Raw genomic sequence first — 72,089 nt, 5'->3', positions numbered from 1 at the left:
GAGTGGCCACCATAATGAACTTTTTGTTTGTTTCTTTTGCCTCCAAGTTTTTATTAAGCAGCCAGCCAGAAAGACTTTTCTTCACCATAAGACAAGTGGACCAGAAACAGTCAAAATCCCTACACATGCTCTGAATCAGGCAGGAAGCAGGGCCTTTCTATTATGTTATCATCCCTTTTTGGATACAGGCTTCCCTGCCTCTTCCATATGTTGAGGAAGATGAAAAAAGGTGCAGCTAGTGTTGAAGACCTTGGCCAGGGATAGAGTATCTACATGGAGGAGTGAGGGCTCTAGGAGTGCCAGAAAATGGAAAGTGCTTGAGAAGAAGAGGTCTGAGTTTATTAATAATAGAATAGGATAAACATTGGAGAAGGAAATGGCAAACTTCTCCAGTATACAGAAAGTATTCTATAAATGCATGACAACATTACTTTTATTAATGGTTACTTTTAATATACATATGTAGTCACTTTTATGAAAAATTTTTAAATTGCAAAACTTTTACTGGCCTTCCCCACCTTCATTTGCCTGAGCAAATATTTAGTCATATACCATTCTATTAAAACGCACTGACTCTTGCAAGATTCATAGCTCTGGTTCTATCCTGATAGCTGGTATATTATGTCTTTCAAAGTTTTTCTTCCTTTCTTTTTTTCTCCTCCTCCTCCTCCTTCTTCTCCTCTTCCTCCTCTTCTCTCTTTTTTCTTTCTCTACAGCTCTCTTTCTCACACATGAATACACACACACACTCTCACTTCCCTGCCCTTTCCACACCATGTCACTACATGTAGATCGTACCTTGTTTCCTAGCTCTCTCTGTATGTTGTCTCCTCCATTAGAATATAAGATTTTTGAAGGCAGAGACTGATACTTTCTCATATTTTTATTTCTAGCACTTATTACAATACGTGCCACATAGCTCTTAATAAATGCCTTTCAATATATAAAAGTACAATAAAATGTCAAGATGGACTATTTAAATAAAAACTAGCAAAGGAGGACTTGTCCTACCCAGATTTCAAAATATACCAACAACACATAAGAGGTCATAAGAGCTTTGTGGTGCTAAGGTAGTAGAAGAAGAGAACAGAAATATAGGCCAATGGGATAGAGTAGAGAATCCAGCATGTATGAGGTTACTGTTTTATAAACCCATGCTATAAAATATTGGAGAATAGAATAAATATTCAATAAAAAATTGTTGGAAAAAATGACTGCTGTTGCGGGGGTGGGGGGGGGCACAGAATGGCTTCAATCCTTACTTTGTACCCTACCTAGGGTGAAGCTGATGGAGAATGATAAATGACTGCTGCTGCTGGTAAGTGATTAGAATTTCATGACAAGTCATTACAAGGACAGTGACCCAGAGCCATCTGAGGGAAATCATGCAAAAGCTACAGAAAAGAATGCCCAGCTAGGCAATAGGTGGGGAGCCCTAAAAGGAGGCATAACCCCTTGGTGTTCCTTCTGGAACCTTACCTAAAGCTATAAGTGACTGAGGTTGCTCAAGAACCTGGAGGGATAGCATATAGGTGGCTACCATTATCTATGGTCTCGTGTTGGTCCTACCTTTTAATAAAGCTCATTATGCTTTCATTCTTGTCAAACTGTGTGCTTCTCAGGGGAGCTGGTGATTACACTCTGGGATGGAAACAGATGCTGAAGTTCTCAGATCATCTGGGAGGGAGCAAAAAGCCAGAAGCCTCCGAAGCTTAGCCAGACCCTTCTTGTCAGGAGGGAGCCTCTGACACAAGAGTTATATAAAAATGAAAGCAAAGTCAAGTATAGCAGAACTTCAAAAAGAACAAGTCCATTTTGGGTTAATTATTGTCTGTTCATTTGGTCCTACTGTTATATTTTGTATGTTTCTTTGATCATATGTTTGTTAACACATTGTTAATAATTTTAAAATTTTTACATTAAAGAAGACCCAAAACTGAGAGGGAAAGCTAGCTAATATATTGGTAAATAGATTTAGGATTCAGAAAAATATCACGTTTGATAGGCACAAGATAAAATTTAACAGGTTTAGATATAAAATGCTATTTTGGGGGTTTAAAATGAATAAATTAGTAAGTACATAATGGATAATGTATATCTAGACAGTAGTTTGAAGAAGATCTGAGATTTTAGTTGCAATAATGTTTTATAAATAGTGTTTTTGGCATGGCAGTTAAAAGAATTGCCATCCTAGATTATAATAAGTAAGGCTGTCCATATCATCCAGTGTAAATGAGGTAATTATTTTATTGTGTTATGTATTATGCAGTATCATTAGATACTCTATAAGTGTTAGCTATTATAATTATTAGGTATAAATTCCAGGAATAAGGAGGTGGTGATGGTCCCTCTGTACTCTGGAACATTTAAAAAGATAATTGATAAACTGGAGAGTGTCCAGAAATTGAGCAACCAGGGTTATGGAGGACCTTGAGTCTACGTCAGCTGAGGGTCATTTGAAGGAAATGAGAGTTTGGGGGAACAAGTATTTACTAAGCACCTACTGTGCGCTAGACACTGTTCTAAGCTCTTTATAAATATTATTAGATCTTCACAACAACCCTGGAAGATAGGTGCTATTATGACCTCCATTTTATAGCTAAGGAAACTGAGGCAGAGATTAAATGCCTTGCCTAGAGTCACACAGCTAGTATGTATCTTGAATCCAGATTTGAAATCAGGGCTTCTTCACTCTAAGCCCAGCATTCTATTCACTGTGCCACCTGACTATCTGGGTCAGGGGTAGGGAACTTGTGGCCTCAGGGCCATATGTGGCCTTCTAGGTCCTTGAGTGCAGCCTTTTGACTGAATCCAAGTTTTACAGAACAAATTCTTTTATTAAGGGGATTTGTTCTGTGAAGTTTGGATTCAAAGGGCTGAACTTGAAGACCTAGAGGGCAACGTGTGGTTCCACACCCCTGATCTAGGTGGTTTAGTCTGGAAAAGAGGAGACTCAGGGGTATATGATAGCTGTCTCCAGGTATTTAAAAAAAGACTGTCTTGTGGAAGAAGAATCAGACACGTTCTTTTTGGCCCCAGCTATGATGGTTAGAACTTGCAATGAGACAAATTGAGATTTGTGTCAGAAAAAGATTCCTAACAATTAGCACTATCTTTGAGTGGTATGGGTCTACCCCAGAGAAGAGAGGGCTCCACATCAAAAGAGGTCTTCCAACAAAGGCTGAATGACTGTATGATAGAAGTGGGTAAAGAGAGCACAGAACACGTCTTGTTCTGATATGAGCTGGTCTGGATAATCTTCTTGTGTCCCCTTCCCTCTCTGAAATTCTGTAAGTCAATTACTACTCGAATTTACCTGCTTAGAAAGCTAACAGTGGCAGGAATCCCTTTTAAACTCATGACTCCACGGATCATACTGATGCAGAGAAACAGGAACATTTACATACTTCACTAAAGATTATTTTTTTAAACATCGAGTACCTCTTGTATGCCTCTAACCATATTTCCTGCTGCTCATGTAATATGAGCACAGCAAACACACACACACCCCGGAGGAAATTTTTAATTAGTACCATTTCTCCTAGACACATTAAATATAAACGAATTGAACTGATCGGTGAGTTTGGTTTCACTCAATGAAAGGAGCTTTTGGAAGGCACTTAATAGTAAGAGTGTTCCTAGCCCTTTAAGTGAGCTTTGTCCCCAAACCCAGCTCTCACTTAGTATTTGTTGGCCCTAATGTCTCCCTCATTGATAGCTGGGAAGTTCTCTAGAATCATTATCTGGTAAGAGCCATGACTTTGAAACAACCAGCTGTGCATTGAAAAACAAGCTTTTGTAATGGTGCCAGTACCAATGCACAGGAAAATGATTAATCAGCTAACTAGGATTGGAAGCATTGAGCAATGCTTTATTAAATATGAACATGCAAAGCTTCCCCTGAGTGAAAGTTAAAGGAGCTTGTCTTGGGGAACCGTAGTCAATCCATTACTTAAACAATTTCCTTCAAATGCATGTGGTGGGGAGGATCGATATTTGGAAGAACCACTATTTTAAACATCAAAATCTAAGCCAACTAGAACTACCCCAAAGCAGAATGGAGACCCCAGGAGGAAGGCTGATATTTGGGGGCAGGCACATTGGTTCAGGGAAAGGGTGGAATATGTGGCCTCTGAGATCCCTTCCAGTTCTGACATCAAAGTCAATCAATATATCTTGTCCGATCTTTCAAAATACTTCTCATACCCATCCTTACTTTATATCTTTACTCTATTAGGTGGTGTGGTGGAGACAGTCCTTGACTTGGATTCAGAAAGACCTGAGTTTGAATTCTGCCTCAGACATTTACTAGCTATGTGATCCTGGACAACTTATTTAACTTCTATCTGCCTCAATTTCCTCTGTAAAATGGGGATAATAATAACACCCACCTCCAGAGCTGCTGTGAGGATGAAATGAGATGGTGTCCTTAAAGCCCTGTGTAAATGCTAGCTACGATTACTATTCCAGAGGCAGCACGGTGTGACGATCAGAGGACCTGAGCTGTTTACAACCAACATAGCCTTCCAATCATGTCACTGCTTCGAGTTTCACTTTCTTCATCTATGCAACCAGCCTCTTTGAACTTGTTAGGAGCCTGCCTGCTTAACCATCCATGACAATATACTACTCTGATTACAACTGATGGCAAGTTTTCTGTTTGGACTAGGAGAAAGGGAGAGAGAGGGTTAGATAGACAGAGAGAGAGAGAAAGAGAGAGAGACAGAGAGACAGAGAGAGACAGAGACAGAGAGTGACAGAGAGAGAGACAGACAGACAGACAGAGACAGAGAGAGAGACAGAGAGAGACAGAGACACAGAGAGAGAGTGACAGAGAGACAGAGACAGAGAGAACAAGAACAAAAGAGAAAGATAGAAAGATGAAGAGAGAGGAGAGACAGAGAGAGAGAGACAGAGACACGGAGAGAGACAGAGAAACAGAGAGAGACAGAGAGAGAGAGAGAGAGAGAGAGAGAGAGAGAGAGAGAACAAGAGAGAAAGATAGAAAGACGAATAGAGAGGAGAGACAGAGAGAGAGAGACAGAGACACGGGGAGAGAGAGAGAGAACATTACATAGTTGTTTGCAAGTCATCTCCCCATTAGACTCCAAGCTCCTTGAAAGCAGGGACTTTCAGCTTTCTTTGTATCTCCAGGGACTAGTACACTACCTGGCACAAAGTAGGCACTTAATTAGTCTTTTTTGACGGAATAACTGCCAGCTGTCATTCAGCTCCCTCCAGAATAATAAATGGGTCAGGGCAGGACATGTGATTGGATTGAGGAGGCAGCTTTTTGTTAACAGTACAAGACTTCCTTCAAAAGGAGTTTATCTCTTGAAAAATGGGGAACCTTGATGTGAAGTCTGTAGGAAAATATGGGAAGACATGAACTGATGCCCAGTGAAGGAAGCAAAATCAGAATAAAACAAGTCATAGAACGGCTACAACAATGTAAATAGAAAGCAAAAAAAACCTAAAAATCCAAACAGAATGCTGCGTAATGATAATGACCAAATTGACCCCAAAGAGGTGTGAGAATGTGCCTTCTTCCCTTCTTTGCAGAGGGAGAGACTGTGGGGGGGGGGCGGGGGAGCTGCATATACTGTTGGATTTGTTTAATGTGTCAGTTTTAACATATTGCCTTTTTTGTCCTCTTTTTTATTTTTTCTTAAAAGGGATAACTAACAAGACAAAAAATAGAGGATATGTTTTATTCAACCTCAAAAATTTGCCCCTTTATGATCAGGAAAATTATTTTCCACTTTCCAAAGGGTATAAGACATTCTCCATTTTGGGTGGGTCCCACATTCCCTGTGGAACAGGATGATCTGCAGTACTCACAAAGTCACTCAAGAGATTTGGATCCACGTGATTCCCTGATGTACCAGTTCTCCTCTTTGGGAGTCATGCAAGTGGTGTAGAAACAAAGTAAGCAGCCAGTGAGGACCCCAGACTAGGGGAATTCATACATTGTCTGGGAGGGCAGATCTGCTTCCTCTAAGCACATGCCTAGGCATGTCAGCCTTTTTAACAATCAAGGTTCCATGACTCACCCCTTTGGTGACAGAGATCACAGCTGCTATAGGCTTTTGTGCATAGATTATATTGGTGAGTTTCTCTATTTTGACAAAATCCCTCACCTGCAGTTAACCTTGCCATGAGCTTCTCCAAATTTAGCTAGATGAGTTCTCCAATGACAGAGCTGATACAGAACTGAACCCATTTCCAGTTTGCGAAGACCCATTAGGGGCTGGGTTTCCACTGGCATCACCTTCAAGAACCCAGGGTCACCTCCATGCTATTATTAGGCATCTGGGGAGGACTGTGGCATAGTATGACTATATGATAGGAACAGTGCCTACAGAAATAGAGAGATGAGTGGACAAAGAAAAGGAATATGAGAGGGTAATTAGTAAGCTATTATCAATCAATCCACCAGCAATTATTAAGCTCCTACTATGTGCCAAGTACACATTCTAGATGCTGAGCATACAAAGACAAAACTAAAAGTCTTTGCCCTCAAGGAGCTTATGTTATAAATATATTACATATAGAAGTTAATTTATTTGACAAGATCATATATATGTGTATGTACATATACACATATATGTGTGTTAACTTTACATTTATGCTATATATATTTTATATGAAGCTCTTTGCAAATCAGGGTTGTTTCATTCTTTGTACTTGTGTCCCCAGGGCATAGCACAGTATCTGGCAAATAGGTACTTAGCAAATATTTGTTCATTGATTTTATGTGTAAATAGTTGTAAACATATGCTTATTTGACTTTGTTGTTAAGTATATAGCAATTTTTAAAGTAGCAGAAAACCTCAATACCATGGACGTATGAGTGAAAGATTTCTTGATATCTACTGTTTTCATGAACAGAATAACATGAATAAATGTATAAAAGAATGAATGAACAAAAATGCATTTATTATGCTCTTATATATGTGTTAGGCACTAAGATAATCCCTTGGATACAAATACAAGACAGTCCCTTTCCACAAGGGGCTTATATTCTAGCAGAAGCAGACAAAAAGTCCTCAGTGGTCAGAGCAGATCATAAGGAAGATCACACCTTAAGCAGGTGGGTGAGGCTAACAAGACTCCAACTGGTCATGATCATATTCATTTCTGGGTAGCAGCTCACTTTACTTGCGTTGTTCTACAGCTGATGCACGCCTGTTCCCCCAGACTCCTCTCCTTTCTCTGAGAAGCTTGAAGGCTCCTGGGCTTCTCTGTTCAGTGCAGCTTCTGCCTCCCATGATCCTTCAGTCTCTTCTTCTAGCTGGGAAAAATCACATTTCCCACACTGCCCCCTTGCAGATAAAGAGCTATACTTATACTTGTATATATTCTATACAGAACAAATGAGGGCTCATAATTTTTCCTAATTTATTGTAAGCTTTTTGAGGACAGGGAGTGTTTTAACTAGTCCACAGTGTCCATATAGGAGACATGTCATAAATATTTGTTGATTGATTGCCCCCTTAATCATCCTTTTTTATGGTTCCTACAAAAGCATCTGACTCATGTTTATCTTTGGCGTCACTCAATTTGATCATTCAATCTGGGCACTAAATCACTACCAAACATGATTTCAGGCTAGCCTTTCAAACCTGCCAGGCTTCACTCTAAGAAGTATGAAGCAAAAGATAGGCTTTGAGAACGAGTGCTGAAAACAGCAAGTACTATATTAATAAATTCTTAGTTCGATATCTCCCCAAATACTAAGTAGATAGATAGGTTAAAAAAATAAACTCATTAAAATTATAAGTAAACCTTGCAGGATAGAAATGTAGAAATACTGATGATTCCATTTTCCCATTGAGTTAACACTGGCATGCACCCAATCTCTTAATCTCTCCTTCCTTTTTTTCATTTAAGAAAAGATTAGGTCTCCTCCTCTTACCTAGACTAGAAGTACCCAAGCTACTCACAAGCCTGGTGCCACCACTGATCAGCATAAGAGCTTTGACTTGATCTGTTTCTGATGTGGGCTGATTCCACACTCTGCAGGCAACCTGATGCCCCCATGCTCCTGAGGGCTCACCATATTGATGACCCACTTTAGTGTGAACACCTGACCTGCATAACCCACTGAAGCTCAGAACTCCTGAGCTCAAGAGATCCATCCACTGGCCTCAACCGGTAGCTGGGATTACAGGCGTACACCACAATAACAAACTCTCTTAACCTTTCCCATGTGGTTAAAGGAGAGACATCAGAAAATGGACTGCTCCTTATACCTCAGATAGGAATCTCTTCTAAAATATCTTTGACATAATCATCCATCCTCTCTTTTAATACATATAGTCATAAAGAACTCATTATCTTGTAAGGCAGCCTGTTTCATTTTTAGGTTGTTTTAAATATCAGAAAATTGTTTCTAATGCTCCAATGGATTCTAGTGATGCAGCTCATGACCCATCTATGCTTGCCCATTCAGTGCACCTTTTGATTGTGTCCTCCCACAAATTCATTATACAGGGTCCATCCAGTATGCTAGAGACCTTTGTCACATTCACATTGTGAATCCCACCCAGTGCAGCATTCATACTGTTGATCATTTTATGCCCTATGCTCTCTAAGGGCAAACTCACTTTTTCTTCTCACCTCTCCTACCAGGGCTACATTTCTTTGATGGCATGCTTTGTACCACTTCTTCTTTGTAATTTCTTGTGCATATCATAGGATCATAGATTTAAAGCTGGAAGGAATGTTAGACATCATCAAATCCAACTCTTGTTTGACAAATAGGAGAGTGAAGTGACATTATAAAATACTTGGGAGCCTACCTACCAATACACACCCAGGAACTATGTGAACACAAATACAAAACGCTTTTCACACGAATAAATTTATATCTAGATGGTTGGAGAAATATTAATTGCTCATGAGTAGGCTGAGCCAACATAATAAAAATGACAATTCCACCTAATTTACTTATTCAGTGCCATATCAATCAAGGTACCAAAGAATTCTTTTATAGAGCCAAAAGACCCAATAATGATAATAATAATAAAATTCATCTGAAAGAACAAAAGGTCAAGAATATCAAGAGAATCAATTTTTTAAAATGTGAAGGAAGGTGACTTAGCAGCACCAGATTTCAAACTCCAGGAAGACATATGAATCGATGCAAGGTGAAGTGAGCAGAGAACATTGTACACAGTTACAGCAATATCTTAATGAGGATCAACTATAAAGAAATTGGCTACTCTGATCGATACAATGATCCAAGACAACCCAGAGGATCCATGATAAAAAATGCTGTCTACCTTCCGAGAGAGAATCAATGGACTTTGAATACAGACCGAAACAGACTTTTTTACTTAACTTATGTTTCTTGCTTTTCATTGTTTTGGGCTTGGTTTTTTTTCGTTTGTGCTTTGTGTTTTGTGTGGGGGTTTGCAACATGGCTAATATGGAAATATATTTTGCATACTTTCACTGTAGGGTGGTACAATGGGAAGTGCTTTGAATTTGGAGCCACAGGACCTGTGTTTGAATCTTAACTCTACTTCTTACTACCTGCAGGACCACGGGGCAGTCCCTTGACCAACCTGAGTCTCAGCTATCTGTAAGAAGAGAGGATTGGGCTAGACACCCTTTAAGATCCTATTCAGCTCTAGGTCTATGAGTAATATGGGCTATGAAAGGGTTGGCCAGTGGTGGCAAGCAGTTCTTGGTGGGGTGTTTATTTTGTTGGGATATGAGATAAGATCGAGTCATCACCACCTGTGGGTTAATGAGAGCAGAAGACAAGCTATGCTAGGGATTAGGGGCAATTAACAGGCCAAAAGGAAGGAAACATGCTTGCATTGCAGTTTGGGATGCAAAGGACATAGTTCAGAGTATTATCTAAGGGGTAAAGAAATACTGCTGGGGTCAAAGGGAAGAATTCACAGAGGTATAACCAGTTCAGAAAGCAAGGCAGTCATGTAGAAGAGCAGGGTCAAAGCCGGGGAAGGATGGGGCAGAAGGGAAGGCCCAAAACTGGGGGCCTCTACCCACAGATGGAGAATGGGTAGAGAGTGGAAAGAGCCGGGGAGGTTAGGTGAGGGTACTGGGGAGAGGGAAAGGTACAAAGCTGGAAGATGGGGTTGTTCTATGGCATAAGGTACATTCAAGGTCCAAAGGGAAGGATCACAAGGCAATGTCACATGCAAAATCAATTAAGGCAGCCTCCTTTTAGGGTAGTGGAACTATGCTAGCCCCACACCCCCTCCCCACTCAGCTGGGTCCTTGTGCCTCCCACCCCACCCCCAGCCCCCACCCAAGACAATAGGGCAAAGAGAGTCCCAGAAGGGAAGAAGGGGAAGGAGCCCCCAGCCAGTTTCCCCAGATATATTCATTCTCTGGCCCTCCTGGACTCATTGGATTCCAGGTCACTCTTCCCACCACCACAAAGTACCTACCTATGAGGGGCAAAAAACTGCTCTTCCTGCTGACTCTAGGTGCCCACTCTGACTAACTCATTCTTCACCTTGTAATATCAATTAAGTTGGGTGTCTTTGATTGAGTCTTACTAGGTGTTAAACCCCAGGTTCAAACCCCTATCTACTAGGTGCTAAGCCTATGTGGGCATGAAGCCCTCAGGGTCCTAAGGGGAGTTGCTAAGACTAGAGCCAATAGTAGGAGCCTGAGTTCTGGTCGCTCAGATGACAGCTGATGACAGCTAAAGAGTGTATAAAAAGAGACGACAGAGCTATTTGCTGGGGGCTCTCACTCTTTGAGGTGTGTTCATGTGGAGACTCTGGGCAGCTGTAGTTAAGAGCCCTCCAGCTTGTAAACCCAGATGTTGGGACTTTGTTAAACCCTGGTAACTATGCATTGAGATTTGAATGAGACAAGGTCTGTCTGTTGATGTTTGTAATTTGTTCATATTTGCTCCAAAGTTCAGGGTGCTGGCTTTTCCCCCTGAACTAAGTGAATGACATTTGTATGTTTGATTAAACTGAGATTGTTAACCCCTTAATGTTGCTTTTCTTAGTAAAGCAGATCAAAGAACCCCTGTTGGCAGCATTTTTGTTGTTGGGCTTGCATTGGTCTTTCACTCCCACAATACCTGCTAGCCGAATTGTTGCAACACACCTCCAGCTCACCATATATCCAGATAAACCAGACAACAAGATTTTCTTCTTCCCTCTCAGTCCTCCCAGGCCCAAAACAGAGTGACTCCCGCTCTTAGATAATGAAGAGCCCTTTCTGTCAGGAGGAACTGTTCCTTTAGTTTTTAAATGAACCTTGGCATTTATTTTTCCTTCCTGAGCCTCCCTAACTTCCATTCAACACCCTGCCACTAGTGATTCATATGCTATTTTGTGATGGCATTTACAAAAAAGAATGTATGCCTCATTAGAATAAATCAGTTAGAGAGTAGCTCAGATTTAGTTGTCACAAGTAAGAGAAATGTTTTTTCAGCAACATATCTTTCTCTGTTTGACATCTAGATCCTTAGAATAAACAAGGTATATGGAGTTTACCTCCAGAGGCAAGAATATTAGGGATTTTCTTCCTCATATTATGCAAACTTTCTGGTCTACATCAAATTCCTGAAATTGATTGTAAGAGTATATATAGTCTTTCAGTGACATTTTCCATGGCTTCATTGAAATATAAGCTAAAATGGGGTCATTTCCAAATGTTTTTCTGATCCTGGCATCGGGTCTCCTGCAAGCTGTGGAAGGGTCAATGATACAGCTGAATGACAATGGATATGATGGTGTTGTGATTGCGATTAATCCCAGTGTGCCTGAGGATGAAAAACTCATTCAAAAAGCAAAGGTAAGGGAGGAAAATTGTTAACCATGTATTTCTATTTCAGCAGGCCTTTTCTACTCATGCTATCAATGCAAAAACAAAATAGAAGCTTACTATATCCCTTCTCCCCTCCCCAGTATGTCGACTGTACTTATGTTTTATGCAGTATTCTCTAAAATGCTATGGGGGTGGGGGGAGGGGAGTTATTCATCTGTTTGGTAAATGTATGTCTTCATTGCAGGCCTTCACAGTTTTAATCATTATCCAGTAATATGAACTTGTGAACGGCATACCTATAAACATTATTTTCTCAGCCCACTGTGCTGAGGGAGGGGAGAGAATAGGGAAGTAGTGGGGCAGGAGGGGGTTTTCAGTCTAGAATTAGGAGGAAGCCCTGCCTACACGTGCATCTCCCAGCTGACTTACTCCTTTTTTACTCTAGCCCTCTTCAAATGCTTACTGCTACAAGGGATCACAAGAATCATAGGATTATAAAAATTACACCTAAAGGACCATAGGAAATATAGGAAAAGCAAGAAAGTTTGTGTATATGTACCAAATACCAAACTGCTGAAACCACAATAACACATGGGCTGTAATCATGTACTGCTGTCTAAAAACAGAAATTACAGAAAAATAAACTATTGGCTACCAAATTTAGAACAGGAGATGTAATATAAGGTTAGCTATTTTTATAATCTGAAAAATATTTGTTCCTTTTGAAATTGTAGAAAGGGAATTATGTTTCAGCCCCTCAAGCCAATTGTTTGTATGCCTGCATATATTCTGGAAGGGCCTATTTTCCACTTGCCAATAAACTCTCTTTTGTTTTAAGGATTGGCCCCACATAGATTCATCTCAACCCAATGCTAGCTACATAGCCCCGGACAAGTCATCTAAGATGGAGATAATGATAGCACCCGGCCTCAAGGAGTTACCTCAAGGCTCAGATAAGATGATGGATATAAAGTGCTTGACAAATGCTAGATATTGCCCCTGATACAGAATTTCTTCTCCCTCCTACCCCCACCAGAGGTTGAGATCAGAGGTTAAGAGCTATAAGAAAACTTAGAAGTTATCTAGTCCAACCCACTCATTTTTACCAGTGAGGAAACGGGATCTCAGAGAAGTTAAGTATCTTGCCTAAAGTCACACAGCCTAAAGCCACATAGCACTAGGTCTTCCTGATCCCAGGCCCTGCTCATTACTTTACACGTTTTTGTTCAGTCATGTAGGATTCTTTATGTCCCCATTTGGGCTCCTCTTGGCAGAGATACTGGAGTGGTTTGTCATTTCCTTCTCCAATTCATTTTACAGATGAGGAAACTGAGGCAAACAGGGTTAAGTGACTTGCCCAGGGTCACACAGCTAGGCAGCGTCTGGGGCTAGATTTGAACCCAGGAAGATGAGTCTTCCTGATTCCAGACCCAGCACTTTATCCTCTGTGTTGCCTAGCTGCCCATACTTCTTCACATTGCCTGTCCTTTAATTTAGCCAGTTGCTTCCTCCCCTTCTCAAAGTTCCCTCCTGTAGGGGCTCTTCCTCCCCAAGACCCTCTTAATGCCAAAGGATCTCCTCAACCCAATGTCTCTGCCAACTCTTCTTTCTTCTATCACAGCCCCTTTCCCCAGTCTTCCAAAGCTGTCCCCCTACAAGATTAGATTTAGTTCAACTCAGTGAGCATTTATTAAATACCTACTATGTGCATATATGTACATGTCTTGTAATATGAAACAAAAGCAAAACAGTTCCTGCCCTCAGGGAGCTTATATCGGCCAAGAATGCAGTCCCTTGGTCAATTCTTTCCTGGCCCCTTGGTCTCCTGGCTTCCAGTCTCTCCCCTCCCTGATCTGTCTCACAGAGAGCAGCCAGAATAGTCCCCATAAGTAAGACACCGGCCCAACTGCATTATTTGTATTCAAAAAACCATACCTGCCTTCTCCTCAGATCTAAGAGAAAAGAAACCCCTCAGCTGGGCTTTGAAAGCTCATTCACAACCAGACTTCAGTCTACCTTTCCAGACGTTTCATAGATTACATAGAGGTGGCTGGGTGGTACAATGGATAGAGAGTCTTGGCCTGGATTCAAGAGCTGAATTCAAATCTAGCCTCAGACACGTATTCAATGTGTGATCCTGGGTAAGCCATTTAACTGCTGCCTGCCTCAGTCTCCTTATCTGTAAAATAGGGATAATAAGCGCACCTACCACCCATGATTGTAAAACACTTAGCACAGTGCCTGGCTCATAGTAAATGCTACATAAATATTAGCTGTTACTATGTTGGCTATTACCTCACAGGGCTGTTGTGAGAATCAAATGAGATAATGTTTGGTTTTGTTTTTTTTTTTTTAAATCACTTAACTCAGCACCTGGCACATAGTAGGATTTATATAAATATTTATTCCTTTCCACCTCACTCCTTCAAGAATTCTACATCCCAGCCAGCCTGGCCTTGGCAGTTTCTTTAACTTAGTATTTTATCTCCCATCCCCATACTTTTTAAAGGCTGTGTCCCATGCCTGGAATGCACTTCTTCCGTACCTTCAACTCTAAGAAACGAGGTTTCTGCAAGGTTCGGTCCGGGTGCCACCTCCTAAAGGAAGTCTTTTCTGACCACCAACCTCCCTCTTCCTCCTCCTTGTTAATGCACTCTCATATTAGTTCGTATTTACTTACTTATCTGTGCACAAGGCACATTCTTCCAGACGCACGAAAGTGCCCAGGAAAGGGACCATTTCATCTTTGTCTCTATAGTCTCCAGTGCCTTACACACAGTATGAACGTAAAAAACAGTTGTAGATTTGAATGTGATTAGAGGAGATAACCCCAAAGGCTGTGCTTTGGACAGGTCATTTTCATCTCTCTCTGACTCCACATTTTCATCTGTCAAATAAGGAAATTAGACCGGATGACCTTGAAAGTCCTTTCCAGCTCTAACGTTCTATGAATCTATCAATGGATATGTCAGGAAGCTGAATGAATCCATCCAAGTTTGGATTTTTCCCTTAATATTAATTTAAAAGTCCTTCAATTTTGTCCTCATTAATCTACCAGGGAGATAATCTATGCATAGATGATGAAAACTGGAACAGTCTATGAACAAACATTTATTAAATACTAAATATGTGCCACACATATTAAGCATCTTTTCCTTACGTTCCTCCTACCTCCCATTACTCGTGATAATTAGGATTTCCACCACAAAACAACGTACTCATTGCCTATGACGGTGTAAATGGAAAGGACAACAACAAATCAAAATGTTAGGCTGGGAATTTTAAGTGATCAAGCTTGGCCACAAAGAAGAGCTAGGAGAATATATGTGAAGGGCGTCTGACATAGGTGATACTTTGGTTAGTTTTGCTGAACTGTCTTTTTTTCTTTTCTTAAATTCTTTGTTATCGAAGATCAGTCCCCAGGAGGGAAAGGGAGAAGAGATAAATTAGGGAATTTGTTGATGCGAAAATGATTAATATTGGCCATCCCTTTACAAGATTAAGCTTTTCACTTAGAAAACTTGAAACTTTAATTTTTACTTAATAGATCAAGTATACATATGGTTGGGCTTTTTTAGATCATAACCTAAGCCCTCTCGTTTGCCAGGCTGATTCTTTTTTTGGTCAGTTCTTTGCCTGAATATTTAGTCTGTTAGGGATATGATTTCTGGTGTACATTTTTGCTCCCTGTTCCCATTTTGTTGTAAAATCATGATTTCCTGCATCTTTTTAATCCGTCAGGAAATGGTAACGGAAGCTTCCACCTTCCTCTTCAGTGCTACAAGGAAAAGAGCTTATTTCAGGAATGTGAGCATTCTAATTCCCATGACATGGACCTCAAAGCCTGAGTATTTAACCCCCACACTGGAGTCCTATGAGCAGGTAAGACAAAAAGCAACACTCACAAATTCAGCCACTCCTCCCTGCAAGGTGTTTTTAAAAATTAGCACATTTTTTTCAGTGACCTGATTCACCTTGTTTTAGAAGCTACGTTCTACATGCGATGTTATCACTTGTTTGTTTTTATTCTCCTTTAAATGTCATTTCTTCCCTTCTTAGGCAGATGTCATTGTCGCTGATTCTTACCTGAAATACGGAAACGATCCCTATACACTCCAATATGGACAGTGCGGAGAAAAAGGAAGATATATACATCTCACTCCTAACTTCTTGCTAGATGATAATAAGCATATCTATGGATCCCGGGGTACAGAATATGTTTGATTTTTATTTTTCAATTTTGGTCTAAAAATGAATAGACTGTTGTGATTATTGGCATTATGAAAGATTTTTAAATGGAAAAATGTATGCGATGCTGATAGCTTTGTTTGGAAACCTGTGGTAGCAGAGCTTAGCCCAGTTAGATTTCTTGAGTAACATTTTTCTTAGAATTTAGAACAAAATGAGTTGTGTATTTGTGCATCAGATGTGAATGTGGTCCATTTTTCATATATTTGTGTGTGTTCACATATATAGTACTAATATATTCATACATTAACATTAGTATGCTATACATTTTTATGTTATATAGAATTATAGATATGTCTGTCTTGCTGTAGTTCAGTTGTTCAGTCACATCCGACTCTTCATGACCTCTCATGGAGTTTTCTTGTCAAATACACTGGAATGGTTTGCTATTTCCTTCTCCAGTGGATTAAGGCAATCAGAGCTGAAGTGACTTGCCCAGGGTCACACAGCTAGGGAGTGTCTGAGGCTGGATTTAAACTCAGGTCTTCCTGACTTTGGACTAGAAGTCTATCCACTGAGCCACCTATATGAAATTACTATATATCATAAAGAATTACGGATATGTTATCTATCTTACTATATTTAATTATTAATAATCGATGTAAGAAAATATATAAGTTGGCTCTCAGGGAAGAGGAAGAAACAAATTGGAAAATGTAGGTGATGCAAAAAAAGTTAAAAATTGACTAAACCTTAAAAATCAGGAGATGTGTATGTATAGATATATATAGATAGACATACATATATATATGTATATGTTCGCATATACATATATATGTGAGAGAGAGAGAAAGAAAAAGAGACAGACAGATAGATATTGTACTAATGACAATGACAGTTTCTATCATCCTTCTTATCTTCCTCTATGCCTACTCCTTCCCCAAATCCTGTCCCCGACAAGTAGTCCAAGGGAAAGGACATTGGCACTAGGGTCAGAGGATCTGGGTCCAAATCCTGCCTTCTACACTTATTACCTATGTGATCTAAGGCAAGTCACAGCCTCCCTGGGCTTCAGGTTCCTCATCTGTGGAATAAAGGGCCTGGACTAGATGGCCTCTGAGAATCCTTGTGGCTTCAGATGTGGGTGTCTTATATTTAGATGTCTGCCAGTACGGTTAGTGAAGATGGCAGCATTGTTACAAGTTGTCTCTCTGAAGGGAATTCAGGAGACTCTGGAGGAAGCAGGCAGTCAGCCACACATAGCAGGGATGAACAATTTGCATAATTGGAATTTTTCTAATCTACCTCAATTCCCTGTTGTTTACTCAATAACAATCTTCTAAGCTTCTAACTTCTATTCTCCCTATTGGAGTTGCTTAATCCCCTGGATTTAATCTGGCTTCCACTATGGGCATGAGCTTGTTCCCATTCAGGTGTATGATCTATAATCCCTGCTATGGATTTGGCTTCTACTTCTGATATCACAATCCCTGACCTCCGAACCCTCACCGCCCCCCCCCCCCAGCTAAGAACCTCTCTTTGCTTCTCCCATAATTCTACACCTTCTCTTTAACTAACCTCATGGATTTTGTCAAGCTATTTCAGCCAAAACTTCTCCCCATTCTCTCCCACAGTCTAAGGTTGGTGGTTGGAATCCCCACTTATTCCCTGCTGGATCCCTGCCCCTTTGAATGGGACCAGTGAGAACAATCCACCTGGGTAGCAAACAATTTTAAATATGCAAAAAATGTGAAAAAGCTGTTGAGGTACATGTTTCTAAGTGTTAATGTTCCCTCGCAGGCAAAGTGCTTGTCCATGAATGGGCCCATCTCCGCTGGGGAGTGTTTGATGAATACAATCTTGACCAGCCATTCTACATTACCAGTCAGAACAAAATTGAAGCAACAAGGTATTGAACTATTGAACTAGCCCACCTGATCCTACCACCTATGAGTCAATGAACTACAGGAGAGACATAAAACTCCTGAGTGAAGAAGGCAGCATGGAGCCAGATGAGACCTCCTGCTTGCATGGAGAGGTCATTGGACTGGGATGAAAATAGCCAAGGTTGAGTCCCAGTCCATCAGCTTGCAAGGGTTGTGGCTTTGGCAAGTCACAATTACCCTCTCTAAGCCTCACGTTCTAACCTGTAAAATGGGGATAACACCACACCCCAAGGAGTTGTTGTAAGGAACAAATGAATAATGTTTCTTTGTAGCCTTAAAACATTCGTGTAAATATAAGCTATAATTATTATTTATTTCAAACAGAAGGTGTAGCCAGTGATGCAGTTAAGGCACTTTTTCTGGTATATGGAGACTCCACTTTGGTTTAAGGCCTGAAAGGAAAGGGGGGACCCTTCAAGAATTGATGGTGACTGATGGCATCTGGAAAAGCTTTGTTGCTAGAGAGCCAACAAAAGGAGTTGCCAGCCCTGTAGCCTAAGCTCCCAGTGCTCTGAAGCCCATGCTTAAAATTCTGAGACCTGTCTTCCCCTTTCAGGACGTTTTTAAAAACTGGGGGATCTGTTGCAATGAATTTATGGCAATGCAGCTCTGCAGCAAGTTCTTTGATCTTGGAAACAACTTGCTTCTCCCAGTAGTGAGGGAACAACTTTGTTAGAAATACAGATTTACACTAACTTAGGCAGGGAACTATTCATGAAATATATAGGCTATCTGAACCTCATTGAAAGAGAAAATCAGGGGACAGCTAGGTGGCGCAGTGAGTAGAGCACCAGCCCCAAAGTCAGGAAGACCTGAGTTCAAATCCTGCCTCAGACACTTGACATGCTTACTAGCTGTGTGACCTTGGGCAAGTCACTTAAACCCCGTTGCCCTGCCTTCCCCCCCTCAAAAGAAAAAGAAGAAAGAGAAAGTCAAATCTTAATCCTGAAGAAGAGACTAGAAAATGTGCCTCCTTCCTGTCTCTGCAGACGTGGTGGACTATCCATATGATGTATATGGATATACAATGTCGGATTTGGTTGATTTTTGGTTAGTTTTGCTGAACTTATTTATTTTACTTTTTCTAAATGTCCTTTTTAGTGTTTATTTCCCTTTGTTTCCCCTCTTTACTTTTAATTTGTTGTTACAAGGGATGGTTTCACTAGGTATGAAAGAGAAGAGATATTTTTGGAAATGAATATGATATAAAAACAAAAGATTTTGATAAAAATTTAAGAACATAACTATTTTCCATCCCCTCCCTCCCCCCAGATAGAAAGACACAGAGAGAGAGAGAGAGGCCAAAATACATTTAGCCACACTAGTCAGACCTACAACCACCCAACACAGTGTTACAGGTAATAGGTATTCAGCAAATATGAAACTAAACAGAATGTTTGCTGTTGAGATTCATGGTAAACTTGGGTGAGGAAAAGTGATAAAAGCAGAGCCAAAAGGACAATATACATAATGAATGTGACTGTGGAGGCAGGAAAGAGTGTTGGATCGGAGGCAAAAGCCCTGGGTTCAGATTCTGATGGCTACTCACTCTCTATGTGACCTTGGGCAAATAGCTCAGCCTCTAGCCTGGACACCTGCCATCCTCATCTCTAAAAAGAGAGAGATGACCTCAACGGTTCCTTTCATCTCTAAATATAGCATCCTGTGTAAGTGAAGACTGTAGCACCACAGGCAAGAAACTCCAGGTCAAATACAACAGACAATTTTAGTAGCAAATTACTGAAGTTAATGTGCACATCCTTTGGGTTCACATAGGCTAAAGGATGTATAGTATGTCAAAGTCACTCTCCTTAACTGGTTTCCCAGAATATACTTACTGGGAAGTTTAGTAGGGATTTTATTTGGGATATGTCTACTTGGACAAAACAGAACTGCCCAATAAAAAATGATGGGGAACACTGTAGTACTTCTGCTAAAATGTTTGATGTACACCTTGTTTATTTAAATGTTTTATTGATATATTTTGTTTTGATATCACCTACATTGTATCTATACTCTACCCTCTTCCTAGAGAGCCATTCCCTTTAATAAATAATTTTAAAGGGTAAGGAAAAACAGCTCAGCAAAAGTAATCAATAGATCAGAAAGTTTGGTGTTACGTTCTGTGTTCCATACCTGCAGCCTCCAGCTTCTGCCAAGGGAGGGTGAGTTCTTTGGGTCAAGCTCCATCAGGATAATCTTGAAACATTCAGTCTAAATTATTTTGTCATCATTTCAATTCTGTTTATATTGTTGCAGTCATTGTGTATATTGTTTTCCTGGTTCTGCTGACCTCACTCTCCATCAGTTCACATAAATTTTTCTGTGCTTTTATTTATTAATCATATTCAACATTACTTGTAGCACAATGATATGCCATTACATTCCTGTACCACATTTTGTTTATCTCCTAACCACCCTGTTCTTTCCAATTCTTTGCTGCTCCCACAAAAAGTGCTGCTGTAAATATTTTGGTGCATAAGGAACTTTTCTTTTCGTCCTTCATCTCTTTAGGGTATATGCCTGGCAATGGAATCTCTGGGTCAAGGCATATGGATTCTTTTCATTTTCTTTGCACAATTCCAGATTGCTTTCCAGAGTCACCAGACCAATTCACAGCAGCGCCAGCAATGTGTTTGCGTGCCTGTCTTTCTACAACCCTCCCAACTTTGAATCTTCCTATCTTTTGTCATCTTTATGATATGACATTTATGTTAATTATCTGAATGAAAAGATTTTGGGATAGTGACCCTTTTAGTAACTAACTTACTAATTTTTTGGTTTCAATATAATCTATCTTCTTGTAGATGTTCAAGACACATTACTGGTGTTAACAGAGTATTGAAATGCAGTAAGAAGAGTTGTGCAGTCAGGCAGTGCAAAACCAATCGACAGACAGGAATGTATGAAACAAAATGTCAGTTTATACCGGAAAAATCACAGAAGGCAAAGGCATCCATAATGTTTATGCAAAGTCTAGATTCGGTAAGTATCTTAACCATTTTTATCCCCATCTCAACCACTAAGGTTTGGTGTGGCCATAGGAGTGGCCTTAGGGGTGAAGAATAATTCAATTAAGAGCAACTGAAAAACTGTGTTCTCATTTTCTTTTCTGGGTTAGAAATTCCTGTTGCGATCTTTCTTCTCTTTTTTTTTTTGTCTCAAACTGTTCTATGCTACTTTTCTAAAATAATCCACTCTTATTTTGAAAATGTCATTTCAGTGTTAGAACCTTCTCTAAAAAGGAGAAAGGATTTGTCCATACAGCATCTGTTAAGGCTATGTACCAAAAACTAAGTAGGAGCATACAAAGAACAGCAAAAATAGTCCTTGCCCTCAAGGAACTCAATCTGTACAGACATGGTAGGTGGGATAAATAAGAACCAACTAATGAAGAAAAAAGTCTTCTTCTATTTGAACAATGTAGAAAACCTATGGAGATATTTCAAGTCCCAAACTTAATTTATTGACTTAAATTATTGGGTTGAAATTCACCAGCTAATGGCAAACTGTCTCCTTGACTATCTGGGGCTCAATCTGTTGTAGGCCAGGATACTGGGGGAAGTGGAGAGGCCATGAGATAAGCCCACACACTCTCACAACACTAACCAGGGCTGTGGTGAGCAAGGTGTAAATGGGATGATTTGAGTTAACATTACCCCTGAGTAAATTGATTTGTAACTCAGCTGTGGCCCTTGGTGAAAAGATTATAAAAGTGTTTTTAGGACTTTGGGGAAAAGTTCTAAGACCCCAGGGAACCTCCTTGCTTTTTACATTCTTACTGATGGTTTTTTTCTGCTTTCACCTTTGTGAACTTTTTAACAATATTGAGAGCTGTCTTTGGGAGTTCGGGTAGCAGGGGGTAGAGGTGCTATATTAATATATTTTAATCAAACGGGCTCTTTGTTTTAACCCTTGGTGTCTAAGTGATCCTTTGTACCAGATAAGGAACTGGAATCATGAGACTAGGAAAGACATTTCCTAAATAAATGAAAATTAGAAGCCACGTGGTACATCCCAAAGAGCTCAGGATTTAGAGTCAGGGACCTGGGTTCAAATTCCGCTTTTGCAACCTAACCTCTCTAATCCTAGTTCCTTATCTGTAAAATAAGGGAGTTAGACTAGAATAGATGATCTCTACAATGCCTTCTTGTTCCAAACCTGTAATCATTGGAGCCAGAGAGGAGGTTATACATGGGGAGGTGCTGGAGAAGTGAAAAGAACTTCCCTCTCTAAATCCAGCTTGACACTATAGACCCTTCAAGAGTTGCCCGAGCCCACACGGGTGTGCTAGATGTAGGACCGCCTAGGTGTTCCTGGCTCCAAGGTCAGCTCACTCCATCATGCTGCTTCTCGTAGAGGTAGAAAAGATTTTTTAAAAATACTATGATTTATTAAAACATATCCTCTCCCAGGATTCAGAAAGTAAGGCCAATCTTCCTAATGTGAAACCACTAACACCAAGGGATCAGAATTTCTAGGGATGATGCTGACAATTTTCTATTCTTTCATACAAAATGTAATGTTTTGGAAAAAGCTGTTTACATGCCATGTAGGCATGTACCAGTATTTATGGCCTTTAACAGTGCCGTTACCAGAACAAAAAGGCTCTTATAAAGATATATGCTTGCTATTTTCTTTAAAAGCCTGACGCAAGTTATATATTTACATGAAAAGATCCCAGCTCAAAGAGACACTCCCATAAATATTTTTAACCTCTGATTCAAGAAATCTTAATATTACAGAGACTTTATTTTTTGGTCTGGACCTATAATCTATCTAATCTCCTTTTGGAAACTCCCTATCCTGATGCAAATGAAGAACTCCTCTCCAATTTGCCTTTCAGAGAGCCTCCTTGTACTCTCTAAAATTAAGGGAGTTGTCTGGGGTCCTGTAACCCATATGTGTCAGAGGAAGGGCTTGAACCCAGACCTTACTGACTTCTTCAGTTCACTAGGCCACATTGCCTATCATGTTAGCGCCTTAGAGTCATATCTTTTCACAGACGACTAATAATGCCTGCTAGCATTTATATAGCATTTTAAGGTTCACAAAGTGTTCTACAAATATATCTCATTTGATCCTCATAACAAGCTTGGGGGGCAGATGCTGCTATTATTATCACCCCTTTTTTACAGATGTGGCTAGAGAAGGTTAAGTGACTTGCTCCGAGTCACACAACTAGGGAGTGTCGGAGGCAGGTTTTGAACTCAGGTCTTCCTAGATTCCAAGTCCAGAATTCTATCCACTGTGCCAGCTAGGTACAGATGAAGAAACGGAGGCCCTGACAGGATAAATGACTTGGCCATGGACACATAGCTAGATAAGGAGGAATCAAGATTCTGCCCTTGTTATAGCATGAGACTCTTTGAGACTATAGATTTTAAGAAAACAACTTTGAGGCAATATGTGTGCAAAGAATGGAAAAATCCAATCTGAGTGGAGAGGAGCCCAGGGGGAAAAAAAGGGGTGGTGACTGTGGACCAGGAGGTCAGACCAGCCAAGCCCTGGGTTCTTAGGGAGATAAGAAAACAGGACTACTGGGGAAGCATGACGGAGACAGGCATTGCTGGGCATTTAATGTCAACAGGTACCCAAACGAAGGGAGTCATGGTCATCAAAGAGTGGTTAAATAGCAGAACTCACAGTGTCATAAAGGAGATAACAGTTAACTATTGGAAAAGAGGATAAGTAGCGGCGATAAGGCTTCTGTAGAAGAGGCAGAGGTCAAATGATAAAGTGAGTCATGAACAGTAGAAACCCAAGCTGCCTTGGGAGGTGGCAAGTTCTCCCCTCCCAGGAGGTCTTCAAGCAAAATCTGGCTGACCCCTCGTTGGGCACCTGGCTGGAGAGATTCTTGGTCAGGTGTGCATTGACTTGATGGGCTCTGAGATCCTTCCACCTCAGAGATTCCGTGCCTTGATGACATACTGGACCGTAAGCCAGGCCCCAGCCTGTGATTGTTTATTAGCATCCTACATATGATATGACATCCAGGTAGGCAGATTATGTGCGGTTTGGGCGTTCTTGTCCAGCACTTCTTTCCCCGGCATATTGATTCGAAGTCACTGCCTTTGGTCTCAAAACTAAATTTTCCTCCCTTCGGAGTGAACTTTGTGTTGAGTTAAGATGCTGCCATTTGTAAAGCACTTGGTCGTTTACAATGCATTATTTGGAAGGCAGATAGCGCCTTCTCTTCTGAGATTACCTTCCACCTACTTTGAATAAACCTAGGATGTACCTAGTTATTTATAAGTTGTCTCTCCCATTTGAATGGATTGTTTTTGTCTTTCTTTGTATTCCCAGTGCTTAGGACAGTGCCCGGCACATAATAGGCCCTTTATGAATGCTCATTCACTATTAATATCTCCATTTTATAGAAGAGGAAATTGAGGTAGACAGAGATCAAGTGACTTGGCCAAAGTCAATCAATCTCTGCCAATTTCTGAAGCAGAAATCTTATTTTTAAGAATCAGCTGACCTGTGAGCTGGCTTTAGCACAACCCTGCAAATAGCTAAACAAGATCTAGATAAGATAAATTGATGATCCTGAGTCAGCCATCTAACCTCCTTGAGACTGGATTTCTTTATCTTCTTTATCAGTTTCTTGATGTTTATTTTAAGTGGGGGTGTGACCATAGTTATTGGTGAATCATTTTTCAGTCCTGTCAGACTCTTTGGGACCCCATTCAGGGTTTTCTTGACAGAGATACTGGAGTGCTTTGTCATTCCCTGAGGAAATTGAGGCAAACAGGGTTAAGTGACTTGCCCAAGGTCACACAGCTAGTAAGTGTCTGAGACCAGATTCAAATTCAGATGTTCCTGAGTCTGGGCCCTGCAGTCTATCCATTGCACCACCCAGCTGCTTTATGTATCACTTTAAGGTTTGCAAAGTGCTCTATAAGCCAAGAAGGTAGGTGCTATTATTATCTTCATTTTACAAATGAGGAAACGGAGGCACAAAGAAGTTAAATTACTTGCCTAGGGTCACATAGATAATAAGTAGCCATGACTAGATTTGAGCTCGAGCTGTCCAGCTCCCTGTGACTTTTACTTTCTTTGTAGAGTGTGCCTGGGATGAGATTATGAAATAACACTGACCAATCCAGGAATGAGTCATCAGTGCAATGTGGAATTCCACCTAAAACCCCAAATGAGATCTTAAGATGCACTAAGAGCACGGTTTTCAGGAATAGGGGAGTGACTGTCCCACTGTGGGGGCCGCTTGTCAGACCTCACCTGGAGTTCTGTGCTCATTGCTGGGCTGCACAGTTCAAGGGTAAGGATGAGCTGGAAAGTGTCCAGAGGAGGGCGGCCAGGCTGGTGAAGAGCCCTGAGTGCCTGTCCTCTGGGGTTCCGTTGAAGTCCAGGGCATGCTTAGCCTGGAGAAGAGATGACTCAGGAGAGATCCAAGAGTGGAAAAGTCCAAGCCATGGGAATGACATTTCCTTCTAACTGACTTTTTCAGGTAGCTGAATTCTGTACTGCCAAAACACACAACCCAGAGGCACCCAACCTCCAGAACAAGATGTGCAACCAAAGGAGCACGTGGGAGGTCATCATGGACTCTGAAGACTTTAGAAACGTATCCCTGATGGCAGGAACAAACTCTCCACCTCCACCTACATTTTCTTTGCTGAAGACCAAGGAGCACATAGTCTGCTTAATTCTTGACAAATCTGGAAGCATGAGTACGGTAAGGAAACTCACTTCAGGTTGGGAAAACTATGAAGTGCCCACCACATGGCGTCCAAAAAGCTATGCTTAGAGATGGAAATGCAGAGGGAAAAAGACATAACAGGCCATTGAGGACCATGAGCACTGGGGATACACATACAAGAGCCAGATGGTCTCTTCTGTCTGGGAGCTCACATTCTCGTCAGCCAGTCACTAAACATTTATTAAGCACCTACTAGATGCCAGGCACTGAGCTAAGCACTGGAATACAAAGAAAGGAGAAAATAAAAGCCCCTACCCTCAAGGAGCTCACAGTCAGTGGCGGGAGATAGCTGGCAAACAACCATGTACATACAAGCTATATATAAGATAAATTGGAAGCAATCAATAGAGGGAAGGCACTAAAATTAAGGGGGATTGGGAAAGACTTCTTGTAGAAGGTGGGATTTAAGCTGGAACTAAAGGAAGCCAGGGAAACCAGGATGTGAGAATGAGGAAGGGAGAACATTGCAGGCATGGGGAAAGCCAGTGAAAATGCCTGGAGCTGGACAACGGAGTGTCTTCTGTGAGGAGCTTCAGGGAGGCCAGTGATAGGAGGGAGTGTAGGGTGTAAGAAGACTGGAAAGGTCAGGAGGGGACAGTTATGAAGGACTTTGAAAGTCAAGCAGAGGATTTTATATTTGATTGTGTAGGTACATAATCACTGGTGTTTATTCTGTGGGAACAGGGATCGGGGGAGGGTGATGGTGTTGTTGTTATTCAGGAAACCATGGGGTTTTCTTTTTGTTTAATTTTATTTTTTTCAATTCCATATTTTATTATTTAATATTTTTTAGTTTTCAACATTGATTTCCACAAGATTTTGAGTTACAAATTTTCTCCCTATTTCTACCTTCCCCCCCACTCCAATATGGAGAATATTCTGATTGCCCCATTCTCCAGTCACCCCTCCCTTCTGTCACCCCACTCCCCTCCCCCCAACCCTTTTCCCCTTACTTTCTTGTAGGGCAAGATAGATGTCTATGCCCCATTGCCTGTATATCTTATTTCCCAGTTGCATGCAAAAACAACTTTTTTTTGAGCATCTGCTTTTAAAACTTTGAGTTCCAAATTCTCTCCCCTATTGCCTCCCCACCCACTCTCCCTAAGAAGGCAAGCAATTCAACATAGGCCACACATGTATCATTATGCAAAACACTCCCATAAAAAGTCATGTTGTGAAATGCTAACTATATTTCCCTCCCTCCTATCCTGTCCCCGTTTATTCAATTTTCTCCCTTGACCCTGCCCCTTTTCAAAAGTGTATGCTTTTGATTACTTCTTCCCCGTCTGCCCTGCCTTCTATTGTCCCTCTTTTTTATCCCCTTCCCCCTACTTTCATGTGGGGTAAGATATCCAACTGAGTGTGTATGTTATTGCCTCCTCAAGTCAAATCTGATGAGAGCAAGATTCACTCACTCCCCCTCTTCCCCTCCAATGAACTATTTTTTCTTGCCACTTTTATGTGAGATAATTTACCCCATTCTATCTTTCCCTCTCTCAGTAAATTCCTCTCTCATCCCTTAAGTTTATTTTTCTTTTAGATATCATCCCTTCATATTCAACTTACCCTGTGCCCTCTGTGTGTATATATATATATATGTGTGTGTGTGTGTGTGTGTATATATATATATATGTATGTATGTATATATGTATATGTATATATATACACATATATGTATATACATATATATATACATATATATATATATATATATATATATATATATATATATATATATATATATGTATTCCCTTCAACTACCCTAATACTGAGAAAGGTTTCATGTATTACACACATCATCTTTCCATGTAGGAATGTAAACAAAACGGTTCAATTTTAGTCAGTCCCTTATGATTTCTCTTTCTTGTTTACCTTTTCATGTTTCTCTTGATTCTTATGTTTGAAAGTCAAATTTTCTATTCAGCTCTGGTCTTTTCACTAAGAAAGTTTGAAAGTCCTCTATTTTATTGAAAATCCATATTTTGCCTTGGAGTATTATACTCAGTTTTGCTGGGTAGGTGATTCTTGGTTTTAATCCTAACTCCTTTGACCTCTGGAATATCCTATTCCAAGCCTTTCGATCCCTTAATGTGGACACTGCTAGATCTTATGTTATCCTGATTGTGTCTCCACAATACTCAAATTGTTTCTTTCTGGCTGCTTGTAGTATTTTCTCCTTGACCAGGGAATTCTGGAATTTGGTGACAACATTCCTAGCAGTTTTCTTTTGGGGATCTTTTTCAAGAGGCAGTCAGTGGATTCTTTCAATTTCTATTTTACCCTCTGGCTCTAGAATATCAGGGCAATTTTCCTTGGTAATTTCTTAAAAGATGATGTCTAGGCTCTGTTTTTGATCATGGATTTCAGGTAGTCCAAAATTTTTAAATTATCTCTCCTGGATCTATTTTCCGGATCAGTGGTTTTTCCAATGAGATGTCTTCCGTTTTTTCATTCCTTTGGTTCTGTTTTATAATATCTTGATTTCTCATCAAGTCACTAGCTTCCAATTGCTCCAATCTAATTTTTAAGGTAGTATTTTCTTCGGTGGTCTTTTGGACCTCCTTTTCCATTTGGCTAATTCTGCCTTTCAAGGCATTCTTCTCCTCATTGGCTTTTTGGAGCTCTTTTGACATTAGAGTTAGGCTATTTTTAAGGTGTTATTTTCTTTAGTATTTGGGGGGGGGGTCTCCCTTAGCAAGTCATTGACTTGTTTTTCATGATTTTCTTGTATCATTCTCATTTCTCTTCCCAATTTTTCCTCTACTTCTCTTACTTGCTTTTCCAAATCCTTTTTGAGCTCTTCCATGGCCTGAGACCAATTCATATTTTTCTTGGAGGCTTTTGATGTAGGCTCTTTGACTTTGTTGACTTCTTCTGGCTGTATGTGTTGCTCTTCTTTGTCACCAAAAAAAAAGATTCCAAAGTCTGAGTCTGAATCTGAGTTTGTTTTCGCTGCCTGTTCATGTTCTCAAGCCAACTACTTGACGCTTGAGTTTTTTGTCGGGTTATGACTGCTTGCAGAGTAGAGAGTACTTTGTCCCAAGCTTTAGGGGCTGCACTGCTGTTTTCAGAGCTACTTCTACACAGCAAGCTCTGCCACACCAATGCTTCTCCTCCCCCAAAAACCGCCAACCCGAACCACAACCCAGATCCCAGCAGACTCTGCACTCCCACTCTGATCTGCCTCTTAATTCCTCCCACAGGGTGGGCCTGGGGCAGGAAGCAACTGGAGCTGGAGCTCTTGGAAGCAGCCCCAGAGCTGCACCACTTCTGCACCCCCGGGGCTGAGGCTGACCACACACTCCTTTCACTCTGATCCAGCAGTTTTTCCACTAACCTTCTCTGTTATCTTTGTCATTTGTGGGTTGAAAAGTCTGGTAACTGCCACAGCTCAGGGCCCTACCACCTGTTCCACCAAGCTCCCAGTCTGCTTGGTCCTGGTGCAGGTCACGCTGGGCTGTGCTGCATTCCACTCCCAGCTCCATGCAATAGACCCTTCCCAGAGACCCTCCAGGCCTTCCTGGGCTGGAACCCTGCTTCCCTCTACTATTTCATGGGTTCTGCAGCTCTATAATTTGTTCAGAGCCATTTTTTACACGTGTTTAGAGGGACCTGGGAGAGAGCTTAAGCAAGTCCCTGCTTTCCAGCCACCATCTTGGCTCCACCCATGGGGTTTTCTTAGCAAAGGTACTGGCATGGTTTGCCATTTCCTTCTCCAGTGGATTAAGACAAACAGGGTTAAGTGATTTACCCAGGGTCACACATCTAGTAGGTGTCCAAGACCAGATTTGCACTCAGTTCTTCCAGACTTCACTGTCCACTGAGCCACCTCTTTGCCTCCTGACATGGCTAGACTTTGACTGCAGTGGGGAGAGATGTATGAAAGGGAGCCCAACCGGCAGACTATTGCCGTAGTACTGACATGAGGTGATATGGGCATGCATCACAGTGGTGACAGTGTTAGAAGGGAAAGGGGATGGATGTGAGAGATGTTAAGAAGGTAAAATCAACAGGCCTTGCTTAGTAATAGGTTGAATATGAGGAATGAGAGAGAATGAGACGTGCAGGATGATATGTAGGTGGCAAGCCTGGTGACTGGGAGGCTGACGGTGCCCTCCACAGGAGAAGGGGAATTTGGAAAAGGGCAGGGTTTGGGAGAAAAGATAATGAGTTCCATTTTGGACATGTGAATTTAAGATGTTGATGAGACATCCAGTTCTACATGTCTAATAGGCGGTTGAAGATGTGAGACTGGAGGTTAGGAGGGAGGGAGAACTGGCTAAGTAGATTTGAGAAGCACCAGCATAGGGATGAAAATTCAATGAGATCACCAAGTGAGACAGCATAAAGGAAAAAAAGAAGGCCCAAGACAGAGCCCCAGGTGTTGTCCACAGTTAGATGGAGATCCAACAAAAGGGGCTAAACAGGAGCCCCTAAATAGGTAGGAGAACTGTGTCACAAAAACCAAGGAGAAGATGGTGACTGCCATTGTCAAAGCTGCAGAGAGTTCACAACAGAAGAGGGCTGAGAAAGCATCCTTAGACTTGGCAATCGTCAGGAGCTTTGGGGAAGCAGTTTCAGTTGAAAGATGAAGTTGGAAGCCAGGCTGTACAAATAGAAGAGAGTGAACAGAAGGAAAGTGGAGAGTCCTATCATAGATGGTCTTCTTGAGGGGCTTAGCCACAAAAGATAAGAGGCAATAATTGGCAGGGATGAATGGATCAATTGAGGGTCTGTTTGTTTTTTGAGGATGTAGAAGAGATGAGAATGTTTGTAGGCAGTAGAGAAGCAGGCAGTAGAAAAGGGGAGATGGAAGAAAAGTGGAAGACATGGGATGACCAAGGAGTCAGTCTGCTGGAGAAGACAACACAGATCCCAGAGCCGAAGTTACAGAGCTGAAAGGGTTAAGTCCCGTAGGGCATCGTCTTTTTTCCTGATCCCCCCAACTACTAGTGCCTGCCTCACCATGCTAGGACCAACCTGATTTAGCTTCATTCCTCCTGCCCACATCAAGGGGAGGCTTCACCTCAAAGAAGAGGAAGCTGCCCCAGCACCTGATTGGTCCCAGCTTTCCCTCCTGCAGCAGTGCCCCTCACCCCTACCCCAGACAACATGGCATAGTCCATGTCAGTCCATGGCTGACCCTGGGATTTGACTGATCTAGAGTTCCTGATGTAGATTCCTGGTCATCTAAGGGCCTGACACAGTCTTAACCACAAGTCCCTTGGACAGGATGGATTTCTGAAATCCAGGAGAATCACATTTCACTGCCCCCTGACCAGCCAGGTTTCCACATGGAGACTAAGGGAGCTTCATCCAAGAATGCTACTGTATCCATGGTGCATATCCTTGCTGTGTTAGGGCAAAGGAAACCTCCTTTGTTAAATGTTCACCTCCTTTCATCTCAACATCTAACCTGAATTAAGAGGGTGAGGTATATTGGTGCTACACCTGTGATACTGCCTGAATTACCTTGTTTTTCTTTTGTATCAACTTTGTATACATTTTCACATGAACATATTGCCTTCCCCATTCACTAAGTGGTGCAAGGAGCAGAGCCCTGAGCTTAGAGTTAGCAAGACCCGAGTTCAAATGCAGCTTCAGACACTTAACAGATGGATAATCTTGGGAAAGTCACTTAACCTCTGTTTCCTCAGTTTCCTCAAGTGCAAAATAGGAATGATAATAGCACCTCCCTTGTAGGATCGGTGTGAAGGTCAAATGTGATGATATTTGTAAAGTTCTTAGCAGAGCGCCGGGAGCTTAGTAGGCACTTTGTAAATGCGTGTCCTCTTCTTCCCTGAATCCCTCTGCAATAGAATATAAACTCCTTGGGAGCCAAAAGGTTTCATTTTTGTAATGATATCTCTCCCCAGTGCCTAGAACAGTGCTTAGTACATACTAGGCACTTAATGAATGTTTACTGACGTGACATTGTTATCACTTAATAAATGTTTGTTAATTAATTGATTTCTAGCCCCAATGATTATGAACTAATAGAAATAGGGCTCAAATCTTAAAATGGTGACGGGGAATATTTAAAAATAAAAATTTTTCATCTATCAGGGCAACATTTTTAAGTTTGAAAACTCCCACACCTTTGCTCAGTCTCTATCACTGCTGAATCCCTGGAAGTTTTACATATTCTCCCCGCCCCCTTTTTTAACCCAGAAAAACCGACTCTCTAACCTGGTTGAGGCCGCTGAACTGTACCTAATCCAAATTGTCGAAATGGGATCCTGGGTTGGGATGGTCACGTTTGACAGTGATGCCGAGATCCAAAATAATCTGACACAGATAGTCCCTGGAAATGCAACCCAGGAAATCATCGAGAGACTGCCTAAAGTAGCAAATGGTGGAACTTCAATCTGCGGGGGACTCAGAGCAGGATTCCAGGTAAAAAGACTCCAAAAGGTTTCAGCCAAATATCATTTTCCATTTCTTCTTATGTGTACTATAATGTGTACTGTCTAATGAGCTTTGAGCTGGGGTTATTTCTTCCTGTGTCTGTCATCTAGAAATACTGGGACTTGGTCGTCGTAGGTCACATGTGAAGGAAAGAATCCTCTTTCCCTCCCTACATGCTGGAGCATTTCTAGGTATGGTTCTTGAGATCATAGGTTTAGATGTCTAAGGGAGCTCAGGGGCTTTCTCATTCAGCCCTCTAGTTTTGAAGCTGAAGCCCAAAAGGGATTAAGTGCTTTAGCTTCAATCATTTTGCAGCAGGGAATATATATAGCAGAGAAGGTGTAACTAACTCATAGAACCAGGCATCTTTTGGCCAAGGCTTCCCTGTTACTTCCCACACTGCCACTTCAGTGGTCCTGCTTCCCTGCCACAACCCAGGACTATTCCTTCCTAGACTAGATGGTGACATCTCAAGTTCCCCACTAGTTGCCACCCCCTGTTCCCATCCTGGGATCCAAGCCTTCATCTAGGGCTTCCCCTCCCAAACTTGAATGGTGTCCTCGTTTCTTTTAGGGGAATATAATTGGAGGCTTAGAGAGACAGAGGGTGATTTAAGCTTGATGGCTTTGACAGCTGTCAACAGACCAGCACACCTCCCACTAATTTCACAATGCAAATTAGCCTGGAATGACAAGGCAACATGCCTCACCTGGAGAGAGGAAGGAAGGAGTAAGTATCTGTTAAGTGCCGACTATGTGCCAGGCACTGTACTAAGGGCTTTACAAATACTATCTCATTTAATCTTGGTGCATCAGACTAACTAGGGCAGTGGTTTCATGTTAGCTCAACTTGGTAGGGCTCAGAGTTCCATAATTAATCCTCATATTTCCCTTTCAGGTAATTACCCAAAGTAACAGAAGTATTTCTGGTTCTGAAATAGTTTTATTAACAGATGGGGAAGATAGTGAAATAAGCACTTGTTTTAATGAGGTCAAACAAAGTGGAGCCGTGATTCACACTGTCGCTTTGGGACCAGATGCTTCCAGGGACCTAGAGAAGCTGTCACTTATGACAGGTAAAACACATTTTTAGAATAATTTTTTTTAGTATTTTATTTCCTTTGAATTACGTGTAAAAACAGTTTTCAACATTGGTTTTTTAAAATTGAGTTCCAGATTCTCGCTCTCCCTCCCCACCCCTCTCTGTGAGAAGGAAAGAAATTTGATAGGAGTTAAACATGTCTAGTCATGCAAAACATTTCCATATTAGTCATGTTGTAAAAGAAAATATAGACCAAAATAAAAACCCAAGAAAAATAAAGAAAGTAAAAAAATATGCTTCGATCTATATTCAGACTCCATCAGTTCTTTCTCTGAGGACGGATAGAATTTTTATCCTAAGTTCTTCAAAGTTGTCTTGGATCATTATATTGCTAAAAATAGCTGTCATTCACAATTGATCATCTTACATATTGCTGTTACGGTGTATGGCATTCTCCTGGTTCTACTCATTTCACTTTGCTTCAGTTCATGAAGGTCTTTCCAGGTTTTTCTGAGAGCTTCTAGCTCATCATTTCTTATAGCACAATAGTATTTCATCACAATCATATACCACAACTTGTTCACCCATTCCCCAATTGATGGGCATCCCCTCGATTTCCAATTCTTTGCCAATAGAAAAGAGCTGCTATAAATATTTTTGTTCGTATAAGTCCTGTTTCTCTTTTTTCTCTTTTGGGAAACAGACCTAGTAGTGGTATTGGTAGGTCAAAGGGTATGCAGGGTTTCATAGGACTTTGGGCATAGTTCCAAATTGCGCCACATGATAGTAGAATCAGTTCACAACTCTATCAACAATAAATTAGTGTCTCAATTTGGAATACCTTTTTTATTGAAAATTAACCAAGAACCTGGACAGGTCATTGCCAATTAAAATAAATTTATCAGTGTATAGTATTTCTGTTAAACAGGCCTACAATAAATAGAGCTTTTCTTTTAGTAAAATGCAAATATTTTATGTATGTTCTATTTGCTCATTTTCTAAAACTATTTAAATGTGATTACAATTTGTAAGTTTTTAAAGAAGTAAAATTCAGTCTAATGCTAAGTATAACATTATGTCCATAGCCTCCATTTTTTAACACTATTCTCTTCCTTATCCTAGCTTATTTTATCTCTGCCCTACCTGCCTTTGGGAACCCTCACTGAGTACTAATGGCATCCTTTTAGCCAAATTCTAAGGTTTTCCTTAGTCTTCATCCTCCTTCACATTTCAGCATTTAGCCTGATTCACTAATCCCTTCTTGAAGTAATCTCCTTCCTTGTTTTTCTGTGACACCGTATTAACCTGCTTCGCCTTCTACCTCTTTGACCATTTCTTTGCCCCCTTCAATGATGCTTTTCTTCTTTCATCTCTTTATGTTTTTCTGTTGTTCTTTCTTCTTTTTCTCTGCCCCTTCCTTCCCTCCTCTAAATATACACGTGTGTGTGTAAATACATATGTGTGTATACACACATGCATATTTCTCATAAAGATGAATATTGGGGGAGATAGGATTCAACTTTGAATTTTCCCTCTGTTTCTCAGTGGTACTACATAATCATGATCTTCCAGGTTCAAAACCTTGGAGTCAATTTTAACTCCTTGCTCTGCCTTGTTCCCTTTCACCCAATAAGTCACCAAGTCTTGTTTTCAAGTCTCCTGATTTTTTTTCTCTTCCTATCCTCCCACCCATCCCACCCACTACGACCTTATCACCCTGGTCCAGAATCACTTCCACAGCCTCCTAGTTGGATCTGCTGTCTCTCATTTCTTCTTCCTCCAGTTCATCCTTCCTCAGCTTTTTCAATCCACATCAACTTGTCACTTCTTACACTCTTTACACTTACTGAATTATTTGCATTTCATTATATGTTATCTTATTCTCTCATTTTTTCATATGTATTATTCATGTCCAACCAGATTGTAAGACCCTTGTGTCAGGGACAGGACAATGGCTTCTATTTATTCTGTATTAGCAGACAACTGAAGGGATACATTGATACCTCTGACATATTAAAAGAAAAGAGCTAGGAAACCTCTGGCACATTGGCACAGATCTCCTATAGAAAGATAAAAATAAGAATTACACAACATGAAAAACCATGAAGTAATTTCAGTCTCTACATCAGTGAGAGGCAGTGTCCCTGTGAATGAAATTATGGCACCACCAACAAAATCCACTGCATGGTAGATACTCAATGCTGGTAAATACTGGTAAATAAGCAACATTGTTTATTTACCCGATATTGGTAAATAAACATTAGATAATTAACTATTGACACTGGGTACTCGATAATTATTAGCTAATTAACTTTCAGAGCTAGGTGCTCAATAAACATTTATTAGCTAATTAATTGATGTGGCAAGAAAAAGTTGATCCTTTGCTTAAAGGTACTCTCATTTGCATATATCTTAACCTAGATTTGGGGTCCCTACAGGGATTGTGCCTGATTGTATCTGACAGTGGGTCATTAGAAGTCCCTGAAGGTTCATGATTCCTATGGCTTCAGACAGCAGTCTGTCCCCAAACTTCATTGGCAGACCTACAAGGAGCTGAGCCACCGCCGGCTCACCGTGGGAAGCCTTTCTGCCCCACCTCGCTTTGGGGCATTCACCCAGAGTACCGGCCAGATACAAAGGCTTTTCTTAGTCTCCATTCTCCCTCACATTTCAGCATTTGGCTCTGTCTCTAAGGACCCCAACCCTTTGTGAGCTCTGAAGAGCATCTTTCCCCTCTCTGGCCTGCAAAAACCTCTTCCTTTTTCACCCTGCACCCTCCGCCTCCCTCATGTCCCTGTTTGTCTATCGTATTTAAATGTTTCCCTTGGTTTCTGTTCGAAAACGCCCAGGAAACTCACTCAACCTTTGCAAATTCACTAGAAAATTTATAAAAACAAACTAAACATATCTCTGTGAGAAGACCTTAAAGAAAATGAAATATTCGAAGGCAGCAAGGTGGTGCGGTGTATAAAGTGCTGGACCCAGAGTCAGGAAGACCTGAGTTCAAATCCAGCCTCAGACATTTACTAGCCACATGATAAGTCATTTGACTTCTGTTTGCCTCAGTTTCCTCACCTATAAAATGGGAAGAATGACGGTACCTACTTCCCAGGGTAGTTTTATGGATAAACTGAGATAACATTTGTAAAATGCTTTTTCAAACTTTAAAGCGCTATGTAAATGCCAGTTACCATCACCATCATCATCGCCATCATCATCATTATTAACAAGACACAATCTCGTTTCAGGAGGCTATAGTGTTACTCCCAAAGACAGGATGATAGACCTCCTTGATGCGTTCAGTAGAATAACATCCAGAAGTGGCGACCTCTCCCAAAAGGCGATTCAGGTTTGCATTTCAAGAAAGTTCTTTGCTTTTTCACAATTTTAACAATACATTATAAGAAATTTTCTCTAAAGTGCATCGACCATAAATAATTTAGGTTTGAGAAAAGACAAATTCTTTGTCAAATGTGTTTGTCACATATTCTCATATGTGTCGAATAATCGGTTTTTAAAATTTTTATCTGTGATTTCATTGGTATAAAGAAAGCCCAACCCTGAAACTCCTTTTGTCAATACAGACTGATCCCTGCCCACTCACAGCCCTAGAAGAACTGCCTGGAGCCCCGGGGACTTAAGAACTTGGCCAGGCCTACACAACTGGTATGCGTCAGAGGCAGGACATAAATCCAGGATGCCCTGACGCCGAGTCTGGCCTTTTATATTCTATACCATAGTACTCCTCCCTTGATCGTGTATTATACCAAGTGTGCACTCCAGCCCCCTCTCTTAGGGGCAGACCTCCTGCATTACCCCTCGCAGTTCCAGGGCACCCTGTGGAATTGGGGGTATCTCTTCTCTTTCATAGGGTCAAGTCCCCATTGGTTGCATTCCTCCTATATTAAGGGCCTAGTAGCCAGTACCACAGTTTCATTTAAGCAGTTAACACAGGATGGCTTTACAAAGGGGTATTTCCTTCATAGTGAGAAAATAATGGTAAAATGCTTAGCACTGTGCCTGGCACATACTAAGTGCTATATAGATGGTAGTAGTAGCAGCAGCAGCAGCAGCAGCAGTAGTAGTAGTAGTAGTAGTAGTAGTAGTAGTTGTAGTTGTTGTTGTTGTTGTACCACCACTTTGGTCTCTTGGTGGAAGGGAGTGAAAGAAGATTAGGGTCCTCACTCAGCTTAGTTCCTTCATAGCATCTATCCTATCGAGTTCACACCCAAAGCCAGCATCAGTGCTGGCTTCTGCTGGGCCGGAGTCCTGGACGCTTGTTCCTAAGGTGTTGCTGCTAGGCTGGTTGTAATACCCAGCCTGTATTCCTGAACTCCCGGAGCTCTGTGGTTCTTGTTGCCTTCCCAGGTTGGAGACACTACTCCCTGCATCTAGAACAGAAAAGATGTAATGAAAAGGCCAAAGAGCCAGGCCCATTGGGGAGAAGGTGGAGGAGGCCTCCGTAGCTTTCTCCCTTTCAACACAGCCGAAGGAGTCACCTTACTCCCTCAGATGTGAATGACCCAAAAGCCATGGTCAGTGTTGACTCAGGCTCTTTTGAAGATGTTGGCAATTCCAGCCACAGAGCCAATGGAAAAAGGCTCCTCCCCAGCATGTGGTAGGCCAGCCAGAAACAACTGCCAAATATCCATCCATGTTCCATCCAGGCCTTATAATTCTACCAGAATTATGCCCTCTCCTCTACATCCTCCACATAACACCTCAGCAAACTTCCAGGCTCTGCCAATGGGCCAGATCTCTGTTACAGTAATAATATTCTTCCTCTGAGGGCCAGGCCAGCTAAGTTTAGGGAGGCTTAGAACCAGAAGGTTGACTGCAGGCTGATGTGGTTTTTGGTCAGAGCAGCTCACTAAAATGGGCTTCTAGGTGGCCGAAGGGCTAAGATCCGTGTCAGTGAAGCACTGGAGTGAGCATATCATTATCAATATTGTTAGTAATGATCATTTTTATTCATTTAACCCTTTATAGTTTACAAAGGGCTTTAATAGGCATTACCTCATTGAATCCTGATTTCCATTGCCTTTTCTAACTTAGACTCCTCATCAATATTTAGCAGTATCATTTATGCTTTAGATTAACAAAAGGTGTAGTACTTCTGAACCCTGAAATTGAATTTTGACTCTTACCCTGAGATAGCCAAATGTTAAACATTTGTTAATGCGGACTATCCTTTTTTCATTCATTTGTGTAACAGCTTGAGAGCAAAAGTGTAACACTCAGTTCCAAGGAGTGGATGAATGGCACAGTAATCGTGGATAGCACAGTCGGAAATGATACTTTCTTTGTTATCACATGGACAGAGAACATTCCCAGCATCTATCTTCAAGACCCCAAAGGAAAGGAATATCGAAATGCAGATTTTTCAATTAATAAGCTAAACAGTAAGGCTGCTCGCCTCCGAATCCCAAAAACTGCAGAGGTACGAATTCTAAGACTTTTTTAATGTTCTGAATGTTTTCTTATTTTCATCGAACTAAAAAAAAAAGCAAGGAGTATAAATGAATAATAGATGAATGAGAAAGTAATTAATAAGTGCTGATGATCATGTACAAAGCACTGAGGATTCAAATAGGAAGCCAAACTCCTTGCTGCCAAGGAGCCCCCATGTTTTGATGGGAGAGACAGCACAGAGAGGAGGTTTCAACTGCAAATCAGATGGAAAGACCTCCCTCCCTGCCCCTCCAACTAGTCCCAGCCCCCACAAGTCCTTCGGGTGCAGCTGCAAACAGATGGTCAGGAATCTTCCTTAGTGCCATTCCCACTAATAAAGCTATATTGGTTTCTGATGCTGAACCACTTGACAGTGCCAAGGCCTTTTTGTGCAGAGAATTCTCTTCCCCCAGTCTCCAGTAGCTTTGGCCTCAAACTCTGTGTCAATGAATGATAAACTGAAATACTGTCATTTAAAACTAGCTCTTCTTGTAGACAAGTTGGAGACGTGGTCATCTACTATCCTACAGAAGGGACGATTCGGAACTGAGTTGATGTCCGGGCCCAAATGATAAATGTCAGATTCGGAGGAAGTTGCTATATATAGGTGCTTGGCTTTGTGCTGCTTAAATCCTTGATCAGTGATATGACCATTAACACCTTAATAATGACACAGATGAAGGTCTAGAAGGCATCCTTGTCCAGTCTGCAGGTGACACCGAGCACAAAAGGCAAGCTGTTACGTTGGATGACAGGATTAAAATCCACATGATTCAATAGGCCAGAATGATGGGCCACATATATTTAAATGTTCGAGGATTTTTGGTCTAGACCTAGGATCTCATCAGTGTGGGGACTCTCAGTGTGAGAACACTCTCCACTGATGCAGATCAGCAGCTCATCATCTGAACGTGGCCTGGGCCTGCCCTTCATCATCTTGTCACCAGCATCTGTCCAAGGCAGGACTTTGACCCAGATCTTTCTAACTCCTAAGTCAGCCCTCTGTTCACTAGGCCATGCTTCCTCTAAGATGAAAGTTAAGAGAGAGGAATGTCAGGCTCTACCCTTGAGTTCACAAAAATCGACCTCCCAGGTACAAAATAGAGAAGGCATATCTGGCTAACAGCTCTTCTAGAAAAGACCTGGGAGCTTTAGTAAAAGGTCAACTAAATCTGAATCATCTGTGTTGTGTGGCAGCCCCTGCAGAAGCTCATGTGATGCTAGGTTGTGTTGAGGCGAGAGATAGTGGTGTCTAGAACATGGGGGACCAGAACTCTGCTGTACTTTGCCTTGGGGTATGAGAGGACATTGGCAGCTAGGTGGCACCAGAGGCAGAGCTATGGACCTAGTGTCAGGATGACCTGAGTTCAAATCTGGCCTCAGACACTTACTAGCTGTGTGACCTTGGGCAAGTCAGCTCTGCCTCAGTTTCCTCACCTGTAAAATGGAGAGAATAATAGCACCCACCTCACAATTAATCAGGAAAAAACCGTAGGGTTAGGTCATGTCTTAGTTTGCTGAAATGTGGGAAACAGAGTCTCTAACTCCTGCCTAGGCACCAAGCATCCAGTACGGCTACTGAGGGTTATAACACAAAGGACATGAAGAACTCATAGGATCATAGGTTTCTGTTTGGAAGGGGTCTCAGAGCTCACCAAGTCTAACTCCTTTAAGAATGAGGAAATGGAGGCATAGAGAGGTTCAGTAACTGTCCAGGGTCACCCAGATAGCAGAGAGTGGAGCCAAGGTGAAAGCAGATCTTTTCTCTCTAAATCCAGTGTTCTACAGGAGCCCATGAACAAATAGAGAAGCAGAACACACTCAGAGAGCCCACTGGCTCCCTCAGAAGGGGCTGATTTTAGGGGTGCTGTCAGGGCACTGCTCTGTCCTTCTGAAGAGTGCCCATTTCCATAGAATGCGCCACGGTCTGTCCAAGACTCATAGTGCCACTCTGGTCTCTGTTTCCCTGAGGGCAAGATAGTGAAGAGAGAGAGAGAGAGAGAGAGCAAGCACTGGCCTGAGAGCCAAGAAATCCCACCTCTGACACCTTCTGGCTGTGAAGTCCCGGGCAAATCTTGAACCTCTGAACCCCTGAACCTCTTAGAGCATAAGGCAACTCTCTAAATTACAAAGAAGGTGCCTACCTACATCAGCAGAGGGAGTGTCTTCCCCTGGGAGTTCCCTTTGTCAATGAAATCACACATCTAGTCCCCATTCCTATTTCAAAAAGTGAACATACCATGGGGCTCACTGAACAAGCAAACTCTTTCTCATAGGACGCCATGCTGACCCAGTAGCTCATTCGACAAGTTGGACGCTGTACGGGACTATGTGAACTATCATATTCTTTCCCTAAGGAGTCCATGGGACAAGTAAACCTCTCTTTAAAAAGTCTGATACCTGAAATCAGGAATTTTTGAACTGGGGTTCCCCACAAGGTAACTTCCCAAGCAAATGCTGCCCAGGAAGCCTCCCCTCTCCGGTGAGAAGGCTAGGTGCCCAGGCCATACTTCTCAGGGACATAAAGACCCCACTCCATCTCCCGAACAGAAGCCGAGGGCTCAAGAACAGTGCCTTAATCTCCCCTTTTAGGATACATGCAATCATAAGGAGCTCACCATGGTTTTCCCCTGCCAGTCTCTGTCTTCTGCTTCCGGGAAGGGGAATATGGAGATGTAGAAATCTCCTCTTCCTATGCCCCTTGTGCTCTAGAAAAGGAAGAGAAAATAGTGAAAAAAGAGTCCTGAAGAGAAAGATAACAAGAAGTAAGGTAAGGTAACCAAGAAGGTAAACCAAAAGGCTTCGTTTTATAAGCCACTGATGGGGACGCTGATTTTTTCCAGCATCCTTCAGTTGCCTTTCATCAGGATGCTAGGGAGCTCTTCAAAACTATCAGGCAATCACTGGTCCATCCCTCTATCATAGGTCATGTAAAAATGATGAATGGTCCTCAAATTGCCAAATGTTTTTAACCAAAAGGGGGAAAAATGAAGGACAAAAAGTATTCAAATTTTTAAAATAAATGTATGGAATATTTCCTTTTGACTTTCAGACAGGAAATTGGATTTACAAACTTCAAAATGAAAAAAGCCTTCAAACCCTAACACTGACTGTGACCACTCGAGCAAAAAGTCCTACAGTCCTCCCAGTGATTGCGACTGTGCATGTGAACCAAAGTACAGGCCATTTTCCTAGTCCAATGACTGTTTATGCTCAAGTGAGCCAAGGATTTTTGCCTGTTCTTGGAGCTAAGGTGACGGCCGTTATAGAAACAGAGGGCGGATTGCAAGAGACCTTGGCGCTTTGGGACAACGGAGCAGGTAGCAGGAATCCTAGCTAAACTTCTAAAGGACCTTGAAAAAATATGCTGTTTGCCCTGCTTCTTAAACTTGGATTTTCTATGTAGCTAACCGCTAATGTGTAAATCTGTGGTGTGCTGGAAAAGAGACTGAGAATCAAGTGACCTCACTTCTAGTCCCAATTTGGCCACTAACTAGCCATGCGATCTTGGGCAGCTTCCTTAACATCTTTGAGCCTCAGTTTCCTCATCTGTAAAATGAGAATTGAACTGGGTGACCTCTAAGTTCTAATGTTAAAGTTCTAAAGTACTAGTCTTATTTTTTAATAATTTTTTTGAAACTTTTTCTCTTTAGAGCTAGACTAGACTTGGGTCCAGGCATAAATGCATTTTTAAAAATCTAATGAATAACTATTTTTTAAAGAAACTTCAAACTGAGAAGTCCTGTTATGTTCATTGGGAGGCAGAGCAGAATTGTGGATAGTGAATTGGACTGGCATTAGAGTGGAACTGGGTTCAGATCCTGCTGCAATTCTTACAAGCCATGTGACCATGAGCAAATCAATTAGACCCTCTGTGTCTCCATTTTCTCATTCATCAAATGAGGATTATGCTATCTGCAGTGCCCAGCTCAGAGGATTGCTAAGAAACCCACATGAGACAATAGATGGAAAGTGCTCTCTAAATGTCAGTTATGCGTAATTAGGACCCCTGACTCCTGATTTGCCTTCTACAGTCTCGTCAAAACAGGAGCTTAACAGTAGTGCTCTTTGTCTCTCTATCATTGACGGTACTCCTGCCCATAAACAGAGGGCATTTTCCCTTGGTTTTTTTTTTAATTAGTTAATTTATTTATTTTTATTTTTCAACATTCACTTCCATAAGTTTAAAATCTTCTCCCCCTCCCTCCCCAAGAGGGCCTGCAATCTGATATAAGCTCTACAAATACATTCCTATTAAATATATTTTCACATTAGTCATGTTGTATAGAAGAATTATAACAAATGGGAGAAACCATGAGAAAGAGAAAAAAAAAAACAAAAAACAAAAAAGAAAATAGTCTGCTTCACTCTGCATTCAGATACCACAGTTCTTTCTCGGGATGTGGACAGAATTTTCCATCTTGAGTGTTTTGGAGCTGTCTTAGGTCCTTGCATTCCTGAGAACAGCTAAGTCTATCAAAATCAGTCATCGCACACTGTGGCTGTTACTGTGTACAATGTTTTCCTGGTTCTGCTCATTTCACTCAGCATCAGTTCATATTAAGTCTTTCCAGGTTTTTCTGAAGTCCACCTGTTCATCATTTCTTATAGCACAATAGTTTTCCATTACATTCAGATATCACAACTTATTCAGCCATTCCCCAACTGATGGCATCCCCTCAATTTCCAGTTCTTGGCTACCACAAATAGAGCTGCTATAAATATTTTTGTACATGTAGGTCCTTTCCCCATTTTTATGATCTCTTTGGGATACAGCCCTGGAGGTGGTATTGCTGGGGGAAAGGGTTTGCACATTTTTATAGACCTTTGGCCATAGTTCCAAATTGCTCTCCAGAATAGTTGGATCAGCTCACAGCTCCACCAACAATGAATTATGTTCCAACTTTCCCACGTCTTCTCTAATATTTATCATTTTCCTATTTTGTCAATTTTCCCTTGGTTTTGACCTTTACTTTACTCTCTCCAGGTGCTGACACCGTGAAGAATGATGGCATCTACTCAAGATATTTCACAAGCTATCATGAAAATGGCAGATACAGTTTAAAAGTGTTGGTCCAGGCAAGAAACAATACAGCCAGGATAAGCATGAGATCACCCCAGAGCCGAGCTATGTATGTACCAGGCTACGTGGACCATGGTGAGCAACATGGAACCTATCCTCCTCCAAACTTCTGCCCCTTCCACCCCACTCATCTCCCCTGCACAGCCTTGGTCCAAATCAAAACCTCCGCACTCACTCCCTGGGTGTTCTCGGGGAGAGTATCTGGTGTCCTTGGGCTTCAGTCCCTTCTTCTGTGATGATAAGCAGAGAGGCCCTTACCTTGTCTACATTTGTGGACACCCTTTAGCTGGTTTTGGTTTGGTTTGGTTTGGGGGGATTCTTTTGGGGGGGTGTTGCTTGCTCTTAACCACTGAACATTTTCTAGGCAAAGTCACAAAACTGTACTGTTTCCATCCTTTATAAATTCATGTTGTGTAATCTCACCTAGACCCTCCCTGTTATCCAGAATCCTTTTATTCATCTCTGGTCACATTCCTCACAGCACCTGTGTCTAGCCTCTCTGTCCTCAAAAGCAGAGCTCTCAGCTCAGCTCTTATTTTGATGAAAAGAATCAGGCCATTGGGAACAAGTTCCTTTAAGTTGTCTCCCATTCAGAACTTCTTTCTTCTTCTCCTTGTCTCTTTCCATTATGTCTCAGAAGAAATATGATTTGCTTTCCTAGGTTGATCTCTATATTGATGAATAATGGAATAAGATCTAGAAGGATGGTAGTAATAGTCCCCCTGTACTCTGGCCTGGTCAGACCACAGCTAGAGGACTGTGTTTAATTCTGTGACCCACATCACAGAAAGGTAAACTCCAGGAAAGAACAATCACAGAAGTGAGAGAATGGAAGGTTAAGTAACAATCAAGGATGTTTAGACTGGAGAAATCAGGCAGCTAGGTGTACAAAGGATAGAGTGTCGGGCCTGAAGTCAGGAAGACTCATCTTCCTGAGTTCAAATCCAGCCTCAGACATTAGCTGGGTGACCCTGAGCAAGTCACTTCACTATGCCTCAGCTTCGTCATCTGTAAAATGAGCTGGAGAAGGAAATGGCAAATCATTCCAGTATCTTTGCCAGGAAAACCCCATGTGGGGTCACAGATAGTTGGACACAACTGGACAACAAGAAGCCTGGAGAAAAGAAGATTGAGGGGTTCCAAGCAGTCTTAAAGTATTCCCCTTAGAGGATTGCTACGTAGAAGGATCAAATAGAAAATAATATCTGTAAAATGTTTTGTAAACAAACCTTAAAGTGCCATATAAATTATACTGTTAGTATTATTGTTGTCATTATAATTGGTTTTTCCTGGCCCTAGAGAGCAGAACTAGAGGCCAAGAGTGGAAATTCCAAAGAACCACATTTCAGTTTGCTTTCAGAAATAATTTTCTCACAAAGAGAGCTGTCCCAAAGTAGAACAGTCTGCTGTGGGAAGGTGTGGGCTCCCTCTTACTAAAAACCTTCAAGAAAATACTTGCTGAATCTGTGGTGAAAGGAAGTCTCATTCAAGTATCAGTTGAATTAGATGGTCTCTAAGGTTCCATGCAACTGAGACTGTATGATTCTATGTAAAATAAGGCATATATATATATGGTAAGTTAGAAATAGTCAGTGGAGAAAAGGATTAGATGAGAAAATATATCCAAGTCTGGAAAGAGAGAGAGAGAAAGAGAGACAGAGACAGAGCGACAGAGAGAGAGAGAGAGAGAGAGAGAGAGAGAGAGAGAGAGAGAGAGAGAGAATGTATAAAGAGTATGGAGATGACTAAGAACAAAGGATGCCCACAGTAAAAGGACAGGAAGAGAAAGAAGAACCAGGCAAAAAGTTGACAACGAACAGTCAGAGAGGTGGAAAGAGAATGCTGTTGAGTACAGTATCAAGAACAAAGGGAGAAAAGTCTCTCCAGAGGAAAGGGACGTCATCAGTGACATTAGAAAGAGTGGTTTCAACAGAAGCATGAGAACTGAAGCCAGATTGTGAGAATTGAAGAATAACCATGTGGTGAGGACATGGACACAGTCCGGACTCATCTAGAGGTTGAGTAACAGACAGGAGGTGGGAGCGTGTGGGAGTAGCAGGGCAAATAGAAATATTTTAGGCTGGGGAGACCTAAACATTTTGTAGGAGGAAAAGAAAGGGCCCTGTATAAAAGGAGACTGAAAATGAAAGAGCAGACTCCCAAAACATCTTCTTTGGGAGTTTGGATGGAGAGGACAGGGTGAAGGTCAGAGATGGAGCTCAGTCAAAGAAGAAATTTCACCAAGGGAGATGTAGAGATGTGGAGGTGTGGAGATGGGAACAGGAGGGAACTCATGTAGGATCTTCTCAGCAATGTAGGAAGTCAGATCATCTGCTGAGGGGATGAGGAAGGAAATGGAAACCTGAGAAGAGAAGAAATTGTTTGGAACAACCCCTATAGGGACAGAAAGTCATAGTCTTGAGACTACCAGGATACTAACGTCTTTGACATAGACAAACCTAAGAGAATAGAAATATCAAGAGGTCTTGGAAAAGATGCAGTTGTTGCTGACTCACCCCTTTAAGCATTTTCTATGCCCAAGACCCCAGGTGGCTTATAGCGCAACCTAGCACAGAATGCATCTCCCAAGAACACAAAAACTCTAGGCAATACAGGTACATAAGGAAAGCTACACTCCCCAAGCTGCCCTGCTCTAACAAGATGCCTCACCTGGCTCCTTGGCTCTGATGGCCTGCAGTATAATCAGTCCTGCAGTCACAGTGCAGGAGTCAGTTTAGGAAGATCAGCCCTAATGCTTATAGTTGCTTGACTTCAAGCAACCTCAGTGTGGAAAAGATGCTGGCGCCACCAACTGGCATCACTGCTGTCTTCCTATAGCCACAACTTGACTGCCTTGCTTCTCTGATTATAGTAACATAGGGAATAAATGTTGTATGAATAAATTAATGAGTATGAAAAAAGAAATATAGTGTCTGATTAGATTAAGTGTGTGAGAATTGATAGAATATATTATTTATCCTGGTAAGCCTGATTATATATTTACATAATTATAAAATAGAAATTATTTAATTTTCTATATACTATGAAGTGATTGGCATGCTAATAGACCCTCCTATTTAGAGACAGCAAGGTGCAGTGGGAAAATGCCCTTAGATTTAATGTCAATGAGTTCCTGAGGCAGCTTGGTGTAGTAGGTAGAGTATGGGACTTGGAATCAGGAAGCCTTAGACCCCATCTGTAAAATGGGAGTGTTAGACTTGATGGTTCCTAAGATTCCTTCCAGATCTAAATCTGTGATCTGCTACCCGATGTAATAGATACTTATTAAATTGTTTAACTTGTCCTCCTCAGTTTACTCTACTCTAAAATAAAGGTATTTCGATTGCTTGTCTCATAGAGGTTTGTAAGGATAAAATGGAGGTATATATGAAACATTTTGTAAACTATAAACATCAGCTATTGTTTATGGCTAGATCCATGTCTGTATTTATGTCTGTACTGATGTGTCAGCACATCTGATCCATAATCTATGTACCCCTTTGTCCTTATGTAAAGGACTCCTCCCACTTTATCTTGCTACCACAGTTAAAGAGAAAAATTCAAACTTGACAGATTATTCTTACTCAAAGCTATGAGTCTTTTTGTTCCTAATAGTAGTTGATTCAATTAAATTCAACATGCTATTACTCATATTATTCAAAAACATTTATTATTTATTTGCTTTGTAAAATTGCTATCTGTTAATTCAAAATACAAATTGTAAATTAATTCTCAATGTTTCTGAAGATCATTCTCCATGTCAAAAGTAGATGTCTGGCCAGGTGTGGTGATGCACACCTGTAGTTCTGACTACTGGAGAAGTGAAGGCCTGTGGATCAGTTGAGTTTGGTAGTTCTGAGATATGCTAGGGCTAAAGCCAGTTAGTTGTCATCACAGTCTGGCACCAGTATCATGAGCCTTGCTGGGAACAGGGGACCACCACACTCTCCCTAAGGAGGCATGAACCAGGCTGAGTCTAAGCAGAGTAGGTCTAAAGCTTCCATTCCAGTCAGCAGCAAGGTCAGACCAATGAGTGGCCTTAAATTTCCAATTAGGGGCTAGATAGAGTTAGACCCAGTCTCAAAAAAAAAAAGTAAATGCCTACATTTATCATCTCTATGACACTGTATTTTTGATGCAGTATTTATATGCTTTATATATACTATATGCTGTGTTTATCTTTACATACAGTATACACTGTATTTATGTTTATATACTATCTGTAAGATTTTGTAAACTAAAGAATAGGTTTTTTAATTCATAGAAAGATAAGGAAAACTTCTATTACTGTATTGAAAGAGGATAACTTTTTTTAGAAGGTAAAATTATACTGAACCCACCAAGACCTGAAGTCAAAGGCAAGGAAATGGAGGTGAAGATAGAAGATTTCGGCCGAGTAACTTCTGGAGACTCATTTATACTAGCAGGAGTCCCATCTGGGTCCATCCCGGATAAGTTCCCACCCAATAAAATTACTGATCTGAAGGCTAAGTTCCAAGCAGACCACATTCTTCTCTCATGGACAGCTCCTGGCGATGACTATGATAAAGGAAAAGGTAAGACTGAAGGTCTATTTTAAATGCTCCCCAATAGGATCCCAATGGTTGTCCCATCATTTGCTAAGAATCCTCTAGTTGCTCAAGGCTGAAACTACTCTGAGTGAAGCTAGGAAATATATTTATATTTATGTATTCCCTTCTCTCCAGAACAGACCTTTTAAAAAGGATTTTGTACATAAAGTAACAGCCATTATGTATCACAAGGAGAGGTTTGGAGTGCATAACCATGAATACCTCGCTGGAAACTTCTCACTTTCCACTGTCCTACAGTGAGGGAGGTGATACTGAAGACAAGTATTAAGGAGTCAGGGGAGTGCAGGAATTCTACTTGTTCTGGTTAGTTCCATAGACCAAACTAGAAATAAGCAATCAATTAACAAGCATTAATTAAGCACCTACTGGAAATTGCAACAACAACAAAAAAAGACAATATAAGCTTGATGTCAGGCAGAACATCTTAACATTTAGTCATTCAAAATAGATGGACTGCCAATGGTTTCCCTTTCATTTGGAGGTCAGCAAGAAAAGGCTGGTTATGGTATGGCTTGTTAGATATGTTGTCAAGGGGGCTCTTTCCAGGCATGTGTCGGACTAGGAAGATGTGATAGTCCCTTCCAAGTCTGAGACTGGTTCAGTGTCTGCTCTCAGATACAACCTTCAGGGAGGGTGCAATGAGGCAGTACTAATCTTTCAAAGCACAAGGCAGACAGATTTTGAATGCTGAAGGGACTTTCAGATAGATCAAGCAATCAACCACCAAGCTGATATTTATTGAGAACAATTATCTATCCAGTGGTAACACGTCTCAGTAGAGAGCTGACTTCAGAGCCAGGAAGACTTGAGCCTGAGGCCCATCTCTGAGCCCATTAGCTGTGTGACCCTCGGTGAATAAGTCACAACCTTCTAGCACTCATGAGCAACTCTCTGACATTGGTATGAAACCCAGATAGAAACCAAGGCCACCAAACTGTGTATGCATATCCCTGTGGGCTGCATATTGACTCAGAAAACCACATTATTAACATTACTTATGTTCTATCGTATTTTTATTTACGTTGTTAACTATCTCCCAATTATATTTGAATTTAGTTCAGGCCCCATTGGGAGTGTTGTGGCCAGTAATGAGGCCAGCAGATGCTTATTTGACACTTCTGTCTCAGACTACAAATTGCACAGACAGTGTCTACTAGCTTTGATAGAAGAATTTCCTTCCTGCTGAAATCATAGGTCCAGTCCTGATCCCTATTTCACAACCAGCATTATACTGGGCGCTTGAGAAAAGCAGCTCTGGCTTAGTAAAAGAAAATCAGACTTAGTCTAGGGGATCTGGGTTTGAGAGCTAGTTTGCTGGTTGAGTGACTTTGGGCAAGTCACTGCATATCCCTGAGTGTCAGATCCCTCATCTGTAAAATGAAGGTCATGGTACTTATACTGCCTACTTCTCAAAGTAGATGGGAGAATCCAATGAGATGATGAACGTAAAGCTTTGTAAACTGTAAAAATGCATGTAGATGTACTATTGGCATTACAGAAATCATGGGACCCAGGCTCTGCCCTCAAAAAGCTTATTATGAGCACACATGAAATGAGTAGAGAATGATTTATTTAAGTTTAAGCTGAGTGATGTTCCAGAGAGGAAGATCGGTGTGGCCAGGAATCATCAGAGAAATCTGGAGCCTGTGCAGAAGGAGTTGTGGAGAGGATGGAGGCGTTCCCGGCAAAATGGGAATGGAGGCCTATTCACAGGAAAGTTAAGAATAGATAAATACTCCTGATTAGAGCAGAAGGTGCTTACTGAATGATGGCCAGACTCTGGAGAGCCTGGAAAGCAAGCAGAAGGCTTATAAATTGTAAAGCTACTAAACCGATAAGTAAAATGAGGCAATCCTTTACAGACATTCAAAACTTTATAGATTCTCTGGAATATAAAATTTATTTATAAAAACAACTTTACAGTTTGAAAAGAAAGGCAATTAAGCTACAACCCAGCAAACAAGAGTCTATTAACTAGAATTTCAAAGATTATGTCCTTTATCAGAGGCTGGTAATTTATGCACAGCCCAGGTGAACAACAAGGTACTTAAAAAATAATTAACACTGATGAAGCTCCCAGAATCCTGTGCTCCCCTACCTCTTCCTCCTCCTTCTTTTTGTCTTCTTGTTGTTGTATCTACTTCACTTCTCTCTCCCAGCCCTATCTCAACCTCTGACTACCTCTTCTTTTGGTCTTTCCTCTGCTTTGTTCTCCTTCAATCTGGTTTTCTCTCCCTTTCTTTCTTTTTCTCTCCTCTCCCTCTGATCTCCCCCTGATCTCCCCGTTCTTTCTCATACACTGCTTTTCTCTCCTTCCTCCAAATAACTCTCTTTCCCTTAACTGGTCAAAGAATAACATTTTTTTTAAAAAATCTGTTCTTCTAATTGAACAGAACTATACTCTGTTCTTACATGTTGTGTTTTCTATTTCTTTCTCCAAAGAAACAACCTCCTAGATTAAGTTTGAACCCTGATTATTTTCTTTCTATGGGCTTTAGATGCGGGGGGAGAGAAAGCCTTCATCATCCCCTTTGCTACACCTGAAGACAATCAATTCATAGATTATTAAAGCTGCCAGTAATCTTAGTGATCATCCATTCCAACTCCTTCATGTTGCAGATTGGAAATTGAGGCTAGAAAAGGTGAAGTAATTTGCCTCATTTCTTATGGAATATAAATTTGTTTGGAAGAACAATCTATCTAGGGGATTCCTGAACTAAAATATTAGTAGCAGAGATTTGAAAGAGCGTGTCAGCCTGGCCATCCTGTAGCATCCCCACTACCCAGCTCCATGTATTCTGGCACATCATTTTTTCAGATCCATGTAATTATATCAACACGCAAATGTAGCCCTTCTAGGCTCTGAGGATCCTTATCTCACCACCCACTCTGCATGGGTGCCCTGAGCAAGGCTCTATCTCCCCTGAAGGATTCCAGGTTCAAATCCCACCTCAGACATTCATTAGTTGTATGACCCTGGGCAAGTAACTTAACCTCTCTGCCTCCATTTCCTCACCTATAAAATGAGGAAAATAATAGCACCAATTTACCAATTAGAGCACCATTGACCAATTTCATTGGTAAATGAAATAACTTACGTAATAAAGCACTTTATATATGCTAGCTGTTAAATGAAATAATATACATATAAAAAGTACTTTACAAATTGTAAAGTATTATATTAAAGCTAGCTATTACCAGTGCCTAGCATAGTGGCTGTCACATAGTAGGCAGTTATTAAATGCTGGTGTATTGGTTGATGATTATATTCAGTACTATAGCTATAACTAGGAATGTTCAATCGGGGCTTTGTCTAAGGGCAGTGAAAGTTAGAGTGTACTAATAACACTGGAACTCCTTTAATAGATAGAAACAACTATGCTTAGACTATAATTAGCTTTTTAAAAAAAGTTGTGGGGGAAGGGGGAAAAAGAACAAAGTAAAAGTGCACAGCAGAGAACAAAAGAAAACTCACAAGGAAGCAAAGAAAAGATGGACAATTCTCAACACAACATGTATTATTTATCATACAGGCTTTCTTGAAATGAAAATTTGTTGTTACATATTTTAAACCTTCTTCTACATTCTGCTATGCATACGACATGCTTTTTTCCTTACTTTGTATTTAAGTTTCAGTATTTAAGTTTATGATATGTTTTGTTTCTTTTCTCTATTCTGTATTTATGTTCTAGCTCTTGAGTCTAAAATAAAATTGAAAAAAAAGAAGGAAAAAAAGAGAAAAAAAAGTTAAAATAGACATTGACAAGACAGGCTTCCTCCCCACCCCATTCCCTTATCCCACAGGTGAGTTACTACCCACCTGGCCCTGTTCTGTCCCCTCCCCAGCAAAGGACAGAGAAAGAGCATCTCCGTCCATAGGAACATTGCCTTAAGGACCAATGTCTTTTCCTAGGTTGTCCCCACATATTCAATGGAATTTATTTATTTGAAAGTTCCTTTAATGCTGCTTGCTCTGAGTACTAGAAGCACTATTTGGGGTTCTGGGCAATACTAAACGTACCTGCTTTTTTCCAGCTGACCACTATAGAATAAGAATGAGTGAAAATTCCATGCAGCTCCGAGACCATTTTGATAAAGCAACTCCAGTGGACACTTCTGGTCTGATGCCCAAAGAGGCCAACTTCAAGGAAGCATTTAAGTTTAAACCAGAAACTTTGAAAATAAAAAATGGCACAAAAGTCTACATTGCAATCCAGGCCGTTGATCAAGCCAACCTCACCTCAGAAATCTCAAACATAGCACAAGCTGTTAAGTTTCTCCCTCCTTGTCCTTGTCCGGTACCCAGTACTGAAGCTCCCTCTCCTAATAACAGCATTAGCTACAGCATTAATGTTGCTACAGTAATTTGGGCAGTAGTTGGAGCAGCTGCAACTATTAATATATTTTAATCATGAAAGTATATCAAACTGAAATGTAATGTTTAATCAATAGCAATTAAAAGTTAATTTAATTTGGAAATCCACTTTAAAGTTAACCTAAATTGCCTACCTTTTGGTACCATTTTCAGTTTTTGGGAAGAGGACATATGTTTCCATGTGGAATATTTTAACTTTGTTTCAAAAATATGTCAAATATGGGTCATCTCTACAACAAAGTAGTAACAGAATTAATCCAAGTAAAATAAAAGGGAACTATAAGCCTTAAACAATCTTGCTGTGTTGGTGGTATCATTTCTACTTACTAATGTCTAATTCCTATGGTCTATATAGATAACGGGCATATAAGTAGTTTTAGACAAGAAGTAACTAGGCAGAAATACAGCTCTCAGTATAGAAGGAACAACATTGTACGTGCCTATGATCAATTTGATAAATACTTATTAAGCATCTACTCTGTGCCAGGTACTGTGTGCTGCATCCAAAAGGAAGAAATTTAATAGTGATAAATAAAAAGTTCTATATGGATTAGGAAGTCAATGACACAAGTACAAGATGGAGGAGATGTGACTGACAAACAATTTGTATGAAAAAGACTGGGAGCTTGAAGTTCAGTGTTAATCAAAAGTATCACATGGAAGTCAAAAATCCCAAATAGATTCTTAGACCTCATTGTATCCTCTACCCTCTGCCAGTCCTACTATTCCGATAAAATGAAGGGATTGGGCCAGATGCCTCATGTGCTCCCTTCTAGACGGAAATTTCTTCAAGATGAATACACAAACTCCCTGTAGTTCCAAAGAGAAGGTTACCTTCTCTGTAACTTAGGGTCATAGAGAAGTTCCCAGACCATTGGGAGGTTAAATGAATTGCTCAGTTAGATGACTTGACTGACATACAGTAAGTGCTTAATAAATGCTTATTGACTGATACAGCCCATATGTTACAGAGGCCAAATTTGAATTCAGATCTTCCTGCTTCTGAGACTGGCTCTGTATCTATTCTACAGTGCTGCCTCTATACACTTGTGTTTCTATAAATACAAATGTGTGTTCAAATACCTACTCTTTTCCTCATTGTAAAACTCTGACAGGAATTGTTTATGCATACATTCAGGACTTCTTAAATAAAAATATAAGATGGGAATGAGCAGTGTTTTGCAAACTAGTTCCCACAAAACATCTCACCTTCACAATCATGGAATTGACTGAAAATGGGATATCAGCTCCCGCCATGTTTATTTATTTAAAAAATTTTATTTTAAAAACAATTTTTAAAAACATTTAACTTTGTGGGGGGAAATGTAACCCTGAAACAATGCATTTCATACATTCATTAAAACTATATGTCATGGGCAGCTAGGTGGTGCAGTGAGTAGAGCACCAGCCCTGGAGTCAGGAGGACCTGAGTTCAAATCCAGCCTCAGACATTTGACACACTAGCTGTGTGACCTTGGGCAAGTCACTTAACCCCAATTGCCCTGCCTTCCCCCCACCCTCCCTCAAAAAAAAACCCAATCAAATAACAAAAAAAAATTATATGTCATGGTGATTACATAGCTCTCCTTCATCTGGTGAACTGTCTCAGGCTGGCTCCTTCCCCAAAGTCAAGGTAAGCAGTAAAAGAACCCAAGAGGGGAGGAGTCAAAGCAAAAATGACATGAGATGTAGGTAGGCACCTGCATTTGATAAAAAGAGATAAAATCCATAAAGCACTTTGACCTTCAATTTATATATAAATGCTAGTTATTGTTACTATAGAAGTGTTGATGCAAGGTAAAGAAGCAGGGAAATGGCAAACTAAGGAGCTTTCCTCTGCCTGGCCTGCCTTTAATTCCACTAGCAAAGAATCCAGATGGAGCATTGATAAGCATCCAATATAGCCCACCCAATGAACCCAAGCCCGCTAAGCTGAGAAGAGTCCGAAGGCAGGCGCTGAAGCTGCTGCCAGTGATGGACTGGTTAAGGTTGGTTAAGTGTGACCTGGGTCTGAGAGTATAGCCCATATGTTAAGTATTTTGAATATATTTTATTTTATTCTTTTTACTTCTTTGATAATGAGCAAAGCAGTGTATACAATCATGTCATACTTATGGGGTCCAGGCCACTGAACCATGTTCACGTCCATTGAAATGGTTGGTTGTTGTCCTTTGTACTCAAAGAAGACCAAAATGACATCACTATGTTGGAATCGATACAGTGTGTTGGACTGTGGCTGATCAGACCAATTTGAGTTCAGAAGGCTCTACCACAGGCTGGGCACAAATAGTCCACGTGAACATCTGGAGTGGAGATGGCTCTAAGTTTGCACATCTCATGTGCTTTGTTCATAGAGCACAGCGCCTTCTCTGATGTGGGCATGCCATGCTTGGTGGTCCTGTGCTAGTGTCTCCTATGTGTCATAATGGATTCCAAAGTTCTTCAGGGAGACCTGGAGAGTGTCTTTGTACCACTTCTTTGATCTTCATATGAACACTTGCCTTGTGTGAGTTCTCCATAAAATAGTCTTTTAGGCAAACATATGCTTGACATTCTAACAACAGGGCTATCCCATTGGAATTATGCTCTCTGCAGCAGAGTTTTAATGCTTGCCAGTTTAGCTTGAGAAAGGGCATCAGTGTCTGGGGCCTTATCCTGCCAGGTGATCTTCAGAATCTTCCCAAGACAATTCAGATGGAAGCAATTCAGTTTCCAACATGGTCTGGTAGACTGTCCAGGTTTCACAGGCATACAACAATGAAGTAGCGCAACAACTCTGTAGTTTTTACATAGTTTTGTAGGCAGCCTGATATCTCTTCTGTCCCACACTTTCCTTTGGAGCCTTCCAAACACAGAGCTAGCTCTAGCAATGCATGTGTCAACCTCATCATCTAAATGTACATCCCTGGAAAATACACTGCCAAGGCAGGTGAACTTCTCCATAGCATTCAAAATCTCCCCATTTGCTGTAACTGATGCTTCCACATATGGATGATGCAGTGCTGGCTGGTGGAGAATCTATTTTTTCTTGGTGCTAATTGTCAGGCCAAAATTAGCACAAGTGGCCGATCCATACTCTCTTGCATCTCAGCTTCAGAGGCTGCTTTGAGTGCACAATCATCTGCAAACAAAAAAATCATGTACCAACTCTCCCTCCACTGTAGTCTTGGCTTGTAGCCTTTTCAAGTTAAATAATTCACCATCAGTGCAGTAGCTGACCTTGATGTCATTTTCACCCTCATTAAAGGTATCTGACCACATTGCTGAAAACATTGCATGCTAAAAGACAGGGGAGCAAGCACACAGTCTTGCTTCACTTCATTGGTGACTGGAATAGCACGAGAGCATCATCCATTATCCAGAACCCATACAAGCATGCCCTCATAGAACTGGTATACAATACTGATGAACCTCTCCAGGCACCCAAATTTTGCCAGGATCTTCCATCAAAATATAGTCTAAACAACAGAAGGTAGAGTTTTCCAGGTAGAGAGGAGCTGATCCAGGAGTTTAATTGGATAGATCCATATAAACTATACTCTAAGCAATGAGGGGGTAGCTGCCCCTGCCATAGAACAAAAACAAAACAAAAAATAACAACTCTGTTCTGCCCTTTATTTCAAAAGATGGTTGTAAACCCACCTTTATTTGCTATCCTCAAGTTGAAACAACACAAAGTACAGAACTGGGGGAGAGAGGCAACAACTATCTGAGAACCATAGAGAGTTGGCTATTATGCTCAAATGTCCCCTGGTGTTAAGCGGCATATTATCACCTGGGTATCAGTTTTCCAGTCCCAGAGCCCTCATCATTAAAATGAGTCAGGTAGCACCCCCTAGTGGATTCAGTATTTAAGGCCCTATGAGAAATATGACTGGAGCTAACTTTAACTCCGCTGACTCCTACTGCCAAACCAGTAGGGTCTAAATCAGGAAGACACCTAACTTAATTTGTAAAATCAGAGACCCAGAGTTGGCAGAGAATTTAAAGATTCTCTATTCCAAATGTTCTTAACCTGGGATTGAAGGGAGGCCCATGAACTTGTATTTTTAAATCTTTTCGGAACTGTAATTCAGTACAATTGTTTTCTTCTGCAATATCTTGTATTTCATTTTTTGCATTTAAAACATTCTTCTAAGAAGGAGTCCATAAGCTTCACCAGACTTCCCAAGGGGTCTGTGACACAAGAAAAGGTTAAGGACCCCTTTTGTAGTCCAAGCCTTTCATTTTACAGGTGAGAGAACTGAAGCCCAGAGAACTTTGTGATCTGCTCAAAGGAACACCAAAGCCAAGTTTGACCCCATTTTCCCCACCTCCAAATCCAGTGCTTTTTCTTCTATGCCAGCCATTCTCCCAGTGTGGTCCAGCGACCCCCCAAGAGTCCCTGAAACACTTTCTGGGTGTCTCTGAGGTCAAAATTATTTTCATAAGATGTTTTAATTCCTAATATGGTCAATTTTCAGAGATATAATCCACATAAACAAAAGTTCTTGGGGTGGTGGCATCCTCAATAATTTTTAAGAGTACAAAAGGATCCTGAGAATTCTAGGGATGAGCTAAAGCCAGCTCTAACCCGGCTCGACACAGCCCAGATGTTAAATTTTCATCAGGGCTTGATTTGTTATTTTGTGAATTGTCTAGATTTAAGAAAATAATGGGGAAAATGTGAATAATGCAAATTAAACTTCAGAATTTATCCTGTGTACATTTTTTCTAGAGAGTCACTTGTTATACTTATTCACACACTTCTGCTTCACAGATCCAAATGTTTGAGACACTCCATACTATGCTTTCTCTAAGAGGTATAGCGATGCCACTACTACTCTATTGCCTTTAAATTCAATTTTTATAGTAGTGATAGGGGGTTATATCTCCTACTCCTTTTTAGACAGCATAGATGTAGACAAGGCTGCTGAGCTATGTTAGAATTTATATCTTTCCTATGAGGGGGAAAAACAAAAACAAAAAACAACTCTCTGTCTCCCTCCAAAGATGGCTGTTAAACCCAGCTCTATTTGAGATCTTTAAGTTAAAATAACAGTAATGCAATCCCCTAAGGGCTCAGCTGGTTAATGGATTCATCTACAGTAGTGTGTTATAGCCCTCGATTTCTGAGGTTAGTCTGACATCTGGTGGGTAATAGAGATACATCAGTCATCCCAGAAAGATTTTTCTCAAAATGCACTTTATTTTTAAAACATTTTTTCATCTCCAGCTTAAATTGTATGTGAAGAAATGACTAGGGTATTCCTTCTTGTGCCCACAAATATTTTGACTATGTTGAATTGACCCAGAACTGTCATTTGCCCACAATAATTCAAGTGACTGGTAGATATAAAGAGTAGGAGAAAGGTTTCTGTAAAACTACAGGCATTCTTTCCCAGAATTCCGAACTGCAATAATTGTGACAAGCAATGGGCATGAATAAGAACCTCTAGGATGTCTATAATCCAGAGGCATGAAGTATGACACATCAAATTCAAAAATTTTAAAGATAAAGTTTATTCCTTGTCTCACAAATCATCCAGATATAAAATATTAATTAAAAATCCAAGCTATTGCCTACTGAATTGGCAACAGGACAGAGCATATTGTAAGTCTGTTTGCAAGTTCACCTCTGTGTCTGTTTATAATAAAGTAGAGGATTGCCCCTCCTCATCTCAGCTGATGTAGTTACTGAAGCCCAGAATGTAATCACAAAGTATTAATGAGGTATTAACCATAAAGATGTTCTAGGTCCTGATCCCTCTATGAGATGTGAGAAGCTTCTGTGATCAAATCTAGAGGACAACAAAAAGATTGGCTGAGCAGAGAAATTAGTTGTGTCCCTGGGGACTTTAAATAGCTCTAGAGGAATTTCAGATGTTTATAAGAGCTAAAGCAGTCAAGGCTTGGGGGTGCTTTATGGAGGAAGGAGAAGGTTTTTTTCTGTCATCTACCCTACCTCCCACTGGTCATAGACTCTAATAGTGATTTGTCCAAAGAGAGACATCCCATCCAAAGGTTCAAAAGTTCATAAATTCAAGAGAGTTTGAAGCACAATTGAAGACCAGATACAAACACTACAGACAGGGAAACAGAAAGGCAATCACTTGAGGGAGAAAGTTGTTCCAAGAAACAAAATTTCTGAAATCAGAAAAGAAATTTCCGAAGAGGTGTATACATAGGGACCTTGACTGAATAATCCACTCAGCAAAGACACTATACCCAATACCCAATGGGAGTTGAATGAGGGTTCTTGTTGTTGTACTTCAGTTGTTTCAGTAGTGTCAGACTCTTTGTGACCCCATTTGGGGTTTTCTTGGCAGAGATACTGGAGTGGTTTGCCATTTCCTTCTCCAGCTTATTTTACAGATGGGGAAACTGAGGAAAACAGGGTTAAGTGACTTGCCCAGGCTCCCCCAGCTAGTGTCTGAATCTGATTTGAATTCAGGTCTTTCTGACTCCAGGTCTAGAGAAGACTTCCAATCTCTGAATGACCAAGACTTATGAGTTGTCTTTGCCACTTGTGTATCCTACATGTATGCCTCACTACCACTGTACAAATTTTAGCCTACCTTTCCCATGGGCACTATGTTTATTTAGGGGAGAGAGCACCAAGGTTTATGGGGGAAATTCTTTGCAATAACTATTATTACCATCCCATTTGAGTAAATGCCTTTGCTAAGTACTAATTTAGTCTATAAGCTGATTGTTAATGGCAAGCATACCAGTGGGGGCTTGAAAATTTATCCTCAGAATCTGAGGTAGCAGCCACCCTCTGAGAACCTAGTTTACTAGTTTGAATGCTAAGTTGGGGAAGCAGTCCAGAGGTGTTATATGAGTATGTGTGTCTATTATAAGCTTCCTACTACCTTCCTCCCCCATTCTCTTCTATGTACCTAAGTCACCCCTCTTTACTACTTAGTTTGATATAATGGAAAAGAGCATTGGACCTGGGTCTGAATATCACTTCTGACATTTACTAGCTGTGAGACCCTGGGCCAATCACCGACCTTTTCTGTGCCTCCGTTTACTCATCAGAAAACTGGCAATACTAATAGCACCTATTTTATATAGTTGTTCTAAGGCTCCAGTGAGATGATGAATATAACCATCAGCTATGACTATTTCCCTACTCAAAGCGAACTAGCATTTTGTTGTTGTGGCAGGTAAAAGATGAAAGGACTCGGAAGATGGAACTTTTGTTTCCTTGGTCATTTCGTCTTTCATCCACCACACCATTGAACTTTCCCCTCTATCTCTGCTTCTAACGTTGTGCTTCAACTCAGCCTCCTATCCGATGCCTCCTTCATTCATATTGGCATTCTGACTTCCCCAAGAAAAATCTTTCCTATCATCTCCACCCAAATCCCTTCCAATATTCTACCTTCCATTGTCACTCCTACAATACCCAAACTGTTTTTAATTCCTCTTCTCTTGTCCTGTGAATCCTAGGGCCACTATGGACATATTCATCTTTAACTTCTTATGTATCCTTCCCCTCCATCACCACCTTCTCTCTACCTTCTCATCTCACTTCCTCTTTCTCCCTACCCCCACTTCCAACCTCCAATCCCCATGCCTGACTCTGGCACCATTTATTTTGAGGAGATCAGACTGGTTTCCTTTTAAGGAGACAAGGAACCTATTCTGGGAATTTGGGTGGTCAGAGGATTAATGTCTGAGCCACGGATGTGGCTTCTTTGTCATGTGAAGATTTTAAACGACTGGCCTGTGGAGAGTTGGTATCCCTGAGGTTTGGCAAAATTCCTGCTACCTTGGATATCTTGCTGGTCTGGCATTGCTGTTGGAGTGAATGCAAATTCAGAAGCAGAGAAGATCAGTGCCTATCAATTAATAATTGATATTAATAATGAAATTAGCTATGTGTTTATTTATTTTAATTATAATTATATATGTATTATATATTATATACAATTATAATTATTAATTAATAATGAAATTAGTAATGCTTTTTTAACCTCTTAAGTAAATGTATTTTTATTAAATTTTATGGTCCACAAGTGTTTCCTTCTGTTCCAATCCTGAGAATAAATCAAAGGACTGGTCTGAGATAAATCTTGTCTGTAAGACTCCTTAACAAAATCCTTGGGGAAGCATAGCCAAGATGGCTGAGGAAAGTCAGCAACTAACCTGAACTCTCCCCCAAATCTCTCTGAACACCTTTAAATAATGCCATAAAACAATTCCTGGAATGACAGAACCCACAAAAGAACAGAGTGAAATAATTGTTCAGCCAAAGACAACCTATAAGTACCACAGGAAAGCTCTGTTGCACAGGGTGAGAATGGAGCACAGTCCAGCACAGGCCATGCCAGCACAAACCCAGGCCCAGCAAACCAGGAGCAGAACTTGAGAGCCACTGAATCTGCAGGGGCAGCAGCTGCTTCTGGAGTTCTTAGCCCACAGATGGTAAGTGGGTCGAACAACTGATCAGAAGGAGATTACAGGGGTCTCTTGGCTAGCACTGAGGCAGGACTCTGTTGTTTTGCGCATACTCGGATCTGGGTCACAGTTCTGGGTGCCACTCCCAGGGCAAGGAAGAGCACTAGTATACCAGAGCTTGTAGGCTACAGTGGAGCAGGGATCCTTGTCACAGATTCAGAGCAGAGGCCAGAAGAGTAGTAAACACCTCTCCTCATATCACACCACCTTGGAAGAACTGAAAACTTACAGGTCCCTAGAAGTATCTCTGAAAAAAGCTGCACAAAGAACCCTGAAGTTTGGGACAGTGCACCCTCCACCCTGGAAGCAGAGCCCCATTCTAATAAAAGTCAAGAAATAAACTGGAAAAATGAGCAAACAACAGAAAAAAAATTCTGACCATAGAAAGTTATGATGATGACAAGGAAGGTGAAAACACAACTCAGAAGATAACAAAGTCAAGGCTCCTACATCCACAGCCTCCAAGAAAAATATGAATTGGTCTCAGGCCAAAATCAAATAAGAGAGGTGGAGGAAAAATTGGGAAGAGAAATGAGAGTGATGCAAGAAAATCATGAAAAAAAAGAATCAGCAGTTTGATAAAGGAGACACAAAAAAAAGACTAAAGAAAATGACACCTGAAGAAACAGACTAGGCCAAATGGTAAAAGAGTTACATTAGAAAAAAACCAATGAGGAGAAGAATGCCTTAAAAAGCAGAATTGGCCAAATGGAAAAGGAGGTACAAAAGCTCACTGAAGAAAATAATTACTTAAAAATAAGAATTAAGCAAATGGAAGCTAATGACTTTGTGAGAAATCAAGAAATAAAATAAAACCAAAAGAATGAAAAAATAGAAGACAATGTGAAATATCTCATTGGAAAAACCACTCACCTGGAAAATAGATCCAGGAGAGATAATTTAAGAATTATTGGACTACCTGAAAGCCATGATCAAGAAAAGAGCCTAGACATCATCTTACAAGAAATTAACAAGGAAAATTGTCCTGATATTCTAAAGCCAGAGGATAAAATAGAAATGGAAAGACTCCACCAACCACCTCCTGAAAGCGATCCCAAAATGAAAACTCCCAGGAATATTCTAGCCAAACTCCAGAGCTCCCAGGTCAAGGAGAAAATATTGGAAGCAGCCAGAAAAAAAAAACAATTCAAATATCATGGAGCCACAGTCAGGATAACATAAGAGTCAGCAGCTTCTACTTTACAGGATTAGAAGTCTTGCAATATGATATTCCAGAAGGCAAAGGAGCTAGGATTACAACCAAGAATCATCTCCCCAGCAAAACTGAGTATAATCCTTCAGGGGGGAAAGTTGACATTCAACAAAATACAAAGTTTTCAAGCATTCTTGATGAAAAGAACAGAGCTGAATAGAAAATTTGACTTTCAAATACAAATACTCAAGAGAAGTATAAAAAGGCAAACAGGAAAGAAAAGGCGTAAAGGACTTAATAAGGTTAAACACTTTACATTTCTACATGGGAAGATGATACTTGTAACTTACAAGAACTTTCTCATTTTTAGGGCATTTAGAAGGAGTATATATACACAGAGGGCACAGGTGTGAATTGAATATGAAGGGATGACTCAATTGGGTATAGGAGTCTATCTTACCCTTCAGGAAAATGGGAGGGGGAGGGGATAAGAGAAGGCATGGGGTTGATAGAAGGGAAGGCAGACTGGGGGCGGGGGTAGTCAGAAGCAAAACGCTTTTGAGGAAGAACAGGGTGAAGGGAAAGAAAGAATAGAATAAATGGTGGGGGGATAAGATGGAGGGAAATACAGTTAGTAACTGTGAAAAAAAATTTTAAAGAAAGTTTCTCTGATAAAGGCCTCATTTCTCAAATATATAGAGAAATGAGTCAAATCTATAAAAATAAGAGCTATTCCCCAACTGATAAATGATCAGAAGACATGAACAGTTTTTAGATGAAGTAACCAAAACTATCTATAGCCATATGAAAAAATGCTCTAAATCACTATTGATTGGAGAAATGCAAATTAAAACAATTCTGAGTTACTACCTCATACCAATTAGATTGGCTAATAGGACAGAAAAGGAAAATGACAGTTGTTGGAGGGGATGTGTGAAAAATGAGACTTTAATGCACTGTTGGTGGAGTTGTGACCTGATTCAACCATTCTGTAGAACAATTTGGAACTGTGCCCAAAGGGCTATAAAACCGTGCGTACCTTTTGACCTAGCAATACCACTACTAGGGCTGCATCTAAAAAGAGATAAAAAACAAAAAGGAAAAGGATTTATTTATTTATATTTATAGCAGCTCTTTTCTTGTGACAAAGAATTATTAATTGAGAGGATACCCATCAATTGGTGAATAACTGAATAAATTGTGGTATGGATTGAGATTATGATCAATATGAGAAATGGTGAGCAGGATGCTCTCTGAAAAACCTGGAAAGGTTTACAGAAGCTCATGCAAAGTGAAATGTATTGTGCACAAAGTAACAGCAATATTGTAAGATGATCAGCTGTGAATGACTTAGCTATTCTCCGCAATACAATGATCTAAGACAACTATGAAGGACTTAGAATGAAAAATGCTCTCCATCCCCAGAGAAAGAACTGATGGTGTCTGAATGCAGATTGAAGCATAGTTTTTTTTAACTTATTTTTCTTGAGGGTTTTTTTTTGGCTCCATGTTTTCTTTCATAACATGACTAATATGGAAATAAGTTTCGCATGACTACACATGTATAACCTATATCAAATTGCTTGCCTTCTCAATGCGGGGGATGGGGAGGGAGGAAGGGAGAGAATTTGGAACTCAAAGTTTTTAAAACAAATGTTAAAATGTTTTTACATGTAATTGGTGGAAAATAAAAGAGCAAACAAACAAAAATCCCCAATACCTTGTCCTGGATACTTTTTCCTCTCCGAGTTTTCCTGGTACTATTCTTTCCTAGTTCACCTCTTACCTGTCTGACCACTTCTCAGTCTTCTCAGCAAGCTCATTATCCACATCATGTGGATAATATTCCTCAAGATCCTCTTCTTCCTCTACACTCTCTCTCATTAACCTCACAACTCTCATAGGTTTATCTATCATCTCTTTGCAGATGACTCCCACATCTATATATCCAGTCCAAATCCTTCCTTTAAGCTTGGCATTTCAAACTGTATGTCCCAGAGACATTTAAATTCAATATGTCTAAAACAGAACTCATTTTCTTTCTCCCTGAACCATTCCCTCCCACAAACTTCCTTATTTATGTCCAAGGCATCACTGTCCCTCTAGACTTCCTGGTTCATAACCTCAGCATTATCTAAAGTATATTATATTATTATATAGACTCCTCATTCTCCCTTACCTCACATATCCATTCTGTTGCCAAATCCTCCTGATTCTTCCTGAATTCAAGCTATTGAAGAATTTTTATGTGGAAGAGAGATCATATTCATTCTGCTTGGCCCCAGAAGGCACAATCAGGAATAATGAGTAGAAATTGCAAGGAAGTCAGTGAGGTTTGATGTTTGAATTGTCCCCTTTTTGAAGGATATCAAAGAATAGGTAGACGTTGAGTTGTCAGGTGAATTAGAGCTAGGATTTTGGTTCTGATAGATTGGAGCAGGTTCCCTCCAACTTGATAACTCTGTGATCTAATTCTCCTGCCCCTGCCTAGTTCTTAGAATGGAAGCTCCTTGAGGACAATGACTATTCTGTTTTTGTCCTGGTATTCCCAACACCAAGCACAGTTCCTTACATTTAATAAACATTTGTGGAATTGAACCAAATTAGACTTACATACCTTCATTGGAATCCTCAGAGCTCAAGACTAATCTCCTATTATGGCATTGGTTCCCATCCTGGGAAAATATGTACTATGATTGTAAAATCACAAAATTGATTTCTAAGAACAAATATTATTATTAAATATCATAATGCTATATTAATACAAATTCATATTATTCTTCAAAGTAATGTCCTTGGAAAGCTGTACTCTTAGGTCAGTGATACTGCCTGTATAAGAGAGCAATTACATTATTGGCTAGAGAGGCTTAAATCCTGTACTGAGTCTATCTTTTGTCTAGGTTGTAAATAACTACTCCATGCCTTAAAGTTTGATCTTCTGCCTAGGCCTGTATTTCCAAGGAACTAATTTCCCCTACCTCCTGCTTCTCCCTGTGTTTTTAAAAATATATTACGTAAGGCCAACAACGTAAGATTTGATCTTGAAAAGAGAGATAATGCCCAGAGCCAGAGTTGGCAGTACCTTTTCACCCTCTGGGAACTAGGTTCAGTGAAAAAACCCAGCTGCTGTGAATTGATCCAACCATTCTGGAATGCATTTTGGAATTATGCAAGAAAGTTCTTCAGTTGTCCATACTCTTTGACCCAGAGACCATATAACCAGCAGTATACCCCAAGGAGGTCAAAGATGGAAAGAGAACAAACAAATTATTTAGAGCAGCATTTTTTTGTAGTAGCAAAGGACTAGAAATACAGAAGGTGCCCATCAATCTGGTAATGGCTAAACAAATTGTGGCTCATGAATGCAATGGAATATTGCTGCACTGTGAGAAGCAATAAATACGAAGAATTCAGAAAAGCATAGGAAAACCTACGAACAGATGTTTTCCTCTCTTACATTGCCTTCCATCCTCTGTCTCTCTCTGTCTCAGGATCTTTCTCCTTCATTTAGCCAATGACTATAACATTATGCTATAACAATGACTATAACACAGCCTTTGACTGTGTGGAACACAACAAAATGTGGCAAGTCTTCAAAGAGGTGGGAGAATTTGTCTCTAAGGAACCTGTTTGTGGGCTAAGAAGCAACAGTTGGAACAACTTACAGGTTTGAGATTGGAAAAGGAGTACAACAAGCTTGTATACTGTCACTTTATTTATTTAACTTATATGCAGAGTACATCACATGAAATGCCAGGCTGGATGAATCAAAAGCTGGAGTTAAGCTTGCCAGGAGAAATACCAACTATCTCAGATATAAAAACAATACCACCCTGATAGCAGGAACAAGAATTAAGAAGCCTCTTGGTGAGGGTAAAACAGGAGAATGTAAAAGCTGGCTTGAAGGTTAACATAAAAAAATAAACTAAGATCCCATCATTTCCCGGCAAATAGAGAGAGAAGTGGAAGCAGTGTCAGAGTTTATATTCTTGGCTCAAAGATCACTGCAGATGATGACTTCAGCCATGAAATCGGAAGACACTTGCTCTCTGGAAGGAAAGCAATGGCAAATCTGGACAGTGTACTAACAAGGACAGACATCACCTTGCAGACAAAGGTCTGTATGGTCAAAGCTATCATCTTTCCAGTAGCAATATGGATGTGAGAATTAGACTATAAGGAAATCTGAGTGCCACAGAACTGACGCTTTTGAATTGTGGTGCTAGAGAAGACTTTTGAGACAGGAAGGAGATCAAGTCAGTCAATACCTAAAGAAGTGAATTCGGGCTGTTCACTGGAAAGTCAAATACTGGTGCTTAAATACTTAAGCCACATGATGAGAAGACAAAAGTCTGATGTTGGGAAAGATTAAAGGTAAAAGGAGAAGGGGACAGCAGAGGATAAGATGGCTAGATAGTGTCCTGGAAACAATGAACATGAACTTGGACAAACTCTGAGAGACAGTGGAAGATAGAAGGGCCTGGCATGTTATGGTTATGGGTTCACAAAGAGTTGGACATGAGTGAACCACAGCAACCAAATAATGTAAATGGAAAGGAAAAAAATCAAAACTCAATGTGCTTTATTTATTTTTTATACTTTTTTTAAATGCATTTTATTTATAATGGTCACACCTGGCTCCAAAGAAGATAGACAGACAGGTAGATATAGATAGGTATCACACACACACACACACACACACACACACACACACGCAACACACACAATCTCCCTAGGTTGGGGAACATAAGTATGGAACATTGCATCTACTCTCAGCCTCTATTGTGGTGTTGATTAGTTTCTGAAGAATGTTCTTTTCCTCTTTTTTGTTGTAGTTCTCAGTCATTTTAGTTGTATCTGACTCTTTGTGACCCCATTTGGGATTTTCTTGGCAGAGATACTACTGTGGTTTACTATTTCCTTCTCCAGTTTATTTTACAGATGGGAAACTGAGGCAGACAGGATTAAGTGATTTGCCCAGGGTCACACAGCTAGTAAGTGTCTGAGGCCAGACTTGAAATCAAGAAGATGAGTCTTCCTGACCTCAGGCCCAGCACTCTATCTACTAGACCACCTAGCTTCCTTTTTTACTCTTTCATAAGCAATCATTCTGTGGGTAGAGAGGGAAGAAAACAATATATTGGGAAATAAAGGGCTTGTTCTTTGTTTTTGTTTTGTTTCTGTTTTATTTAAAATAAAGGAAAAAACCCAGGACTTTTCCAGCTATCTCCTAAGGGGTACAAGATCCCTTCTGCAACAGAGGACCATGGGCTAGCTCAGCATTAGAATAATGATAGATTAGATAATGATCTGCATGTTGCAACATACACTTGATAATCACTGGGGCCCATCACATTCCTCAAAGTAGAGGAATGCCGCCATACAAGATAATAGAAATGAGCTACTGATTTCTACCTGACTCCATGTGTCTTTTGGTCAACCAGGCAATCAGCAATCTAAGCATCTTGAGAGTAGAGATTATTTTATTCTTTCACTTTTTATCTCCAGTGCCTAGCAGAGTGTCTAGCACATAGTAGGTCCTTAATAAATGCTTGTTGACTGATTAATTGATCAGGAGGAGCATAATTACCAGAATGAAGGAGGTAATAGGTCTGCTCTACTCTGTGCTGGCCCGACTATATAGGAAACGTCATGTTTAGGTAACAAGGACTAAGGACAGTAGTAGGATTGCCTAAATGCTTGCTACATGCTAGGCTCCTATGTATCAAAGTATCTGTGACCATGTCACTCTCCCACTCAAGAAGCTTCTGTGCCTCCCTATTTCCTCTGTGATAAAATGCAAACTTCTCCATTTGGTAATGACAGCTTTTCAGCATCTGTCTGCAGCTTGTTGTTCCAGATGGATTTAAAATTTCTGCATCTTAGATATTATATGTTTTAGGCAAACTATCCTGCTGTTTGTTCCTCACACATCATGTTTCACCTCCTGCCCCTGTGACTTTTCACAGGAATGTGGGTGTCTGGAATCCTTCACCTTGACTTTTTGGGGTCCATGACTTTGTGCACAGCCCAGCTTGGGGGTCACCTCCCACACTAGCCTTTCTCGATCCCTTCAGTTGGTAGTATTTCCCTGCCGCCATGTTACCCAGTGTTTAGGGGTAGGGGTAGAGATGGGACATTTAATTTCATTGGTATAAGGAACTCTCAGGTGAAGAAACTTACTCTACCAGTACATGTTGGCACCTTCCCCACTACACAGTCTTAGAGAGTTGCCCAGAGCACTGAGAAGTTAAGTGATTTGCTCAAGAATCACACAGCCAAAATGAGTCTGAACCTGCACTTGAGCCCAAGTCTTCCTGACTCAGAAGCCAGAGCTCTATCTGCCAGACCACACTGCCCCTTGTTTGCTAGTATTCCCTCCTAAATATGGTGCATTAACTGGACATAGTGAGTGCCCTGTATGTGGTCAGACTAGGGCAGAGTAGAGTAGGACTCTTGCTTCCCTCCCTTGTTTTGCAGGGAAGGCATCATCTCATGGGATCTCTTCATCCCACTGCCCAATCACATTGTACTCTCAGTTCATTCACCCTAACCCAGGTATCTCTCATGTATACTGCTGTCACTAACATTGTTGATTGACAAAGTCATATATATATATGATATATACTTTTTATATATTTATATATTTTTTACTATAATACATTTTACTTATAAATATCCGATATTTGTTTTTGTGTTGAGTATTTCAGTCATGTCTGACTCTTCACAACACCATTGGAGGTTTTCTTGGCAAAGATACTGGAGGGGTTTGCCATTTCCTTCTCCAGCTCATTTTACAGAGGTGGAGACTGAGGCAAACAGGCTGAAGTGACTCGCCCAGGGTCACACAGGTAGTAAGAGTCTGAGGCTGGATATGAAGTCAGGTCCTCTTGACTTCAGGGCTGGTGCTTTATCCACTGTGCCACCTAGCTGCTCACACAATATTTATATATTATACATAATCATTATGCATAATTTCAATTGATTTCTACAATTATTTCTCAAGATAGAGATCATTGATATTAATAATAATATTATGATAATAGCATTTATATAGCACGTTTAAGTTTGCAAAGCACTTTACGAACATCTCATGTGATCATCACAACCACTCTGGGAGCTGGTGCTATTACTACCCCATTTTACGGATGAGGAAATGGAGGCCAAGAGAGGTTGAGGGACTTACCCAAGGTCACCCTGCTAGTAAGCGTCTGGAGCCAATTTTGAATTCAAATCTTTCTGTCCCAGCCCTCTATCCACTCCACCACCTAGCTGCATACATATAGATGTGTGTGTATGTATATATATATATATATACATATATATATGTATGTATGTATGTATGTGTATATATATATATAATAGCTCACTATTATAGTACAAGCAATATTATCTTAATCTCCCAAACGAGGAACTGAGGCTCAGAGAGGTAAACCAGCTTTCCTAAACTGAGATCGTGGTTGGTCCATAGAAGCCGTGGATTTGAATCCAAGTTTCCTCCCTCCAAGTCAGCCCTTCCCACGACCCCACACTGCCTCTGATTCTTGTCTAGCCACGTCTCCAAGACCCTGTACCTATGTGGTTAGTGGGGTGTTTTTTAACATAAATGTTGCACTTTTCACTCTTATCCCCATATAATTTCGTTGCATTTGGTCCAACCCGTCATTTCAGTCTGTTGAGATCATGTGGATTCCAATCTATCATCCTGTTTGTGAGTGGCCCCTCCCAGCATTGCTCCCCCTGTTGACAGCTATGACTTCACACAAACATCTCTGGAACTCTTCTTTTCGAACTGCCTGATGATCCCTTTGGGTTTGTCGGGACGGCAAATTATGTAGCAGAAAGAGCACTGAATCAAACTCAGAGGATCTGAGCTTGACTCCTCAGTTTAAGCATATAGTTAGGTATCTGCTGGGATTTGTGGGCTCTGGAAGTGATCCCCTGATGCCTGCAACTTCGTGCTGGACAAGTGAAGAAAGTAATGAATTCAGCAGAGACACTTCTGGGATGCACATTTTTAATGGCCAATGGGAACCCCTGAACCCTCAGGCTATTTGGGAGAGCCAATACCCTCATATATCCCTGAATTCTTGGTGCCAGCACCTCCAGAGACTGCTAAGAGCAGACAGGCTTTTCTGGGGACAGTGTTCTGTCCTTGGCTGAACTGGGAGCTCATCTTGCTTGCAAAGCATAGAGCCCCCTTTGTGGCTGTTGTTTAGTTGTTTCAGTCACATCTAATACTTTGTGACCCCATTTGTGGCTTTCTTGACAGAGATACTGAAGTGGTTTGCCATTTCCTTCTCTAGCTCATTATACAGATGAGGAAACTGAGGCCAACAGTGTTAGGTGACTTGCCCAGGGTCACACAGCTAGTAAGTGTCTGAGGCTGGATTTCAGCTCAGGAAGATGATGACTTCAGGCCCAGAACTCTATGCACTATGGTACCACCTAGCTGCCCAAAGAGTCCCCTGATTCTTGTTTATCCTGTCATCTAAAATAAACCTGTATGGCTTCTCCAAATGTTGTTGACATGTTTGCTTTGATGCATAAGTTCACCTGATATCTGTGATTATCTTCTGTAGCATTGTATGGGGGGAGGAGATGGCAAACTGGCCAAGATTAAATTGACTCTTATCAGCTATGTCACCTGGAGTGACTAAGGAAAGTGGCTTTTGTTGAACCCCCAAGACCATCATACTCCTGACGGGTAACAGATACAATCCAAGCCCAGGATCCCCCTTGAAGATGGGAGGGTGAAGGAGCAGGAATCTGGTGGGAAAGGGAAGACTAGAGAAAAAGACTGCCACGTGAGCCTCAGGACCTGTGGATCAGGCCAGGGGAGCCAAGTGCCTGGTCCTTGAGAGCTGGAGAGAGTAAACAAAGCAGGAGAGCAGAAGGCGGGGTCATAGAGCAGATCAAAGAAGGCAAGAACAAAGATGCCAAGTCCCAGGGGAAATACAGAGCCGTGCAAGAGAATAGACCATTGCTGGCTTGGGATGCCACTGCCACCTTCCAGGACAGTTTCCTGCTAATCCCAGGACCCAATGCTTCCTGGATGAAGACAGCTCCTTCCACGCCAAGCAGTGTTTGATGTCCACACCAGCTGGGAGTACCCAGCTGCGGTGCAATGAGCAGTTAGGCTATGGGTCACCTAACACCCTCTCTTGTGTCCATCACTTCCCACTCCACCCCACCCCCTTCCAAATAGGTATTAAAGATGATGGTGGTTGATTCCAGGCATATTCTCCACCCAGTCCTTTAAGAATTGAAATAGTTTTCTGGAAACTAATCTCTTGCCTACAGTTCAAGCTTTGTTTGGGGATTGTCCCCCTGGGTGTTTTCACCTCCCTTCTGTTTGTCTTCCCAGGCAGGAGGGTTGTAGTTTGCCAGGAGAAATTTAGGCCCTGTGAGGTCCACCAAGAGCAACATTAGACCTCAGCCCCAAAAGAACAAGATAGATAGACAGATAGACAGATGGACAGACAGATAGATAGATAGACAGATAGACAGACAGATACTAATCTAAATATGGAGAGGTTACCAGTATATGGACTTAGGTAATGGGAGGAACAAAACAAGGCCCAGTTACTAGGCTTGGGATACAAGAGGAGTAGGGAGTGGGTGTTGTTCACAAAATATAGCTAGTAGAACCAAGAAATGAGGTCAGGCTGAGACCAGCAGTACAGGGTTCTTGATTCTAAGCTATATATGGCATACTAAATAGGGTGTAATACCTTAGGAGTGGACCAACTGGAGCAGAACAGAGGGGCATCATCACCTCCTATATTCCAACATCACATCTCTATTAATGGAGCCTTAGATCTCCCTTGCCCTGGGGAGCAGCCTACTTCCAGACTCGGGGTGGGGCCAAGTCTTCTGCTTAGGGAGGTCAGGAAGTGTTAAGTGGCCACAGCT

At 40.9% G+C, this 72,089-nt stretch overlaps 1 protein-coding gene across 1 annotated transcript; it reads left to right on the top strand.

Moving 5' to 3' along the window:
- The first annotated feature begins 11,637 nt into the window (after positions 1–11,637).
- On the top strand, positions 11,638–52,607 carry LOC118846704 (calcium-activated chloride channel regulator 1-like). The gene is made up of 14 exons (XM_036755469.1): positions 11,638–11,796; positions 15,511–15,651; positions 15,829–15,976; positions 17,758–17,866; positions 20,711–20,888; positions 25,372–25,599; positions 31,795–32,019; positions 32,929–33,106; positions 36,321–36,421; positions 38,288–38,512; positions 41,576–41,843; positions 43,511–43,681; positions 47,926–48,162; positions 52,234–52,607. The coding sequence occupies exons 1-14, from the start codon at positions 11,638–11,640 to the stop codon at positions 52,605–52,607; spliced, it is 2,742 nt and encodes a 913-aa protein (XP_036611364.1).
- The last annotated feature ends 19,482 nt before the right edge of the window (positions 52,608–72,089 follow it).

Source organism: Trichosurus vulpecula, chromosome 4, assembly GCF_011100635.1.
Source record: "Trichosurus vulpecula isolate mTriVul1 chromosome 4, mTriVul1.pri, whole genome shotgun sequence".
In the NCBI taxonomy this organism is placed as follows: Eukaryota; Metazoa; Chordata; class Mammalia; order Diprotodontia; family Phalangeridae; genus Trichosurus; species Trichosurus vulpecula.
The sequence above is the reverse complement of the archived record's forward strand: the minus strand, read 5'-3'. Positions and strand labels throughout refer to the sequence as shown.

What these genes read in the sequence shown, in the direction of transcription:
- LOC118846704 (XM_036755469.1), top strand. Translation starts at nt 11,638, where the DNA reads ATGGGGTCATTTCCAAATGTTTTTCTGATCCTGGCATCGGGTCTCCTG. An exon ending in CACTGGAGTCCTATGAGCAG is followed by an intron (nt 15,652 to 15,828) that starts GTAAGACAAAAA and finishes TTCCCTTCTTAG; the next exon opens with GCAGATGTCATTGTCGCTGA. An exon ending in GCTTTGGGACAACGGAGCAG is followed by an intron (nt 41,844 to 43,510) that starts GTAGCAGGAATC and finishes TACTCTCTCCAG; the next exon opens with GTGCTGACACCGTGAAGAAT.